This window comes from Hibiscus syriacus, unplaced genomic scaffold (assembly GCF_006381635.1).
Source record: "Hibiscus syriacus cultivar Baekdansim isolate YM2019G1 unplaced genomic scaffold, ASM638163v2 tig00111960_pilon, whole genome shotgun sequence".
NCBI lineage: Eukaryota > Viridiplantae > Streptophyta > Magnoliopsida > Malvales > Malvaceae > Hibiscus > Hibiscus syriacus.
In genome coordinates this window covers 1-68,633 of record NW_024063224.1, presented here as the reverse complement: position 1 = coordinate 68,633, position 68,633 = coordinate 1, and the positions used below count along the sequence as shown (strand labels likewise).

The following is a 68,633-nucleotide window of genomic DNA, read 5'->3' as shown; positions in this document are numbered from 1 at the left end:
GGATCGGTATGAACCAGTCAAGAAGACGAACGGTCAGGATATCCACGAGTACCTTAAACAAACGATAACATACTTCAGTTATTGACCTTAAATTAAATGACTTAATTAATTGCTTAAATTAATATACACTTTCAGGTTAAATGGTCATTCGGAGGCTTTCGGATTCTAATTTGGCAAAACATACTTCGGATTCGGATTCGGACTCAAGACGTCCAAAAAAATAAAATATGACTTTTTGGTCAAAGTCAACGATCAATGGTCAGGTCAACAGTCAGGTCAATTCAATGTTCGGGTCAAGGACAATAGTTAGATTGGTTCAGGTGACTTAGCTCAGTCTGAGTTGACTCAGGCCAGTTCGGTTCAGTTGAACCGTTTCTAAAAGGTTTCCATGAGTAAATACTAGCCCCACGCGCACGCGGCGGCACATGAAAATGGTGATGGGTTAGGAGACGGTTTCCAACTACTCCACGATCAACCAAATATCAAATCCAAGCAACAACAACAATGCTTAATTTCATTTAAAACCACCTGAAACAAAAGAAAAAGGGTTGAAACACTTATCTAAGCCAGCGACGAGGAAAACGACGACGACAACTCGACCCACCGGTTGGGTTTCGAGCGAACAGGTGTGGGGAGGTGGAGTGGCGGTGGTGCAGCCAACTGATAACTAGAACGATCGAAATCGATGGAAAAAGCGGTAATGACATGGGATTTTGGTAAATTCTTCGGCTAAAATCATAACAATCGATGACAGATCTCGTGAGGGATACAAGGGGTTTTGGCCGTGAGAGGTCGTCGATCATGGTAGTAGGATCGGGGTAACGAAAAAGTGGCTGGAATAGGGTGAATCATGGATGGGTGCGGCGGCTAGGGTTGGGGAAGAAAAGGTTTAGGGTTTATGGCTTGATATATGAATTGGGGTTCTACATTAGATTTGGGTTATAACCAAATCTAAATTATAATATATATATATATTCATAATTTAACTCATAAATAGTGACCTAGGCTAATTGGTGGCTGATGGTTGTCCACTCTATGGGTTATGGGTTCAAACCCCTCCAACCACCCCTTATTTTATTTTGGTGTTAGGTGGTTTATTGGTAAATTACAGGGCTAGTCCATGAACTTCCTACACATTTGAATTTGATTAAAAATATTCAAAAATATTCATTTGGTCCCTTAATTAATTAATAAAAAATATTATTTTTAAGTAAAATTGGGGGTGTGACAACTCTCCTCCCCTTAAAAGAATTTCATTCTTGAAATTCACCAGAGTCAAACAATAAAAACGGTGATCTCGGTGCCTTAAATAAAAATATAAGGGCTCAAGATATGGAACTCGAATATAAACAGGGTGTTATTAGAAATGCATGGCAAGAAACATATATAACAATAATATACCTGCATAAGTCCCTAGCTTATCTCGGTCGCCAAAACATCGAGTATCGTAGACATGGGCAGGTTGTCGAGCCTCAGAAGCAGTTGGTTTCCACTCTGCGGTCAAGATCTAATGCCGACCCTAGAAACAGATCTGGAAATTCTACCCAGATTATGACTCCTTGAAGGAGTCTAAAAAGAAGCTTGTGATCGTGCAGAAGTCTGAGCGGGGCTCCGATTGACAGAAACTGAATGAAGATAATTTCTCAGAGAGTACTCACTAGACCTACAATAATAACAGGTACCCATCATATTATGACATTCTTCCCCGTGTCAATTTTCATAATGCTCGCAACTCAGCATCAGAGTGAAACCTGAAGAATTGCCTCGACTAACTGACGGAGGTAGATGTGATGCATGCCTCAAACTAATATGAATCCTCTAATGAGCAGCAGTGAGTCCTCTTATCAGGGTATGCAAAATACTCAGACTGACCTGAAGGCCTCCTAGATTGATCTGGATCTACCCTATCTCTATCAGGTATCGAAGCCTCAACTTCCTCATCATCTTTTGCTCTTCCCACTATAACATCGAATACCTCATCTTGATGAGTAACCACCAAACGACCTAGCTCTTACTTGAGTCCTTGAGCAAACTTTTGGCACCTATCCCTCTCGGTAGGTACCAAACTGGAACCATACTTTAGCAACTTCAAGAACTCGATCTCATATTCAAAAACTATCATATCCCTGAAACAAATCCTAAAACTACTGTGCCTCTGTACTAAATAGTGCTCACATAGAAAGTGACTCCTAAAATGCTCCCTAAAGAAATTTCAGGCCAAGCAATTGGTCGGAACATTACTGACCACAGACTTCACCAGGGTGGGCATTCTCATCCAACATAGAAACAACTTCCAAATAAAGTCATTGCGGGTCTAATCCTAACTGATTGATGCATCGCTTGGTATCACAAAGCTAGTCTCAACCTCAGTCAGAGCTCCATTAGTAAAGCCTCCAAAAGTACTAACTCTGTTAGCAATTAGAGTGAGAAATCGAAACCTTGGGTACAACGCCTGCAGCTCTAACCGCTCTCTGAATCAAGTTAATGAATTGCCTACTGGATTCTCATTTAGCACTACACTAGCAGGCTCGGTGCCAAAAATTATTGTTCTTCTAACCGGAGTAGTCAAACCAATACCAAGGGCAGGGATAGATCCGTCGGGGGCGCAGGAGCATGATCATCTATCGAGGTGGGGGATCTAATGCTTTTCTATGGGGTCCGTAAATCTAGTCGCTCGACCTCGCCCACGACTAGGTAGAAAACCATGTCTAGCACTCATCTTGGTGGATCTCGAGGTTCACTATAGAAAGATAAAGCCTACTATTAGTTTTGGCACTTAGAGTCCCGCACACAGCTAAATTCGTAAAAACTTGGTGACATGACTTTCGTAACTAATTTTGTAAAACATTTTAAAACCATATTTTTAGTTTAGCCTATTCATAATCTGAGGTTTTAAAAAAAAAGCTCTGATACTAAAATTGTAACCTTATATCCAGCCTATGCATTACGACCAGATCTAGCGGACTACGATAAAGTTTTCCAAAATTTTCAATAATTTATAATCATATTTCGATAAGCATCATTAAAAATATATTAGATAATATTAAAATTCAATTCCAGTAACTAAAAGTCGTCGTAAGGACTACAAATATATTCCAACATAGTATCAAAGGCAGTATAAATCATAAAATCAACATTTCAAAATATAGGCACATGTCACCCAAAATAAATGCAACTCAGAAGATAAATACATTACAAACAAAATATCAATGTACTAATGTGTCGATCCTCTAAATGCCAGGTCCGAGATGCTTATCCAAAATATATAAAAGAGAGAGGTTTGGGGGAGTGAGCTAGGGAGCTCAGTGTGTTCCAAAAATGCATAAATAAAGCATATAGTTTAGAATTTAAGATCAATTTATCAATAAAGTCATAAAACATCGGAAGAGTTTCCAAATCAGATCAGTTCCAAATTATGAAAGCTTCTGTAGTGTTTTTAGCAAAATACAGAATCGGCCTCCAGCCAAACACCGTATGAAGTTTCTCATAATTACATCCATAAGGACTTACCCTAGGCCCAAATAGCATAGGTGCCAACCTAAGGGAGAATCTTTGGTCCATAAGGTCTTACCCTAGCTGAAGCGTAGGTGCCCACCTGAGGGGAATGCCTCATGCCCATAAGGACTTACCCAATGCACATAGCAGAGATGACACCCTAATAGAGTACCTTAGGGTCCATAAGGTCTTACCACTAGGCCCATTAGGCCTAGGAGCCCACCCAAGAGTCTCCTTAGGTCTATAAGGAATTAGCATTCAATCGATCTAAACCTATATAAGGAATTACCAGTTTGATCGATCTGAACCTAAAGAGACTTCATATTAAATCCCAGAGTATCCCGGAGAGAAATATTTTTCAGACAGTAACTAGTGGTAGAAGGAAATCAAAGTTCACACATATTTATATATCAGTAAAAATAGTAACCAGATAACATGAATCTAAATATCAGGCTTACTTTAGTAAATCAGAAATCATACTTTAATCAGATAAATCATACGGAATCAAATCAAACATATAGACACATTAAATCAGATAAAACAATCATGGCACATGATATTTCAAACATATTTAAAATAGATGTGTGGCAACAAGGCACACACCTCACAAAAAGAATCAATCGAGAGATCTATCGAGCACTGGCTTCATTACGCTCTTCTACTGAGAACCTAAGTCATATCAGAACGGGGTTATAATTAGAGTAATAATCTAAATTGAATATATAGGGTTACAAAGCTATACGAGAAATCACGAGATTGCGAGGATGGACGGATCGGGAGAAACTAGATCAAGTAGACGAATAGTCAGGAGATCCACAGGTACCTTAAACAAATGATAACATACTTCAGTTATTGACCTTAAATTAAATGAACTTAATTAAATTGCTTAAATTATATGCACTTTCAGGTTTAACGGTCAATTCGAAGGCATTTGTATTCGAATTTGGTAAACAGACTTCGGATTCAGACTCAGGACGTTCAAAAAAATAAAATATGACTCATCTTAGGTTATTTCAGTTCAAGTTGACTCAGCTTGATCTGAGTTGACTCAAATCGGTTCGGGCCGGTTTGGTCCGGTTGAACTATTTCTAGAAGGTTTCCAGGAGCAAATACTAGCCACACATGTGTAGCGATGCGTGACGGTGCGTGACAATGGCAAACAGGTTAGGGGAAGGTTGTCGACTACTCCATGATCAACCAAACATCAAATCCAAGCAACAACAACGCTCAATTAGTTAAAACCACCCGAAACAAATGAAAAGGGTTGAAACACTTACCCACACCGACGACGAGGAAAACATAGATGAAAGCTCAAACGTTGTTCAAGTTTTGAGCGAATGGAGGTGAGAGTATAGAGGTGGTGGTGGTGCAGCCAACCAATAGCTAGAACAAACCAATTGAGGGAAAAAGTGGCTACGACACAAGGGTTTTTGGTGAACTATTCGGATTAAATCACGATGATCGATGACCAATCTCATTGAGGAATATGAGGGGTTTCAACTGCGGGAGGTCATTCACACTGGTAGGGTCAGAGCATGACAGCGACGGCAAGAGCAGGGTAAATCGTGGAGGGGTACGATGACTAGGGTTATGGAAGAAAGGGTTTGGTTTTGGGGTTTAAGGTTTAGGGCTTGATGGACAAACGGGGGGCTTTGCCTTGGATTTGGGTTATAACCCACTAAATTATAATAAATATATATATTCATAATTTAAGTCATAAACAGTGACCTAGGCCAGTTAGTAGGGTTATGGCCTGTCACTCAATGGGTCAGGGGTTCAAACCCCTTCAACCACTTTTTATTTTATTTTTGGTCTTAGGTGGTTTATGGGTAAATTATGAGGATAGTCCTTAAACTTCCTATATATTCCAATTTAATCTAGAAATCTTTAGAATTATTCATTTTGGTCCCTTAATTAATTAAATAAATAAATTATTATTTTTAAGTAAAATTTGGGGTGTGACAACTCTCCTCCCCTTATAAGAATTTCATCCTCGAAATTCACTAGAGTCAAACAAGAAGCAGAACCTAGATCTCTAGTAGTTTCTTCAGAGGACAAAGGTTAATTACTCTATTGACGATAACGGAAAGCTCGCTATATTCGGAACGAAACGGTGATCTTGGTGCCTTAAATTAAAATTTTGATGTCTCAAAATAAGGAACTCGAATTAAACAGGGAGTTATTAGAAATGCATGGAAAGAGACAGAAAAAAATAAATATACCTGCAAAAGTCTCTGGCTTATCTATTTCACCAGAACATCAAGTAGCGTAGTAAGGGCATGTTGTCGAGCCTCAGAAGTAGCTGGTCTTCTACTCTGTGATCGAGCTCTAATATCGATCCTAGAAACAGATTTAGAAGTCTTACCCTGACTGTACCTACTAGCGTGAGTCAGAGAGGGGATCTGGTCGACAGAAGTTGGATGCGAACAATTTATCAGAAAGTACTCATTGGATCCACGACGATAACAGGTACCCATCTTCTTATGACATTCTCCCCCATGACAATTTCATAGTACTCGCAACTCGGTATCAGAGTGAAACATGAAAAAACATCTCGACTAACTGATAGAGGTGGAGGTGACGCAGGCCTTGAACCAATATGACTCTTCTGATGAGTAGCAGTATTTGTCCTCTTATCAGGCGTGCATAAAACTCATATTGACCTGAAGGCCTCCATGATTGATTTCGATATACCCTATCTCTATCAAGTACATAAGCCTCAACTTCCTCAGCATATTTTTCTCTTCCCACTACAACATTGAACACCTCATCCTGATGAGTAACCACCTGATGAGGCATCTTGTATTTGAGTCCCTTAGTAATCATTCGGCACCTATCCCTCTCAGTAGGTACCAAACTGGAACCATACTTTAGCAACTTCAATAACCCGATCTTATATTCAGAAAGTGTCATATCTCCCTGAACCATATCCTAAAATTTTTGTCGCCTCTGCACTAAATAACGCTCTTCTAGAAAGTGACTCCTAAAATTCTCCCTAAAGAAATCCTAAGTCAAGCGATCAGTCGAAACACTACTGACCGCAAACACCCACTAGGTGTGGGTATTCTCGTCAAACATAGAGAAAACTCCTTAATAACGCTGCTGCGGGTCTATTTCTTACTGATCCTTGTGTCTTTCGGAATCACAAAGCCAGTCCTCGGCCTTAGTAGGAGCTCCACCAGTAGGGCCTTCAAAGGTCCTAACTCTGTTAGCAATCAGAGTCTGAGAAATATAAACCTCAGGTGCAACGCCTACAGCTCTGACCGCTCTCTAAATCAACTGAATGAACCACCGAGATTCTCATCTAGCACTACTTTAGCAGGCTCGGTCTTAGAAACTATCGCTTCTCTAACCATAGTAGTCAAATCGGGGCAGGGGCAGATCCGTCGGGGACTCATGACCAGGATCATCTATCGGAACCAAAAGATCTACATGTATCTCATCTATGGGGTCAGTAAATCTAGTCGCTCAACCTCGCTCAAGGCCAGGTCGACAACTGTTAAAAATATTTTGATGTTTCGATATAACAAACTAAGAATAAATGAATTTTAAGATTTTACAAAAGACTTTCTAAGAATATTCGATACAAATATTTGAATATCAAAATATTACTCCAAATCTTTCAAAGTTCAATTTCAATCCTTACTAAAGTGTAAAAATTAAGTTTCATTCTTAAAATAATTTTGAAACAATTTTAAAGTATTTCGAGCACTATTCAAGCAAAAAAATTTACAGCTTCCTCAGAGGGTATCGATTCCCCCCAAAGAGGGAACTAATTCCCCCTGAATGGTTTTGGCTCTGAGAAATAGCAGATTACTCGGAGGGTACCGATTCCCCCCATGAGGTATCAATTCCCCTCATCTCGTAATGGTAGAAATATTTGAATTTTACACTTCATGAACTGATCCCCTATGAGGGGATACCGATTCCCTCCACACTCCAAGCTATTTTATTAATTGTTTTTCACACAATAACGGCTCTATTAACTCCACCAATGATCCCCAATGTTCAAAAATGATCCAATGAGTATTTAAACAAGCTTAGAAGCCATTGATCAACAATAATTATCAAGAATCAAGAGAGAATCAAAGAGAAAACATCAAACCTCAAGTTTGAGCATTTTCAAGCCTATTCTATTCAATATTCATTTTTGCTTTCAAGAACACTTATTTTACTAGATTGTATTATTCTTAAGTGTTCTTTATTTGTTCTAGAATTGTGCAAACATCTTTCTTTGTGAGGATTTTCTTGTAAGTTTGCAAAATTTGTATTGTTCTCTTTGGGAGAGAGTGTTGTTAAGAATTTGGGGTATAATTCTTGAGGGATTTGTAAGGTTACTCTTTGTCCTCAAAAGAAAGACAAATTAGTGAATTTTGAAAAATCCTTAGTGTGGATAGCTAAGGTAGTGGACGTAGACTTTGGTTGAGAAATTCAAACCACTCTAAATCGCTGTGCAAATATTTTCAATTTTCTACAAAAGCTTCCATCGAGATTTTTATTGCCAATTCACCCCCCCTCTTTTGGCCAATTCCATCGATCAAACTCAACAATTGGTATCAGAACCTCACTTATTTGAAGGTTTAATCACCTCTTGAGTCGATTCGAAAACAGTTACATCGATAATCAAGTCATCAATGGCCTCTAATTCAAACTCCGACTTTGGTCTTGATTCATTGCCTGTCAACAAGCCTCCTTTTTTCAATGGAGCTAATTATGCTTATTAGAAGAATAGCTTGATGTACTTCATTCAAGCAAGTGACATAGTAGGATGGAATATCATATAAGATGGATACATCAAACCTTCAACTCATCCAAGATTATGGAGTGAATGAGATACGAGAATGTTCCAACCCAACTTTAAAGCTATCCATATTATTTTTTGTGCTATTGGACTGGATGAATATGGGAGAGTTTCATCTTGTACAACCACCAAGGATATATGGGACAAACTAAAAGTCACTTATGAAGGCACAAACGAGGTATAAGAATCTAAAATTAGTCTTCTAACTCATAACTATGAAAATTTCATGATGAAACCAGATGAATATGTCAAAGCTATGACAGATAGATTCTCCACGATTGTCAATAGTCTCAAATCATATGGAGAAATTATTCCAAATGACAAGCATGTAAGGAAGTTAGTTTACTTTCTTCTAAAATCTTGGAAATCAAAGAAGACGGCAATCATCGAGGCTAAGGACATAAAATCCTTAATCCTCGATGAGCTTATTGGCTCTTTTCTCACACATGAAATGATGCTTAAAGAAGAGGAAGACCTTGAGAAAAGAGACGAGCCAAAGAAGGAGTTGAAAAGAACAATAACGTGGGAGTTGCTCTCAAATCAACAAAAAATGATAGTGATTCGGATGAAGATGACGATGATGAGGAAATTGTATTGTTTACCAAACGGTTCAGAAAATTAATGAGGCCAAACCGAGGAAGAAAATTCAAACGAAATGAAGGTTTCAAGAATTAACCGAAAGAGAATGGCACAATCATTTGCTATGAATGCAAAAATGGGGCATGTAAATATGATTGCCCATAATTGAAGAAAAAGGGTTAATCAAAGAATAAGCACAAGGCTCAGTGGCTACATGGAGCGATGAAGAAGGTTCCGATGAAGAGGAATAAGAATTAACAAACTTGTACTTGATGGCATTCGGGGAAGATTCTCATGTAACCTCTAGCTCATTTAATTTTGAAGATTATTCGTTTGATGAGCTATTAGAGGAATATACTGGATTGGTTTCGGATTATGAGAAATTATTTTTAAAATATAAAAATGATATTTCAAAATTGAAAAATGAAAATAATCTCATATCCAAGACCAACAATGATCTTGAAAGTAAAATCAAAGGTTTACAAATCAAACTAGAAGAGTTTGAAAAGAAAAATTATGATTTGCATAATTTACTTTCAAAGGTCAATCATGATCAAAAGAAAATTGATGATCTTAAAGCTTCTTTTGATAAAGCTGAACAAAAAGTTTGGAAATGGAGAAAGTTCAAAAACCAACTTTGTTAGAAAAAGTTTTAAAAACTACAATCATAAAGGTCCCGAAGAACCTTAAATGGAAAAATCATTAGAAGTATATGGGTTCCTAAAGAACTCATTACTACTAAAGATAAGGATATCATAAACAAATGGATACCTAAGGGGACTAGGATTTTGGAAACTAATGAATATGGACCCAAAAGAATTTGGGTACCAAAAACAAAAATTAATCTATGTTTGTAGAAAAATGAGCATTCTACAAGGCACGGGAAACAAATTCAAACTCATGGTACCTTGATAGGATGCTCAAGACACATGACCGGAGACAAGAGCCGATTGATAAAGCTTAATGCCAAAAATGGAGGAGAGGTGACTTTTGGTGATAATTCAAAAGGTCACATTGAAGGTATAGGTACAATAGGTAATACTTCTTCCATACAAATTAAAAATGTTTTATATGTGAATGGATTAAAGCATAATCTTTTGAGTATTAGTCAATTATGCAATAAGGGATTCAATGTCATGTTTGAAATTAATGGTTGTAAAGTTATTGACATTGCATCTAATCGGATTATGCTTGTTAGTCATAGAATAGGAAACATATACATGGTGCATTTAGATTCTATATATATGACTAATATATACCTCGTTACTAAGGATGAGCATGATAGTTGGTTATGGCATAAGAGACTAGGACATGCTAGTATGAGTGTTTTGCAATGCTTAATTCAAGTAGATTTAGTTCGAGGGTTGCCTAAACTAAAATTTGATAATGATAAAATTTGTGATGCTTGTGCTAAAGGAAAACAAAAGAGAATTTCTTTTAAATCCATTAATGTCGTATCCACTAGTAGAGTATTATAATTGATCCATTTAGATCTTTTTGGGCCATCTAGAACAACTAGTTTGGGTGGAAAATAATATCCATTTGTCTTGGTAGATGACTATTCTAGATAAACATGGGTTCTATTCTTAAGTACTAAAGATGAAGCATTAGAAAAATTCATCACGTTTTCAAAAGTAATCCAAAATGAAAAAGGATACTCTATAACTAGTGTTAGGAGTGATCATGGCACTGAATTTGAAAATATTGAATTTACTGAATTTTGTAATTCTAATGGTATTAGCCATAATTTTTCAGTACCTAGAACCCCTCAACAAAATGGAGCTGTTGAAATGAAAAATCGAACTTAGAAGAAATGGCTAGAACCATGCTTTGTGAAAACAATTTGCCAAAATATTTTTAGGCAGAAGCCACAAATAACGCTTGTTATGTTATTAATCGTGTAATGATTAGGTCTATTTTGAAGAAAACTTCATATGAACTTTTCAAAAATAAAAAGCCTAACATTAGTTATTTTCATCCTTTTGGATGTAAATGTTTTGTTTTAAACAACGGTAAAGAAAATCTTGGCAAATTTGATGCTAAAAGTGATGAAGGGATTTTTCTGGGTAATTCCTTAAATTCTAAAGCTTATCGAGTATTTAATAAAAGAACTTTAGTTGTAGAAGAGTCTATACATGTTGTTTTCGATGATAATCTCCTTCCGAGGAAGGATTCTTGTGTGAATGATGATGTAGGTATTATAAACATAAATGATGTTGGACATGACGTTGGACAACCATCATCAAAGGAAGAAACGAAAGATGGGGAAACTCAAGATCCTCTCGAGAATCCAACCATTGAACAAAGGGAAATATCTTATCCAAGGGAATACAACTATGTCAAGGATGATGAAATAATAGGTGATCCATCCAAAGGGGTAACAACTCGATCTTCTCTTAGAAATATATGAAATTATGTTGCATTTATTTCATGCATAGAGCCTAAGAATACTAAAGAAGCATTAAATGATGAAAATTGGATCATGGCTATGCAAGAAGAGTTAAATCAATTTGATAGAAGTTGAGTATGGACATTAGTTGAAAGGCCTAGTAATAAATCTATTGTAGGTACTAGATGGGTATTTAGAAATAAGCTTGATGAAAGTGGTAATATAGTGAAACGAGGCTAGACTTGTTGCTCAAGGGTATCAAGAAGAGGGCATAGACATACGCTCTCGTAGCTAGAATGGAAGTAATTAGAATGTTATTAGCATTTGCATGTTTCAATGAGTTTAAATTATATCAAATGGATGTTAAAAGTGCATTTTTAAATGATTTTATAAAAGAAGAAGTGTATGTGGAACAACCTCCTGGTTTTGAAGATTCAAATTTCCAAATCATGTTTTAAATTGACAAAAGTGCTTTATGGTTTAAAACAAGCTCCTAGAGCTTGGTATGAAAGATTGTCAAACTTTTTAATTGAAAAAGGTTTTTCAAAAGGGAAGGTTGACACTACATTGTTGTTAAAGCATAAAGGTAAAGATTTATTAGTAGTTCAAATTTATGTTGATGATATAATATTTGGTTCTACTAATGATGTTCTTTTCCAAGAACTTTCTAAGCTAATGCAAAGTGAATTCGAGATGAGCATGATGGGGGATCTCTCAATTTTCTTGGGACTCCAAATTAAGCAAAGAAAAGATGGCATCTTCATCAATCAAGCAAAGTACGTCCAGGATATGCTCAAGAAGTTTGGACTGGAAAATGGGAAACCTCATGCCACTCCAATGAGTTCTTCTACAAAGCTTGACATGGATGGAGGTAAATGTGTAGATGTTAAATTATATAGATCCATGATTGGTTCATTGCTTTATCTAACCGCAAGTAGACCGGACATCATGTTTAGTGTCTGTCTATGTGCTAGATTTCAATCATATCCTAAAGAATCACATTTACAAGCCGTTAAGAGGATCTTTAGATACCTTAAGGACACTCCTAGTTTAGGACTTGGTATCCTAGAGACTCTAGTTTTAGCTTGCATGCCTTCTCAAATGCGGATTATGGAGGATGCAAATTAGATAGGAAAAGCACCTCGACACTTGCCAATTCCTTAGAAACATGTTGATTTCTTGGTTTTCAATAGGGATGGCAGTATGACCCGAACTCGACAGAGAAACCCGAAACCCGAAACCCGGTCAAGTTCGGGTCGGGTCGGGTTCGGGGCAAGGTATCCCCACCCCGACCCACCCCGATTATATATATATAATATTTTTTATTTTTTATATTAATTATATATAAAATATTTTTGGGTTCGGGTTTGGGTATAATATTTCGGGTCGGGGACGGGGACGGGGTAAAAAAAATCCCCGACGGGTGCCCTGATAAAAACTCGTCGGGGATTGGGTCAGGGTCGGGGATTTATTTCAGGTTCGGGGATAGGGCGAGAAAAACCCGTCCCAAACCCGACCCGTTGCCATTCCTAGTTTTCAAAGAAACAAAATTGTGTTGCATTATCTACCACTGAAGCGGAATACATTTCAGTCGGTAGTTGTTGTGCACAAGTTTTATGGATGAAACAACAACTTTTTGATTATGGAATTGAAGTAGGTACCATTCCTATCAAGTGTGACAATACTAGTGCTATTTGTCTCACTAAAAATCCCATCCAACACTCTAGAACTAAGCACATCGAAATTAGACATCACTTAATTAGAGACCATGTCACTAAGGAAGATGTAGCTCTAGAATTTTTTGATACCTTTGCACCAATTAGCATGTATTTTTACAAAACCTTTAGACAAAGAAAGATTTTGGACACTTAGGAGAGAATTAGGTTTAACTGATCTATCTTCACTTAGTGTTTAAAATAATTTTTTTGGCACTTTTAATTAAGAGATAAACAATGCTTATAATTAACACTTTTAATTGCATTCTTGCTATTAGTTAGGGGGAGTTTATGATTCTTAGTGAAATTAATTATATGTTCAAATAATGCTTAAATATATATTTGATTGATTGAACATGATTAATTTTCAATATATGAGTTGCCAATACCACTAATGCTAATTAATTTAGCATCTTGAGTGTTTATACACAGATTTTTGAATTTTAGTGCATGAGGAATCGATGCCCCCCTTGAAGGGGAACCGATTTCCCCTTTGAATGGGAATCGATTCCCCCTTTAGGGAATCGACACCCTCCACGGGGTCTGGTTGATATACGCCCAAATGAACCCTTATTCTCAAACTCTCTCTTCTTTATACTCACTCCATTCACTCTCTATCATCCCTAAATCTTCTATTCACCTAAAAACAACGATTTCTAGTCGGATTTCAATCATTTTTCATCTCCTAAACCTGCTAGCATCATTAAATTCGTGCAAACAACATCAAAATCCACTCAATCTTCATCTTTCAAGGTAACTTTTCTAAACCCACTATTTTATTAATTTTGAACATATGACTAGTTTTAATTAGTTCTAGGTTAAAATAGACATTGGGCACTGCTTAGATTTTGGTTTAGAACTATAATCTACAACTAATTTCATCAAAAACACAAATTTTGTCAATTTCTTTTAAAAATTTTAAAATAAAAAAATTCAAATTGTTGTGTTTTGATTTAATTATGTTGCTATTATGAAAACCTTACGTATATTGATTTTCAAACCTTGTTTTCAAACTTAGTTTTCAAAATTGCCCAATAGGATTATTTTAGAGAACCTTGAAATATTGCAGACTCAATTGAGTTTGGGGATTGATTATATTGCATACATGTGTTTAAAATTACAGGTTACTCTTTCTATTCCGATTCCCTTAAGTCATGTCTCGCAAACGCCCTAGTTCATCCTCTAGTCGATCAAACGAACCACCAAACCCACCTCCAAATCCACCTCCTATCCAACAAATTCCTAATCCCAATCCGATGATCCAAATATGACCATTCGTAATTTATGCTTCAATGAACCAGGTCGTAGACAAAATCTCTTCTTTAGGTTTACTCAATACTTTGAGTTATACAAAATTAGGGAAGAATGAATCTCATCTCTTCAAGCTATGTTAGACATAAATATTAGATATGTTCCTACCCTACGAGAGTGAAAATTTGATAAACTCTTTGAACTCGAACCAATAGTTTATCATCAACTCGTTTGAATTTTCTATTATAATGTCGTTTGCATTAAAAATCGGGCTAAAACCGCAACCATAGGAATTCGATCCTATCTTCTAGGAAATTTCTTTTATATTGACCCGGAATACATAGCCAACGCATTAGGATTAGATAAGGAAGGCTTAGACAATGAAAAACAAATGATAGGTTCTCATTATAAAATAAGGGATAGTACGAGTGTATTAGATCTCCATGAACGTTTCCTTCATCTAATGATCTCTTGGTGGTTTCAACCATCAGGAGGTAGATACTCCACTCTTCGAGCCTTGGATCTTTGGTGGATACATTGTATTCAAAATAATCTTAAAATAAACCTATCCCAGATTATCTTTACCGAAATTATCGAAATCGTAAACCTTGTTCCTAATAAGAAACTCAGTTCATCTCTAGTTTACGGTTGTATTCTGAGTAATCTGTTTTCTAAAGTCGAGCTTAGGGTTAGCCTTGATGCCTCTTTTCCTCTCAAAAATCAAATCAATAACTTTTCCTCAACAAAATCGGGATGGAAGATAAATGAAGAAATTGGTCAATGGGTTCGTACCAGTGAGCAAACTCCGTGAGCTAGTTCGTCACGAGCTCCACTAGCACCGAATGCGAACGATGATCCTGAACTTCAACAACTAATGCAAGATATTGACGAAGCCGACGATAAGCCGGAGCAGCATGAGGAACAAGCACAGCAAGAAGATCAAGTGCCTCCATACTTTCGATCATTTATGGAGAATCTTGATATGAGGTTTGCATCCATCAAATCACATCTGACTGTTAACAACGAAACGATGAATCATCGTTTTGACACTTTGGACGAGAAGGTCGATGCACTTTCACGTGATGTGGCTTAACGTTTGGACACGTTTATCTCCTCCTCATCCACCAATGGACGATTAGACCTTGCTTCTTTCTTAGCTTTATTAGATACAACTTCGAACTTATTGCTTTAACATTTTGGATGTTTGTGAATTCTTGAATTTGTGGATGTTTAGATTTATTTTGAATGTTTTGGATGATTTGAACTTATATATATATGGATTTGCTTATATTTTTATTTTGTGCATCATTTACATCATGCTAGATATATGACCAATTTTTCCATGTCACTTTGATTATGAATATTGATTATGAAACTAAGGGCTAATATCTCTTTTGATTGTGATCTTAGCAGCTTAAAGCTTTAAATTTCTAAATCAATTGGCTAAAGTTTTCAAAACCTTGTTTAAAAATGTTTTAGAGTCTTTTTGATTTAACAAAAAGGGAGAGAAAGATGTGTTATAGTTATAGTAAGGGGGAGTAAATTGTTCAAAAAAATTGTTCACAAAAATTATTTTTCAAACGAAAATCTTAAAAAATACTCAAGTGTTTTGTTATATCAAAAAGGGTGAGATTGTTAAAAATATTTTGATGTTTTGATATAACAAACTAAGAATAAATGAATTTTAAGATTTTACAAAAGACTTTCTAAGAATATTCGATACAAATATTTGAATATCAAAATATTACTCCAAATCTTTCAAAGTTCAATTTCAAACCTTACTAAAGTGTAAAAATTAAGTTTCAATCTTAAAATAATTTTAAAACAATTTTAAAGTATTTCAAGCACTATTCAAGCAAAAAAAATTACAACTTACTCGGAGGGTACCGATTCCCCCCAAGGAGGTACTAATTCCCCCCATCTCATAACGATCAAAATATTTCAATTTTACACTGCAGGAACCGATCCCTATGAGGGGGTACCGATTCCCCCACGCTCCAAGCTATTTTATTAATTGTTTTTCACACAATTACGGTTCTATTAACTCCACCAATGTTCAGAAATGATCCAAGGAGTATTTAAAAAAGCTTAGAAGCCATTGATCAACAACAATTATCAATAATCAAGAGATAATCAAAGAGAAAGCATCAAACCTCAAGTTTGAGCATTTTCAAGCCTATTCTATTCAATATTCATTTTTGCTTTCAAGAACACTTATTTTGCTCAATTTCTTGAGTGTTCTTTCTTTGTTCTAGAATTGTGCAAACATCTTTCCTTATGAGGATTTTCTTGTAAGTTTGTAAAATTTGTATTGTTCTGTTTGGGAGAGAATGCTCTCAAGAATTTGGGGTATAATTCTTAAGGGATTTGTAAGGTTACTCTTTTTCCTCAAAAGAAAAAAAATTAGTGTATTTGTGGAAAATCCTTAGTGTGGATATCTAAGGTAGTGGACGTAGAGTTTGGTTGAGAAAGTCGAGCCACTCTAAATCGTTGTGCAAATATTTTCAATTTTCTACAAAAGCTTCGATCGAAATTTTTATTGCCAATTCACCCCCCTCTTGGCCAATACCATCGATCGATTAACTCAACAACAACAACCACATATAGCACTTTTCTTGGTGGATCTCGAGGTTCACTACAGAAAGATAAAGTCAACGATTAGTTTTGGCACTTGAAGTTCAACACACAGCTAAATTCGTAAAAATTTGGTGACATGACATTCGTAACTTATTTTGTAAAATATTTTAAAACCGTATTTTTAGTTTGGACTCATTCACAGTCCGAGATTTAAAAAACCAAAAGCTCTGATACCAAAATTATAACCACTTAGATCTGGCCTAAACGTTACGACTAGATCTAGTAGACTATGATAGAATTTTCCAAAACATTTTCAATAATTTAAAACCTTATTCCGAATAAGTATCTTTAAAAATAAATTTGATAATATTAAAATTCAATTCCAGTGACACTGTCAGAGCGTATAGTGACCAAATAGAAATATGACACAATTATTCACTTAAATGGTGACAAAAATAATTATCATCACAAATTACCAACTAAGACCAGTGACAAAATATTTCTTCACAATTATGAATAATAATAGTGACTACTAAATATGTTATCACTACTATAATTTTTTCCATGAAAAATAAATTGACACCAATTCGAGCATTTTATTAGTGACTAATTGAAAATGAAAACTTGTTTTGGTCTCAATAAAATACTATTAGTGATGAGTTACTTGCGATATACTTTAAAATTATCACAATTATTACATAATGATGATAGAAATGAGTCACAATTACTCATTGACAGAAATAATTTTCGTCAAATAAATGACAATGTGGCAATTAAATGGTCATAAAAGATTTTATTTCTTGTAATGTCTGCAAATCTGGGTAGTCAGGGGCTTATTTGCAGATCTAGACAGTGTGGAGCTTGAAAATAATGTGGGTAGAAACATATCTCGGATAGACGGCAACCAACAATGGGTGGTGGCATATTGAAATAATGGAGTAGATGAGTCATAATCCATATATGCGTCAATTGAAGCATTTATTGACAAAGTAATATATGATTCAAACTCATGGGACAGATATGGGGACTATAGTGTGTTTCAAAAATCATCGGCCATCGTCAATGATAATGGTTGACATGGTGTCCTCTACGACGATGAACAGTAATGATGGCCAATTGGTAACTATATGTTTAAGAGAAAAAGGAGAGGAAAAGAAGACTTTCTTTTAGTTTGGGGAAAATAAAGAGTATAATAACAAAAATACCCTCAATGTTTAAGAAAATGTAATGATGGTCATTTTATTCTCTTTTTTGGAGCATTATTCTCTAACTTTTCAATTTTGGTTAAACATACCTTGTTAAATGAAATTTTTTAGTTGATTAACAGTATCTGATGTTATTGAGCGATATTTTCACATATGTTCAAATGATGACGTGACATATGTCACGTCACCAAAAATGATGATGTAATATATGTCACATCACCAAAAATGATAGACGACAACTAATAATGGGTGTTGGCAGATTGAAATAATGGAGTCGATGAGTCATAATCCATATATGCGTCAATTGAAGCATTTATCGAAAATTAATATATGATTCAAACTTAGGGGACCGATATGGGGATGATAGTGTCTTTCAAAAATCATCGGTCATCGTTAATGATAATGGTTGACACGGTGTCCTCTACGACGATGACCAGTAATGATGGACATATGGTTACTACATGTTTGAGAGAAAAAAGAAAAGGAAAAGAATATTTTATTTTAGTTTGGGGAAAATAAAATAGTATACTAACAAAAATACCCTTAATGTTTGTACAAATGGTCATTTTATTCTCTTTTTTAAAGCATTTATTCTCTAACTTTTCAATTTTTGGTTAAACAGACCTTGTTAGATGAAAATTTTTAGTTAACTAACGGTATCCGATGTTATTTACGTGACATTTTCATATTTGTTCAATTGATGATGTGTCATATGTCACGTCACCAAAAATGATGATGCAACATATGCCACATCACCAAAAATAATGACATGACATGTGTTATGTCACCAAAAATGATGATGTAGCATGTGTCATGTAATCAAAAATGATGACATGAAATGTACCACATAAGTAATTAGAAATATGTGAAGATATCACGTCAATAACATGGATTAATTGGTAGTCGACTAACGGTGTACATCCAATAGTGTCTATTTTGACCAAAAATTAAAACATTAAGGGATAAAATGCTCTAAAAAAAAGAATAGGGTGTAAAGTGACAATTTATATTAGAGGGTATTTTTGTCATTATACCAAATAAAATTAAAAAGGAAGGGAAATTTAAAAGGATAGGGACCCGTGGGTGTCTTACCCGACCCATTTACTTGTTTTTTTAGGGGGCATAAGAGCCAATAACCCAAAAGGGCCATTGAAGTAATATAATATCTAATATTTTCGATTAATTCGGTTAACCAAATAATTTCAAACATAATTAATCGTTAACCAAATATTAAAAAAATTAATTGTTTCCCAACTAAACTAATTCGGTGATCGATTGTTTTAACCAAACTGGTCACGTCTCTGATGACACGTATAACGTTATATTTTTAATATTTTTAAAAATATTATTTAAAAATATCTTTTTAAACACTATAAGTTAAAATACTTAAAAATAAAAATTAAATAACCATTTAAATAATCATTAGAAGGTTAATTTTGTTAGTATGTCGAGCTCAAAACACACAAACAATGATTAGGAAAAATATTGAGAAATAAGTAAGAATAAGAAAAAAAATGCTTATACTTTGTTTTGGTTTCAACACATCAAATTAAAAGGAAAGAAAATAAGGCGTGACATGTGTTATTAATGGTATATTATTATTTAGATTATAAGATTAAATTTATTATATTAAGATTAAAATTAAATTAATAAAATATATACATAATCAAATATATAATTACATTAAAACTTTTAATTATCACATCATCTTCTACACTAATTATTAATAACTGATAACTCATCTAAAATTATCTAAATATATTTGATTCATAAAGTTAAAAAATTTCACGATAAGATTGAAATTTTCTTGTAGTTAAATTGTCATAGATATGAATGTAAATTGAGAGACAAAGTCTGAGAATATAGACAATTGGGGACCTGTCGACCCTTTTGAAAACGACAAACAGAGCACATGTGCGTACAATAAACCTTCTGAAAATTATCTATGTCAAGTTACTTCCATCAATTGTCACCACTTTCCACACAATTTTCGTCCCCTAGAACTATCAGTATTACTAAAATAAGGTCACGGGGAGAAACACTAAAATAAAGTCTCCCAATAAATATATCTACACAGAATTTTCGGACGTTTTTACCCAAATAATCAATAAATATATGTCATCACTCTAAATATTATCGATCTAACACTTTTTCTTACAAAATAATAATAAAGTATGTTTCAGAATATGAGCCTTGCAGACATGGACAGAATGTGCGAATTATGAAGCACGCCTTCCTGAGGTTCTTTCCGAGCTGACGTCAAGGAGGAAAAGAGCGGATTGTAATCCGAGCCTTAGCAGAGAATTTGACACTGGCGGAAGGCTCCGTTATATTACCACCTACCCCTTTAACCCCCTGTCCCCTTCCTATAAATATCATTTCATACAATACTCAAACCACACCAAAAAAATTTATTATCTTCTTTATCAATTCTTATAGCAAGCTTTAAGTAAGTTTTGCCATCGTTTTTAAAAGTTATAAATTTTTATTATATTATAATCATTTAATAGTTTTTATTTATTTATTATTTAATTTATTAATTTTCTTATTACTTTTTGCAATTATAAAATGGAATGTGAGTTGTTGTATTTAGATGACAATCATATCTCGAGTCATTTTACCGATACGGTAATAATTTTAAATTGTGTTATTTTAATTATTGTGAATTATTTATTTATTTTTTAGTATTAATTTATATTTAAATTTTTATATTATTTATTTAATTAGGAGAATAACCGTATATTAGATCAATTTATTCGTAAAGCTAAGTTAAAGATATTGAGTCGTATTTTGCCATATTTAGCTGAGGTTGGATTCGATTACATAGCAAAATATGAACGTCATTGAACCTTATATCCAACCTTATTTCAACACTAACTGAGAGGTGGAGACCATAGATACACATGTCATCTTTCATGTGGGGAGTGCACTATTACGTTGGAGGATGTTTCTATATATTTGGGGCTTCTGGTAGATGGGGATGTTATTTATGGTGTGGTGGATTGTAATTGGCATTCCCTATGCGAGGAGTATCTTAGAGGTATTCCCGCCTAATTTCAACGATGGTTGAATACCGTTATCATGGTTGACTACAAATTTTTAACATTTAAGTGAAGATTGTTCTGAGGAACAGGCTAAAATATTTGCCCGGACTTGCATATTACAACTCATAGGAGGGATCTTGATACTCAATAAATCTCGCAACCAAGTTCATTGTATGTGGTTGTGTCACCTCAAAGATTTTCACGTTGTCGACGGACTCAGTTGGGGCTCCGCAGTTTTGGCATCTCTATATAGAGAATTGTGTCAGGCAATTGATTATTGGAAAAATGTTGTCGGTAGATGTCTTCTTATTCTCAAATCATGGGCATGGTATATCATGCCTTTTTTATGTCCGATCGTGAATAACTCGTTAGCCTTTCCGTTATTGTTGAGGTAATTTCAATATTGAGTTCCTATATAAATAATTTTTTTACATTGAATAGATTCTCATGTACAAGGAAAAATCATCATGATATACCAGATGAATTGGAAGAAATTCGGTTACTCATTGATCAGAAGGCCGGTTCAGGGTATGTATTTAAATTTTATTATTTACCTTTAATTATCGCTATATAATTATAATATTTTTTATAAGAATTATATATATATTAGTTTTAGTTTGAATGGGCTCCTTATTCTACTCAAGAAATGAGGCTTTGCATCCCAGCTCACTTGAGTGGCTCATTAGATGTATGGATGGTGGTGGTCCCTCTGATATGTTATGCGATTATCGAGTGACATCCTATTGATCGCGTGCTCCGCCAATATGGTTTCGTACAACACATTCCTGAAGCACCTAAGAATCTTGACAATATGCATAATGTCGATAGACGGGGCAAAAAGGATGTCAATTGGCTGATGAAGCATAGGGAGTGGATAATGTTCTGGAGGATCGACATAGACGCATTCCCATAGAGAGCTAATTTATGTGGATCATTATTCGGTTACGGGTGACTATTATGAGTGGTTCAACATGAACGGGAAATCATTCCTATTTTCGAGGAAGCACGAGGCAAGAGTATTCATCAACGTCGAGAAAAACATCCACCGTCACAGCATCATCATCCCCCAACTCGTGGACGGAGAATAGGCACTTCTGGCTCGTCCTCAGTTACAGTACTAGAACCATCACATCAGCCACCATCTACATCAGTTTACATTCTCAGACCACTACTATACATGAGTACACCACAATCATTTTAGATAGAACCACAACTGTTTCAGATGGCACCGTAGTCGGTTCAGACGTCACCGCAACTGGTTTAGATGCCACCACCACAGGGTTTTATGACACCTCTTGGCGGATATTATACTGGCATGCTTATAGATCCAGCGAGGGCTTCATATATTACTTATTTGGTTGGTAGTGATTCACCATAAACACATACACCTTCTGCTCAGTATGGATCGTAATCATCAATGTCGATGTTTTCGCAGTTTTCTATGAGCGGTGAGATGGTTAGTCATACACCTCTAGGGTCCTTATTCTATGAAGGGCTACATCATTATTTGTCCCTCATCAACAAAATGTAGCTACTACTACTGATGATAATGATGATAAGAGAAATGAGGGAGAGTAAGTTATACGAAGAAACCCTCATCGAAATAGACATTTGTCGCCCTATGGAACACATTCAAGACGCAAACATCGATAGACTTGTTTAGTTTGTAATGTTTTTATCTAATTTTATTTGTTTATCAACAAATGTATTAAATTATGGATTTCTTATTTATTTGTTTCTTAATGTTATTATTTAATTGTATGAATTATAAAGTTTGTATTTAATGTTTGCATTTAATTGTTTTAATTTTTTTACTATTTAGTTTGTAATGTTTTTATTTAATTTTCACTTGAGTAGCTCATTACTTGTTGATGCTCAAATGACATTAATTGAAAGTAAACGAAAATAAAATAACACAAGCTGAGATTTCAGAAACTATAATTACATTGTGATGCTCAACGATTACGTGATGATAAAAGATATGGACATTTTTCCTATTATGGCCTAGGTTTCTACAATGGCCATATCTTTTGTTTTCTTTGGATGTCTCTTGAATATCCATATCATATTGAATTTGAGTGGATTTTGGACGACCTGCCTACCTCAATAAGGATGGATCTGGTACAATCAAAAGCCAATTATGAACCTCATCTAAGGCTTTTCATTACCTATCAGGGGGAACTCAAATTCATATACCTTCAATACGGTTGTAAGTCGGGATATGGTATCCACAAAATAATTATAGTCTTGACGAGTATAAGAGCAAGCTGCTATGACATGGGAGCATAGATACTTTAGAGCTTGAAAAAAGACACATTCTCACCACTTGTCTTGTAGATTAACTCTGATGAGTTAGCATCGATCCTTTGAAAATGTCATGGCATTTATGTGACACGAAATAATTCACAGGTTCGAGAGAAGCTTGTTGCATACATTCAAATTGATGCAACAATCCTTTTTTGTAGATCTGCAACTAATCTTTGGTGATAAACATGGTCGTTTTGCATCCAAGTTTGAGCTTGTCCCCCGGGCTTGGCAAAAAATGCTCCCAAATGAAAATACTTCATTTTAACCAAATTTGTTACTATTAAATGGTGCACCCCTTTAAGGTCGAATTGATAGCCTCAACCAAGATAGTTGTCATATGTTCATATTGATATCCATAATTGTATGCATTTGTCTACATTTCTTTGTTAATGAGGCTGATGTAATTGTATCATTGCCCATTTTTTCCTCACAAATCTTGAAGCATAGACTCAAATGTTTGAGGTAATAGTTCATATCATGTGCGTCAAATGTAATACTTACTGTTAAGTTCCCATAAAAAATGAAAATGATTGAGAAATAAAATTAGGCATTATGTCATACCCATGCACACAAGTAATTAGCGTTCATTATTCTTCTTAAATTTTACATTATAGTTCACGGTAATATATCAGATACAATACCGATGTTGGACATGGGGTGGTTGCCACATTGGACCCAAAAAGTCTATTGTTGCTTTTATCCCAGCTCTGCGGTCTGAAATGATGCAGTTTTTCCCCTCGTGACAACATGTAAGCATAAATTTCTGAGGAAAAAAACCTAAGAATCTGTATCTTCACCTTTAACAAGGGCAAAAGCAATTGGAAAATGTTGCGATTACCATCTTGGAAACTGCCAATAGTAAAACTTGTTTGTATTTTCCATACAAGAATGTCTCATCAATTTGGACCACGGGCGTGTAGTATTTCACAACATTAATGCACTGTGGGTAAGTCTAAAAAAGCCGATAGAATTGACATTAATCGCGAAGCACTCTATCATTGTGGTATACATGACAAGTTTCAAAGTCGACTATTGTCCCTTGGTAGTTCATTTTAAGATGAATCCCACTCGCCGTGAAGTTTTTAATGGCATTTTACGTTTCCTTCCATACTTTCCTGTAGGAGACGGTGTACTCATATTGAGACTATATAGCTAAAATCAGTACCACAATAACTATATGGGAGCTTGCTTTAACCATGAGCATGATGGTTTGGTAGATATTGTAGGAGTCTAAGTTGGGATGGTCCTGGTTGATCCCTCTAGCACAACATGTATGAGGATCATTGTATATTGTTAGTTCCCATATGATGTTTCTCCTCTTCATATTCGATAAACGAACCATCTAGTTACATCCATTATCACATTGGACACAGTGGCAGACATACTTTTCGGTGGTAGATCGGTCGACTCTAGAGTGAACAAAATTACAAATGTTGTAATTCTTAATTGCAATCATCGCTTCTTCTTTGGATGGAAACTACATTCACATATATAACTCACCATCATTGATTGATGAGTTAAATATGTAGTCACCAACATTAGGCATATCTGTAAATTCTGTCACGTACATTGCATCATAGTCAGCTTTATACATGTGTGTTCGAGGTTCAATGTGTACCATATTCGTGAGAACTTCATCTACATCATCATTATCAGAGTTCATGTTGAACTATGGTGATTTTGGCTCAACGAATACACTAGTCTAAGCACCATCTACATCTGGCTCACGAAGAGGTTTTTCTGGTAGAGATGAGGGTTTCTCTGCGATGCCGATATTTAGGTCGAACAGGCTAGTAGTTGAATTCCTTCCTCTTGAACTTGAAAGCATCATCTCGTACGAGTTTTGAACTGAGTGCTATGTCGCAGACATCTCCATATTGAGGTCAAAGCAGCTCACAGTTGAATGTCTCCCTTGAAACTTGAAGGCATCATGTCAAATAGGTACTAAACAAATTGTTGTGTTGAGGTAATTTCTATATTAAGGTCAAAAAAATTGCCAGATGAATGTTTTCCCCTTGAAGTGTAAGTGATGTTACCATACAGATTGTTCGTGTAGCCACCTCGGTAGAGATCGTAACAAGTTGATGATGAATGTCTCCCCCATTGAACTTGATGGGAAGGTACCAGGATGTGCATTTCCCATTAACGAGTTGAAATCATTACACATTACTTGAGTTGGGTTGTCAACTTGTTGAGCCAGCCCACAGTGAGAGCATAATGACATACCACGAACCGCAGATACTTCAACAAATATGGCATACATTTGTGTGACAGCAACTGCATTTTGTTATGAGCATCAACCATCATAGCGACATTGTCATCGTTGGAAAGTTTGAATGCTGTATAAATTAACGGAAATAGTACAATTAGAAATATGTACTAAAGTGAGGACAATCTTCTAATACTTCCAACATGAATCTTCCTTGAAATTTTAATGATCAGTTCCTCAAGAGTGATGTTTCTCTTGAAGGATAAGGTGATAAAATAATTTGATGAAAAGATAACGCTGGTTTCATCTTCCCGAATTTCTCCATCATAGTAAACAATAGCTTAAATACACCTCATTTTGAGAGTTTGTGAGTCTGAGAGTATTATATCTAACGTGTCAGAAAACCCCGCGAAGGCAGGGACATAACTCTAGGAAAGCGCGCTTCATGACTTGCGCCTTTCGTCTTCGTCTGCAAGGGGCGTATCCTGAAACGCGCTTTATTATCACTTTGTTAGAATAGGTGCTAGATCGGTAATATTTGGAGAAAGGGTACTTGACAAATAATTATTAACGTGATTTTTGGGTTAAAACGTCAAATTTTTGTCTTCCAATAATAAAAAAATGCTATCCCGTTAGATTATTTTCGTTAGAATGGAGAATTAAATTTTTTAAAAATAAGGTTAGCAAGAGATAAACACTATTTAGAAAAAAATTAAAAAAATCTAATTTAAGATTAAAAAATAACATAAATAAATGTGATTGGAAATGTAATGTTATTTGTAATATTTTCGGTTGTAACTATAAAAAAGTATAAAATATAGTATAATCAGTAAATTAATAATATTGGTAGCATTGATACTTAGAAATAAGTATTGAATTGTATTTAATATTTTATGTTACAATCGGAAATGTTACCAAAGATATAACATTTTATGTTGGATTAGATAATATTTTAGGTTATAACTATACTTAAAATTGACTTTTGATGCTTAAAGAATTTGTTGTTAAAAATATGTGCATAATATTTTCTTTGTTATACTTTTAGGTATATACCATTATAAAAACCGTTAAGTGGCATGTGTCACATTTATATTTTTTTAAATTTTTTTCTACAAAATATTTAATTTTTTTTAAATTCAAAATAGGACACATGTTAATTAATTATTTTTTAATGATAAACACCTAAAAATATAACGAAGATAATATTAAACAATTAATTTATAAAAAAAATTGGATATCGAAACTCGATTTTAAGTATAAATTACACACTTCCTTTCATATTAAGTCTTGAAAAAAAATCAAATATAGTAGTACTAATTTATTCAAAAAGCGAAAAAGGTGAAAAAAAGTCGTATTTAAAAGATAGAGTAAAATACAAGTGTAGTACCTAAATTATAATATTTTATTTCATTTTAGTATTTGAATTTTCATTTATTTTAAAATCATATTTACTATTTATTTATTTTATTTTATTTTAGTAATCACTGTTAATTGCTATACGTAATATTTTATGGGTAAATTATATTATTAATCAATTAACTATTTTTTTAAAGTTAATTTTTTTTAATTTAACTACCTAATTTTTAAATTTTTAATATTTTAATTATTCTAATTTATTTTATTAATAATTTGGTGACATGATATTTTTATTCTTTCATTAACATATAATTAAAATAGTAAATTTTGAAATTAAAGTGATTAAATTTTAAATAATTTAAAAATTAAATAATTAAATTAAAAATAAAACTTATAATTTAAGTACTAAATTTATAAAAAAAAATTAGCTAACCCCATTCCCATATATAATGGCGTAAGAGAGAGATAAGATAGTAGGATGCTCCTAACACCAAGTTGAGAGCAGTTTCCGTGAGAGACCTCCGATAGTCAGAATTATGAAGTACCCACCGTAAGACTCGATCCCACGACCACAAGGTTAAGAGCTTTACGCTCTTACCAACTGAGCTAGACGGGTAATTTAATAAGTACTAAATTTATAATTTACCTTAAAAAATATTCATTGACATATTATTTTTGAGAGAGAGAAATCACGAGTTGGCAAGAGTGAAAGAAAAAATGTTGAGAAAGAAACTGCAAAATAATTAAATTTGGATTACAGTGGAAAAAAGAGGGGGGACAACCACTTGTTCAAAATTGAAGGGACTTTTAAGGGTTCATTCATCTCTTTCCCCCCTCCCTGCTTTTGGTTTCTTCTTCTAACCTCCCTCCATTGCACCAGAGGAAAAAAGCTTGGGTTTTTAGCAGTAAACAAAAACATGGCGGATGTGCATTTTAGCAGAGAGATTGCAAGAAAAGGAGTGGTGCTAGTTATTTTCTGGATGCTGAGTTTGATTTCGCTATCTTGCGCAGCTAGACTAAGTGTGTCGAGGCAGAAGCTTCAAGTCCAAAACCACTTGAACCGCTTGAACAAACCGGCTGTTAAAACCATCCAGGTGATTCGAGTTTTTCTTCGATTTTTGTGGGTTCGGTTCCAAGCCTTTTTGAAAACAACCTGTAAATCACTCCAGGAAATGCTGGGGTTTTTTAAATACTTTGGGATGTTAGATTTTCCGTGAAAATGAACTTTTTTGTTACAGTGAAAAATGAACTTTTTTTGGACCTACCATTTTATGCCTTTTTAACTTAGTGCAAAATAGACAATGTGTTGGGTTATCAAGTTATTTCGTGTAAATGATTGGTGGTAGTACAAATATTTGTTGATGATTTTAATTAATTGTGTTGTTTTGTTTTGACTGGTGATACAGATTCCAGATGGTGATATTATAGACTGTGTTCACATCACTCATCAGCCTGCTTTTGATCATCCTTTTCTCAAAGACCACAAAATTCAGGTTCGACTCTTAGAAATTTTAAATTCCCTAAATTTTTTAATATGTCCCTGGTTGCATGTAGTTAGTTTTTGGAAGGATTGGATTTTATATTTATTTTGGTGTGCATCAGATGAGGCCTAGTTACCACCCGGAAGGTCATTTTGACGAGAACAAGGTATCTAACACTGACACCGAGAAACCATAACAACATCCAAACCCCATAACTCAGTTGTGGCATATGAATGGTAAATGTCCCCAAGGAACCATTCCCATTAGAAGAACCAAGGAAGAAGATGTTTTGAGGGCAAGATCGGTTAAAAGATATGGTAAGAAGAAGCATAGGGCCACTCCTCAGCCCAGGTGATATGATAGCCAATAGCAAAGACCCGGAGAAGTACCCAAGTGCCCCATCACACGAGCAAGGGCTAAGGAATTTCAAGAAGCTATGGAGAGTATGTTTACATCACGTTTGGAACGTGATGAAAAAGGAATAATAAGGGAGGAATACTTTACTTTGCTTATGCATGAATTTGCATGAGAATTTAAAGTTTGCATAACATTCATTGCATTTAATAAGTGTGTTGTTCATTCAAGCATGCATTGCATTTAAATCATCTAGTTCATTCATCAAATTAGTTCTTTTATTATATTAACTCTTAATTGTTTCATGCATGTTTTCAATTAAATATTGAATAAAGTTCACCTTTGTGTCTAGGTGCATGAGAGAAGTTAAATGGTTTCATCATATGCAAGAATGTCAGTCAGAATGTATTCCAATTCTGGATGTGATACAGAAGTGTTTAGTTCTAGAAATCAATTTGAAATTATTCCTCTATCTCTTAGCTTTCCAACGCCTTTTGAATCACCTTAATCCGATATCGGGAGCTTGAGATATGATCGATTTATTGAAGACAGTGCAGGCTGGAATTTTGTTACGGGAATTTTATGCATGGATGATTTGGATGAGTTTGAGCCAAGGGAGTCTTTTCAACTTCAGCCAAGTGACAAGCCATTGAAGGACTCTTAATTCACCTATTAAAGGCATTCAAAGCTGATTTTTATCATCTAAGTTCAAGGGATGTTCATATTCTTCAAGGGAGCATGCAATGAATGGTGATTTAATTCACTTATGAAGACAATTTTCAGCATGGAATAGCAAGAGTATTCCACCCCTTGGACGAAATTAAGGCCAAATTCAGCTTCAAATTGTCTAGATTCATCCCCAAAATGATCTAGAATATTCATCCAACTTTGAAGATGAGAAGACATAGCATTCAAGTGCATTTTATTCCTAAATTGATGAGAATGTTTTCATCTTTTGAGTCTTTTCATATGCTTCTTAGAAATACTATAAATAGACACCTTTGGGATAATTTGTAGGAAACATTTGAATATATAAAACATCTTTGAGAGGTTGCTTTCATTCTTGTTCTCTTGTAGAACTTTATCGGCTTCAAGATAGTCTTGTAGTCGTCATCCATTTCCTTTTGTTATAGCGTTGGTTCCTAGCTCATATATAGCTAGTGGGTCACGTTCCATACCCTACCATTTCGATTCCAATTTTTTTTATATTGTTGGTTCTTAGCTCCAAATAGCTAACGGGTCACAATCCGCTTTATCGTTACACACTTTGCCACAATAACACCATTTGCCACGACAACGCCATTCATACTTCACCGTCTATTTTCATTATCATCAAACCACAACAACCATCACTCTTCCATCACCTTCAAACAACTTCCTCATTCTTTTCATTCCATCATTTCAATTATTATTTCATATCATTTTCTTCTTATGTTTATATTTATGTAATTTCAGAGTTCAAGCTATCATTACGAGGTTTTTTACTAGAATCACGATCGGACATTCACATATATGACTTGAAACATATAATCGAGATCATATCATTTGGCATCAGAGCTAGTCGATTCAGTAAGCATATCATTTTTCTCTCTTCCAGGTCAGTACAAAATCAAAAAAAAAAGTCGAAAAGAAAAGAAAAAGTTTAAAGAGGGAGGGAGTAATTCTTTTCATCTTTAAAGAAAAAAAAATATTTACTTCATCTTTATATTCAATTGTTCAATTTTTGTTACCTTTTCTTATCATCTCTTTTCCTTGTAGCCAATTTCTTTTCACTATCATTACTACCAAACCATAATTGTTTCAGCCGAAGTCCACTAGACCTTGTAAGCCTTGAGAAAGTTCCCAAAAGGACTTGAAATCAAAGCATGAGTGGTAAAAGGCAAGAGTGATCATTAAGGGTAAAAGTCATCCCGAGTGAAGCACGAGTGGGAGTGACTTTTCTTGGAGTGTTTAGTGAGGTTTTTTTTTTGTGTGAGGTTATTGTTTTATTACTAATTATGTCTCATCATTTGGGAGACAATTCACAAGTTACAGGTACAGTTGAACCAAACCTACAAATGCAAGCCATGGTGCGTGAATTGACTAGGATTTTGAGGGAAGAGTTGGAACCTCTCCATGAACGTATTGACCGTGTTGAAGACGAGCGTACTCAGGGATTTCGAGAGCAAGAAGATGTCAATCAAGGAGGAAATGAAGAAGTGGAAAGACCAGAAGAAGATCGTGCATCACAACAAAGAATGGGAAATCGAGGTATAAGGCCCCAAAGGTTTCGTCCATTAATGGATGATAATCATGTTAATATCAAGATTTCTATTCCACCATTCCAAGGCAAGACGGATCCCGAGGCTTACTTTGCATGGGAAAAGAAGGTAGAGCACATCTTCGGGTGCCATGATTATTCCGAACTCAAGAAGGTAAAACTCGTTTCCCTTGAGTTTATGGATTATGCACTAATATGGTGGGATCAATTGAAGTCAAGTAGGAGACGCAATGGAGAACATCCTATCACTACATGTGATGAAATGAAAGCAGTGATGCGAAGGCGATTCATTCCAACCCACTACCATCGAGAGTTATTCAACCGTCTTCAAAACCTTTCACAAGGTAACCGAATTGTTGAAGATTATCACAAAGAGATGGAGGTGGCCATGATTCGAGCCAACATCGATAAGGATCGAGAAGCCACAATGGCAAGATTCCTAGCGGGACTTAATCTGGACATTACGAACGTGGTTGAGTTGCAACATTATGTGGAGATGGAAGACATGGTGCATATGGCCATAAAGGTGGGAAAACAACTCAAAAGGAAGGGTGCCACACGATCTTATGGGAGTGCAACTTCAAAATGGGGGCAAAGTTCATACAAGAAGACTCTTCCATTGCCATCCCACGAAAGAGGAGGACCGCCTAAAGGAAGTAAGCCCATTACCGAAACCAGCAAGGGTAAGACTGCCGCCACTCCAAATCGTTCTCGTGACATACAATGTTTTAAGTGTTTGGGGCGTGGACACATTGCAAGCCAATGTCCAAATCGCAACACCATGCTTCTTCGAGATGATGGAGAAGTTGAATCGGAACAAGAAGAAGATGAGAATGAAGATGCTACCATTGATATGGAAGAATTAGAGCATGCCGTGGAAGGAAAGGTCCTTGTTGTCAAAAGGAGTCTAAACGTGCAATCCAATGGAGGAGATGAACAACGTGAAAATATCTTCCATACTCGCTGCCACGATGGAGGAAAGGTATGCTTTGTTATTATTGATGGAGGTAGTTACACTAATGTTGCTAGTACCTTAATGGTAGATACACTTGGCTTGGCAACAACAAAGCATCCACAACCTTATAAACTACAATGGCTCAACGATGGAGGAGAACTCAAGGTGACCAAGCAAGTTCGAATTGCTTTCTCCATAGGGAAGTACAAAGACAAGGTGTTATGTGATGTTGTACCAATGCACGCAAGCCATTTACTACTTAGAAGGCCTTGGCAATTTAATAGGCGAGTGATCCATGACAGTTATACCAACCGGTATACATTCACCCATGAGGCAAGAAAGATCACTTTAGCTCCACTTTCACCAAAGCAAATACATGAAGACCAAATTCAATTGAGAGGAAAATTTGAAAAAGCCAAAGAGAGAGAGACCAAAATGGAGGTAAAAGCAAAAGAGTGTGATCAAAATGAGGGAAGGAAAATTATCATTCTTTCTAAAGAGAGAGAGTTGAAAAAGTGTTTAATGACGGCAAAGGAAGCACTTGTGCTCATGTACAAGGAAAACTTTTTTAACACTAACTACCTTGATCAAAATTTGCCTGCTTTTGTTGTGTCTTTATTGCAGGTGTTTGATGACCTATTTCCGGAAGAAATACCAAGTGGGTTGCCACCTATTCGTGGCATAGAACATCAAATAGACTTTGTTCCTGGTGCCGTCATTCCAAACCGACCAGCATACCGAAGCAACCCCAAAGAAACTAAGGAATTGCAAAGGCAAGTATCTGAGTTGATGGAAAAAGGCTACGTGAGGGAAAGCCTTAGCCCATGTGCCGTGCCGGTTCTACTTGTGCCAAAGAAGGATGGAACTTGGCGCATATGTGTGGATTGTCGAGCGGTAAACAAAATTACGGTAAAGTATCGTCACCCTATTCCTCGCTTAGATGACATGTTAGATGAGCTTAGCGATTCTAACCTCTTTTCCAAGATTGATCTTAAGAGTGGTTACCACCAAATACGAATGCAGGAAGGTGATGAGTGGAAAACAGCATTCAAAATGAAGAAATGTCTTTATGAGTGGTTGGTTATGCCTTTTGGCTTAACTAATGCACCAAGCACATTTATGAGGTTAATGAATCATGTTCTTAGGCTATTCTTGGGTAAGTTTTATGTGGTTTATTTTGATGACATTCTATATAGTAAAACCATGGAAGAACATGTTCAACATTTGAGGTCAGTTTTACTTGTTTTGAGGAAGGAAAAATTGTTTGCTAATTTACAAAAATGTACGTTTTGTACTGACAGGGTTGTTTTCCTAGGTTTTGTTGTGAGTTTTTGAAGGTTTGGAGGTTGACAAAGAGAAGGTTAAAGCCATTGAAGAGTGGCCACGACCAACAAGCATTTCTCAAGTTAGGAGCTTCCATGGACTTGCAAGTTTTTATCGGAGCTTCAGCACCATAGCCGCCCCACTAACAAGTGTTATTAAGAAGAATTCTAAATTCTTTTTTGGGGGGAGATCAAGAGAAGTCCTTTAATAGAATTAAAGATTGTTTAATACATGCCCCTTTACTTGCTCTACCTGATTTTAATTTAACTTTTGAAATTGAATGTGATGCATTAGGTGTAGGAATTGGAGCAGTCTTGTCTCAAGGTGGACGTCCTATAGCCTATTTTAGTGAGAAATTAAGTGGAGCTACGGTTAACTATCCTACCTACGACAAAGAGATGTATGCTCTTGTGAGGGCAATGGAAACATGGCAACACTACCTTTGGCCTAAGGAGTTCATCATTCACACCGATCATGAGGCGTTGAAACATATTCGGGGGCAACATAAACTAAACAAAAGGCATGCCAAATGGGTAGAGTTTCTTGAAACTTTTCCATATGTTATCAAGTACAAGAAAGGTAAGGAGAATATAGTTGCCGATGCATTGTCACGAAGGTATGTTCTTTTAAACACTTTGGAATCTAAGTTGTTGGGTTTTACTTTTATTAAAGACTTATATGTTTCTGACTCTGATTTTGGGGAAATTTATAAAGCTTGTGAGAAAGGGACGATTGATAAATACTTTAAGCATGATGGTTTTCTATTCAAGGAATGGAGATTATGCGTCCCTCAAGGTTCCATGCGAGAATTGCTCACTAAGGAAGCCCATGTAGGAGGATTAATGGGACATTTTGGGATAGCAAAGACTTTGGCTATACTTCAAGAACATCTATATTGACCCAAAATGAAACAAGATGTGGAAAGGTTATGTGAGCGTTGCATTACTTGCAAGAAGGCCAAATCTAAAGTCATGCCACATGGACTTTACACACCACTACCCATACCGGAAGCACCATGGATGGATATTTCAATGGATTTTGTGCTAGGGCTTCCTCGCACAAAGAACAACAAAGACTCCATCTTTGTAGTTGTTGATAGATTTTCCAAAATGGCTCATTTCATTCCCTGTGACAAAACTAATGATGCCTCACATATTGCTACTTTGTTTTTCAGGGAAATTTTAAGGCTACATGGTATACCAAGAACTATTATGTCTGATCGGGATGTGAAGTTCTTAAGCCACTTTTGGAGAGCCCTATGGAGTAAGATTGGTACTAAGTTACTATTCTCCACCACTTGCCACCCTCAAACGAATGGTCAAACTGAAGTGGTGAATCGAGTACTTTCTATGTTGCTTCGATCTATCATTCGGAAGAATTTGAGAACATGGGAGGAGAGTTTACCACATGTGGAGTTTGCATACAACCGTTCAATCCATACTACTACGGGGCGTACACCTTTCGAAGTGGTGTATGGGTTTAATCCATTAACACCGATAGACTTGTTACCATTACCTGCTGATCAAATTGTGAATAAAGATGGACTTAACAAAGCTGAGTTTGTTAAGAAGCTTCATCAACAAGTAAGGGAGAACATTGAAAAACGAACTAAGCAATACGAGCAGCAAGAAAATAAGGGTCGTAAGCGAATTACTTTTGAGCCAGGGGATTGGGTGTGGCTGCACATGAGGAAAGAAAGGTTTCCGGCACAACGAAAGTCCAAATTACTGCCTCGGGGAGATGAACCATTCCAAATAGTCAAGAAGATCAATGACAACGCCTATCAATTAGATCTTCTAGGTGAGTTTAATGTCAGTGCAACCTTCAATGTTGCTAACTTGTCTCCTTATGATATAGGTGATGATTTGGAACGTGATGAAAAAGGAATAATAAGGGAGGAATACTTTACTTAGCTTATGCATGAATTTGCATGAGAATTTAAAGTTTGCATAACATTCATTGCATTTAATAAGTGTGTTGTTCATTCAAGCATGAATTGCATTTAAATCATCTAGTTCATTCATCAAATTAGTTCTTTTATTATATTAACTCTTAATTGTTTCATGCATGTTTTCAATTAAATATTGAATAAAGTTCACCTTTGTGTCTAGGTGCATGAGAGAAGTTAAATGGTTTCATCATATGCAAGAATGTCAGTCAGAATGTCTTCCAATTCTGGATGCGATACAGATGTGTTTGCTTCTAGAAATCAATTGGAAATTATTCCTCTATCTCTTAGCTTTCCAACGCCTTTTGAATCACCTTAATCCGATATCGGGAGCTTGAGATATGATCGATTTATTGAAGACAGTGCAGGCTGGAATTTTGTTACGGGAATTTTATGCATGGATGATTTGGATGAGTTTGAGCCAAGGGAGAGTCTTTTCAACTTCAGCCAAGTGATAAGCCATTGAAGGACTCTTAATTCACCTATTAAAGGCATTCAAAGCTGATTGTTATCATCTAAGTTCAAGGGTTGTTCATATTCTTCAAGGGAGCATTCAATGAAGGGTGATTTAATTCACTTATCAAGACAATTTTCAGCATGGAATAGCAAGAGTCTTCCACCCCTTGGATGGAATTAAGGCCAAATTCAGCTTCAAATTGTCTAGATTCATCCCCAAAATGATCTAGAATATTCATCCAACTTTGAAGATAAGAAGACAAAGCATTCAAGTGCATTTTATTGCTAAATTGATGAGAATGTTTTCATCTTTTGAGTCTTTTCATATGCTTCTTAGAAATACTATAAATAGACACCTTTGGGATCATTTGTAGGACACATTTGAATATATAAAACATCTTTGAGAGGTTGCTTTCATTCTTGTTCTCTTGTAGAACTTTATCGGCTTCAAGATAGTCTTGTAGTCTTCATCCATTTCCTTTTGTTATAGCGTTGGTTCCTAGCTCATATATAGCTAGTGGGTCACGTTCCATACCCTACCATTTCGATTCCAATTTTTTTATATTGTTGGTTCTTAGCTCCAAATAGCTAACGGGTCACAATCCGCTTTATCGTTACACACTTTGCCACAACAACACCATTTGCCACGACAACGCCATTCATACTTCACCGTCTATTTTCATTATCATCAAACCACAACAACCATCACTCTTCCATCACCTTCAAACAACTTTCTCATTCTTTTCATTCCATCATTTCAATTATTATTTCATATCATTTTCTTTTTATGTTTATATTTATGTAATTTCAGAGTTCAAGCTATCATTACGGGGTTTTTTACTAGAATCACGATCGGACATTCACATATATGACTCGAAACATATAATCGAGATCATATCACCAGGTCTGCAGATCCCGATCTCATCAATCAAAGTGGTCATCAGGTAATATAAAGGTGCCCTTTTTCACCAACAATATAACTCAATTCATGTTTGTCATCTTTTGTATTCTCATTGTATGTTTTGCTTGTTTGTCTCGTTGGGGGCGATTAGCATGCGATAGCGTATGTGGAAGGGGATAAGTATTACGGAGCTAAAGCCACCGTTAATGTTTGGGAACCGAAAATACAGCAGCCTAATGAGTTCAGCTTATCCCAGCTGTGGATTCTTGGAGGTTCTTTTGGTGAAGATCTTAATAGCATTGAAGCTGGTTGGCAGGTAATTACTCTAGTTGTTTTGCTTTGCTTTCAATTTTTATGTTCCAGTTTTTCATTTTAATTTCATAAAAGTTACAAGTACACGCATCATGTCAATGTAAACAGGTTAGCCCGGATCTCTATGGCGACAACAATACAAGGCTTTTCACTTACTGGACTGTAAGCAAACAATTTACAGTTTTTTCACCTTCAGTTATCCTTCGTGATCATATTTTGAAATCTCGCACCATTTCTCATGGCTAATGTTTTACAGAGTGATGCATATCAAGCTACAGGCTGCTACAATCTCCTATGTTCTGGTTTCATTCAAATTAACAGTGAAATAGCGATGGGAGCGAGCATATCCCCTGTTTCTGCTTATCGGAATTCTCAATATGATATCAGTATACTTGTATGGAAGGTACAAAATGCGACCAGGTTTGCTTATTAAGATTCTGAACACTGATGATAGTTCATTAGTATGATTTTAAGAAAAAAAACAGCCAAAGGAGATGGATTGATGCTGCCAACTATGCGTGTGAGCATGAATGAAATTTGTCCTTTTCGAAAGAAGCTAGTTAACTGTGCCTGATGAAATGTATTGTTGTGTCCTTTCAGTACTTGCAGCAGCCAAAACAGTGCCTTTAGACGAGGATTTCACTAGTCTTTCAATTTATTTTTACACCCTTGGTTTTGGTTTTTGACAAAAACGATTTTGCCGGTAGTGTGCATCGAAACATCAATGTGTCCTAAAAATTTTGACTGTGGGAGAAACTGTTTTGTAGGATCCCAAGGAAGGGCATTGGTGGATGCAGTTTGGTAACGAGTACGTGTTGGGTTATTGGCCTTCCTTCTTATTCTCCTACTTGGCCGACAGTGCTTCGATGATTGAGTGGGGAGGTGAAGTTGTGAATTCGGAACCAGATGGCCATCACACTTCCACTCAAATGGGCAGCGGCCGTTTCCCTGAAGAAGGATTTGGCAAATCTAGTTATTTCCGGAACGTACAAGTTGTTGATGGGTCCAATAATCTCAAGGCTCCCAAAAGGCTTGGCACCTTCACAGAACAATCAAACTGCTATGATGTACAAACAGGGAGCAACGGGGATTGGGGGCATTACTTTTATTATGGTGGACCCGGTGAAAACCCCAATTGTTCCTGAGAGTAAGAGGAGAAAACACCCCTGTTCCTTTTGTATCATTCAAACCCTAGTGATGTCTCCTCTCTTCTATATGTGCCTCTTTTTAAGTTAGTTTCGACTCCGGTTTTTCTACTTTACTTAAAAAGATCCCATCCCATGTAAGTGGTCTGGAATTCTGCCAAAGAGAAACAGCACTTTGTTACTCTTTGTAATTCTATTTCTTTGTTTACTCCTTTATTGGTTTGTAATTGGGCCAATATTTGGTTTGGTTGGAAGAAAACATGCCATTGCTCAACAAGATGGAAGGAATTTAGCAGTCTTTAGTATACTATAAGGAATTCAGGTTAGAGGAGGTGAATGTGAAGAAAATAGCAAAGATGATTGGAACAGCAAATGATGAGTTCATACAAAGATCCCATTATCAACTTCATCGAGTTATAGGGGGAGCCATCCACCACTGAATCCGCAAACAAACATTTGGTTATTGCATAATATTTGTTCTTGCAGGTATCTGCAGCTGCCCTAACTTGTTTATTTGCTATGGTTTCTGGTTTCATCTTGTACATTGAAGCACAACCCTGCAAAGCTATCTCTTACAACAATGATGTTTTCATGGGAATGGTTGAAGGTGAAAATGAGTTATTCATTGTGGTTAACCATTGCTCGATAGGGAACAGGATTACCATTTTTTGCTCCAATTTTAACAATGGTATAATTCTTTCATAAACGCACCAGGTTTTACCCGTGTCCATACTAGTCCCTGTACCTTGTTAAAGTCAAAATTGAAGTAATTTGTCTCCAACTCCAATCCTAATTACATTTAAATAATATCGAGTTTCAATTTTTTAATTTTATTAACTCGGGTTTGTTAATATTATAACTTTTAAACTCTTATTTTTAGTTTTACTTTTTAATCATTTAGAATATTTTTTCACTCGAATTTCTTCTTCATTAAATTTTCTAATTTCCTATTCTAAATTTACTAAGAGAACGCTTTCACACATGATATTATAATTCATACATCTATTACAAATTTTTAAAAAAATAATTTTAAATTTTTAATCGATATTGCTTATCTTTATTTTTTACATTTAAACTATAGTATTTTGTAGTGATAAGGAGTTATGAATTTTTTTTATCATTATTAATGTTTTAATAATATTAAATAAATTCATTATTTTAATATTTTAAATATTTACAACATGATTATTGATAGGAATAAATTGGTATTATTAGTAGTTAGTGGTTTATCCTTTTTATTTGATTGGAGAACATCAATTGATGAGAAAACAACTATAAGTCGGTGTTTCTATGTTGGAGAGAGTTGATCATAAGAAAGAAAATGAATATTGTGTACAAATTTTTGAAGGTTTGACCCATTTCTTAATCTTAGTTTAGGGGTATTTATAATGACCATAGCTGGTGGTGTTGAGAATATGGTAATAATGATTATATTTACACTAACAAACTAAATATAAATGGTAGTTAAATCTTGAATTTCAATCTTGTATGTCACGTGGACCTTTCAGAGGTCTTATCTATGCATTGCAATTGACTCAGAGGTCTATTCTCAGAGGATATGGGCTTCTTGGAGGTTCCGAAGCAGTGAGGTCTGTCTGAGGGCCTTGGTTGATAGAGTACTAACAATTTTCAAATATCTTCTCTAGGGGTATAATAAATTATCTCCCTTTGGTTGAGAGAGACGACATAAAGTGGCTTGATTTAAAACTAATGATGGAAATCCATCTCAATGCTTATGCTTAAGCGGAAACGATAACCTTAGGTGGAACTGCGAAAGAGATACAAGCCTTTCAACGTTATGTAACATTATAGTTGGTAGTGGATAATTTTCTACTATCAGAGAATACGCATCTTGACTCTCTTAATTAGAGATTAGATTATTCAATAATATTCTAAAGTAGTCTGGACAATGTGTCTTTATGTCCATAAAGGGGGTGAAGTATCTCAACTCTTGTAGAAGTGAAGGATAACATTATGTTGGGATTATCGATGAAGCCTAATTGAACAATCGAATAATTTGTCAAGAGGGGGTGAATTGACTTTTTAAGTTTAGGGAGTAAGGAGTATAAAAAGATAGATAATTTGCACAAGGATTTATAGTGGTTCGACTTCTCAATCAAGTCTACATCCACTACCTTAGCTCCTCACTAAGGATTTTCTAACAAATTCACTAATTTTTTCTTTTTTTTACAAGATCAATAGATAACCTTTACAACTCCCTAGCTTTTCACAGGCTAAGCTAGAACCAATCCCCTGTTACAAAGGTTGAAAGATGTAAACAAGGAAACCTCTTAAAGGAAGGTGTTTACAAAAATTTAGCTCACAAAAGCAAAACATAAGGATATACAATTAAGCTCAAAACACAAATATTTACAAGACAAAGGAAAATTAGAATGAAAAGCTCTTATCATGTGTTTGATTGCTTTGATAGGTGCTCTAATCCTTATTCAAGTGTCATCAACTTGTTTTTATATGTTGGAATGAGTTTGTGGTCGTTTCTAGCCGTTGGGGATGTTTTGGAGCCATTGGGTTGGGATTATCGATGAAGCTCAATTGAAAAACTGAATAATTTGCCAAGAGGGGGTGAATTGGCTTTTTGAGTTTAGGGAGTGAGGAGTATAAAAAGATAGATAGTTTGCACAAGGTTTTATAGTGGTTCGACTTCTCAACAAAGTCTACATCCACTACCTTAGCTCCCCACTAAGATTTTCTAACAAATTTACTAATTTGTTCTTTCTTTTTACAAGATCAAGAGATAACCTTTACAACTCCTTAGCTTTTCACAGGCTAAGCTAGAACCAATCCTATTTTACAAATGTTGAAAGATGTAAAAAAGAAAACCTCTTAAAGGACGGTGTTTACAAAAATTTAGCTCACAAAAGCAAAACATATTGATATACAATTAAGCTCAAAACACAAATATTTACAAGAGAAAGGGAAATAAATGAAAAGCTCTTCTCTTGTGTTTGATTGCTTTGATAGGTGTTCAAATCATTCTTCAAGTGCCCTCAACTTGTTTTTATATGTTGGAAAGAGTTTGTGATCGCTTCTAGCCGCTGGGGATTAATTTTCTGCAAAATAAAAATTACCCAGTACAGGGAGTATCAATACTCCTTTAATGAGTATCGGTACTACCTTTTTAATATTTAAATAAATTAGATGTTAAAGACCATTGGGCTTGGCTAGTATCGATATTATGATTCATGGTATCGATACTACTGTGTAAAGTAGTATCGGTACCCCTTTGGGTATCAGTACCCCTTTGGGTATCAGTACCTATTTTGCATTCTGGAATTTGAGCAATTTGGAAAACATCTGGTAGTATCAATACTACCTAGAGAGTATTGATACTTCTCTTACCATTGATATCAATACCACGTGAATAGTATCAGTATTGTTCATGCAGTATCGGTATTGTTCATGCAGTATCGATACTGTAAGAACAATATTGGTACTACATACCCAGAAAAATTGTTTTGTGCTCAAATTCTAGTTTAATAGACTTTGAATTATGTTTGAAAACTTTGAACAAATTTAATTAAGTCCAAAAATATTTTGCCTTAATTTGTTATATCAAAATATTATAAAACATGGTTCAACAATATCCCTCTTTTTGATATAACAAAACAATTGATAAATTATTTTTGGCAAACCCCCTAATAAAATATTTCATGAAAAAGAGAAATATTTGGAAAATATTAAAGCTCTCCCTTTTTCATTGAGAAATTGAATTTTTCAAACCTATACTTCTCCCCCTTTTTGTTATATCAAAAATAATTCAAATTTAAAGTTAAAAAATAACCATGGAGAGTAAGTGGTAAATTTGACATTAAAATCAATTGAAAAATCAAAGCTCCCCCTAATAAAAGCATTCCAAACAAGAATTTGACTTTAAAAGCTTGACACTTAAGAAAAATTGAATTTCAACAAAGATGAACAAACATATTAGTAGCACATGAAATTCAATATATCCAAGTCTAATGTACTTTATGCAATACCTGTCATAACCATTTTTAAAAAATTATATTTAAAAAATAATTATGACTTTATTACAAAAAAATTGGGATTTTGAATTAATTTGAATCAGAGTCGCCATCGACCTTTAGGTTAGTAGGTCGAATACCTAAAAACATCTTTTAAACAAATTAAAAAACTATTTAAAAGATAAAAGTTGGTATATGTTCACCAAAAATTCATTTTTAGGATTCAGGAGTCGATTACGTGTAGGGAAGGATAAACACTCTCAAAGTTCCCAAAATTGGTACTTAGCCGCTTATATATTATCGTAAATGGTGGAAATTATAAATTCGAATATAAAAATTAAAATAACAATCCATTTATTGAATATTGATTAATTTGCTTTGCATTATTTATTAGGGAAAATCCTTTAATTCAAAAAGAAATATCGAGATTTGCTCATCCTCCGATGGGAAGACTATCTCTTCTATTTTTTGTGTAAAAAGAATAGTCCCTCCTCGATTTATCAAAAAACTAAAATCAATAACAAATTGAATATCATCATTTACATAAAATAAATTACTATTTAAAAAACATTCATTGCATCATTTGAATTAAAATAAAAAGAATTAATTAGCAATTTTAAAAAAATAAACTCGATTTATTTCAAGTTCACATTTCGTTTGGATGTCTTATCGGATCACACTACTTCGACCAAGCAGTGCTTTCCACGCTCATTCTATTTCTAGTGTTCTAAAAAATCTTCGGATAAAATGTAAAAATATATGGTCTAGTGGATATTTCATAAATTAAATAAATGAGATAAGGTAAAATATAGTACTATCACCTATATATAAGGGTTGAAAATATTAGATAAATATATACATGTATATCTATAACATGATATAATATATACATAAATAAATAATACTAACAAATATACAATGTCCATACTTGGTAAAAAATGTAAAGAAACAAAATCTAACTATGTAAGAATTAAGTTATAGGGACTCAAATAAAATAAACAGAAAATAAAACATAATAATTAAAGGAATAAAATTAAAGCACTAAAAAATAAAGAGACATAAATAAATGATTAGACCATTAAAACAAGTAAAATGTAAGGGCTGAAATTAAATAAAGAAAATAAAAGGCATAAATTTAAAAGTGCATAAAATGAAATAAGGAAAATAAAATGCAATAAAAAAATAAAATGTTAGTGTTAAATTTTTATTATTTACCTCGGACCGTAAATAATGCGAGTCATACCCCGAGGCGGGTCGTCACAAGGTCGTACATGGTTCGAGCATAAAATAAAACAAATAAAAGGTTAGTTGTTAGTAATTAGCAGTTAGAAATATTAGTTGTTAAAAAATTAGAGGTTAGTGGTTAGTAGAGTCAGGACCATAATAATGTGGATCGTACCCCGGATCGGGTCACCACAAGGTTGAATAATAATTCAAACAAATTAATAAAAAAATAAAAAATAGTTAGGAGTTAGCAGAGTCTGAACCATAATAATGTGGATCGTACCCCGAATCTGGTCACCACAAGGTCGTATAAACATTCGAATATTAATAAGCAATAATTATTAAAGAATCAGTGACCAAAAATAAAATAAAATAAAATCACCAAATATATTCGAAATAAATAAAAAAATAAGTGACCAGAGTGCAAAAAGGGCTAAAATATAGAGGACTTAAAGTTGATTTTCCCTTGATAGTGACAACACATTTCCTTCACGTTGAGGAAGTCTAATTATCTGAGGATGACACTGTTCGTTCGCGTTGAGGAGATCTGGTCGGAGAAAAACATTGTTCCTTCGTGTTGAGGACATCTAGTTGTATTTGGAGATAATTTTGGAGACAACACGGTTCCTTCACGTTGAAGAAGTTTGATTATCTGAGTATGATATTTCTCCTTCGTATTGAGGAGATTTGATCAGTGGACAACATTATTCCTTCGTGTTGAGAAGATCTAGTCATAGTTGCCTATGATTGACTTGAAACAAAATCTTCTTTTCCAACATGGAATTGTGGAGTGAAGTTTTTGCTAATGTTGAATTCCTGTAAAATATTTGAATGAAAATAAATGATTGGAAAGGAATTTATTTCAAGAGAAGTTATCTCAGTTGAGATAAAAATTTGTTTCAAGTGAAACAATTTCCAAAATTTACGTTTCAAGATGAAATTTATTTTTAGGAAAACAAAAATCAAGTGAGATCAATTTTGTTTCAAGTGAAACAATTTCAAAATTTTTTTTTTGAGGGAAAATTATCTCAAGCGAGACAAAATTTGTTTTGAGGAAAACTATTTCAAAGGTGACAATTTTGTTTCAAGTGAAACAAATTTCAAAATTTGTGGAAAATTGTCTCAAGCGAGACGAAATTTGTTTTGAGAGAAACAATCTCAAAGGCTTATGTTTAAAAAAAATGTCTCAAGTGAGACAAAATTTGTTTGGAGAGAACAATCTCAAATGAGATCAATTTTGTTTCAGGAAAAACTGTCTCCAACAAGACGAAACTTTATTTCAAGATAAACAATCTCAAAGGCGACAAACAATTTACTCTTGCATGTTGAGGAGATCTAGTTTCCTTTAGAAGAGCTGATCGTTCACTTAAGGATGTCAAATCTGTGGATGACATTGTCCCTTCATGTTGAGGACGTCTAGTCATCACCAAACTTTTATTTCCTGAAAGATCAATATAAAGAATAATACATTTATGAATGATTATCTTGAATGTTTCTATTGACGTCAAGATAAAGTATATATTTGATTTGATTTTTATTTTGATAAAAATGACCTTTTGAATTTATCCTCATGAGAGGAGAAAATGATCTCGAGAAAGGAAAATCAGATGATGTCCTCATGAGAGGAAAACTGCTTTTAAAAATGAAATAAGGATTTCGAGGAAAAAAAATCTTAAGAAAGACTAGATTGGTGTTCATAGATGCACAATCTTGAGAAATATCAAATTAGTTTCTCAAAAGAAATTATAAGAGTATCAATATGAGAAGGAAAAAACCATTTTTATTGCAATGCGATGATGAATGTATGGTGCAAAGATGCAAATTCTTGTGATGTTTATGTTTATGTTGATGCATGTTTTCTTGATCAATGGTGGGAATGATTGCATAGGCAGTCTTCATTCTATCCCTGATTAAGTTGTCTTCACTCTTTATTTGCACCAACGTGTATCCTTGCCATTCTTGACTCGTGACAATTTCTTCTTGACCTAACAAATTTTTCCCCTGACAGATTTGGCTTTCCCTGTGTAGAAATCAACTAAAGATTTTATTCTTGAAAAGAGGATCCTTCATTTCAATCTTTGGAGACTGTGTATTTGTTGCTGCCCTGTAGTAGGAAATCAAAGGCCATTGCCTGAAGCTGACCATCGCAACAATTGATGGAATATCAGACTGACCACGAGAGACATGAGACGCATCCATACCAAGGATAATGGTCAGAACCTTATAAACAACTAGAATTGAAGGTGTTTGCTCAATTGCTAACATCAAATTCAGTCCTCCAAGCTTTGCATTGATTTTTAGAAGCAAATTTGTAAGGTACTGATCATTGACCCTAGTTGAAGCCATGCGCTTGTGTGACTATGCCAAACTCTACAAGATTCATAAAGATCAGAATTCTTCTTATCAAATAAGACACAAAGGAGGAACTGTAGAGCTCCAGGAGGTTCATATTGGATATCCTCAAACATTTTATCTACTCTTACAATAAGAGAACACCGTTTGTTCTGATTTAACTCTTGAAACACATCAAAGGGAGGCTCTATCCTAATTCCTTTCATGTCTCCACATCTAATCAGATCTCGAAAAAGGCTATTTTTATCACATCGCGCCGAGAATTTAATAATAGCCCATCGTTCAAACTTAGTTGGCACCACTAGTTTCTTGCTGTTAAGATTCCATCGTCCATTCCATGAAAAGAAATCTTCATCATTCCTTACTTTTAACCTGAAGACAACCTTCATCTTGGGTGAAATTATAAATTATGGAAACACCATATGATCACAACATTGATTAAGTACCATAGTTACTAGTTCGTAAAACATTCGACAACTTATTCATCATTTTCTATGGCTTCTACCTAGATTTTTCAACCAGTTGCATGGTGTTCAGAGATTTTGTATAATGTTGAAAGGACACTAAAGAACAAAGCTCAGTGGGAATCTAAGTGGGACACTTTGGCTTACCAATATTAATGCATGGGAAATCACCATAATAATGCAATTGTATGTTGTGATAATGAACAAAATAGTCATATAGTAAGCTCCATTGTCTCTGCTTCACCATTTTCATTCTTCACACCTTTATGACTCATTGAAAATAAATGTATGCTCAATTCAATGATCTTGTATTCCTGGATGTTATGGACTTCAATAATGCCCCAACATTTATCATTTCTTGCTCCAACACTGATTCTAAGCATGAGCTTCTTTGTTTGGGAGATATGTGCCAATTACCAAGATCTACTCCAGAGAGATTGTCTTGTTTGAAAATGTTTTTCTTCTTCTTTTATTTTCAAATTTTGAAAAAGATCAATTAAAATAATTTTTAAAAATTTTAATAAAAAATATTGAAAAATATTGCCATTTTTTAAGTTTCACAATTGAGTCAAATCATAAAACAAGAGTTCACTAGATATCAAAGAATTAATTACACTTTTAATCATTCAAAAAAAATTATAGCTATTTGACAAGTGTCAAGATTAATGCTAATTTTGAGGTAGGGTTAAGTAAGGAAATGATAAGGCGTCTTCGGTTTTTGTCTTTAGTCAAGATCTGGCATTCTCTTTTCTTTGATGTTCACTGATATGATGAATTAGCTTCTAAGCTCATCTACTGGAAGTGTTCTCTAATTTTCAGCTCTCATGAGCACATTCGGGTTGTGCGATGTCTTATTAAGGGATTTGTGAGATTGCCCCCTATACAATAGCTGCATAATCTTTATATTCGAGTCACCTTTTTAGGTTTTCAACTCGAATCCTCCTTTGGTTTCAAGACGTTATTCAACATTTTACGTCTTGAACTCCCCTTTGTTATTTTTTTCTCTATCATGCATTAAAGATTTTAGAAAACCTTTTGTAAATAAAAGATTAATCCTGATGGACGGGATGAAATCTGAAGATAGTCTCTTCTGTTTAGAAATCCATTTAAGATTAGAAGAGACTTTTTAGGCACATAATGTAGGCTTATGGTTAACGGTTATAAAAGAAAGGTATAATATGCCCAAACAAGTGTTTAAGGGTTATTAAACCAAGAATCAATCATTTTATTATCTTCAATCTTGTCTTGCTCAATTTGGATATGCTTGTATGTGTCTTTTATTCTTTGTTGATGTTCCATGATCTTCTAGTGAATTGGATCTTTGAAACGATTGTACTTGATCAACCTTGTGCCTTGAGGCTTAATGAGTCACTCATCTTGAAATAGTTGATCCATTTTCTTTCTTATTTTTCTTTCTTATTTTTCTCTTTATTTTTTCGTTTTTTCTTTCTTTATTTTTTCTTTTTTTCTTTTTTTCTGTTATCGCCTTGGTTTGATCTTTGCACTTTGCATTTGGTTCACCTTTCGGTATCTTATCTAGATTAACGGTCTTCACACATGCGAGCAGATTTTCTTCACCTTGCCCTAGTGTGGAGGGTGATCCTTAGTTAGGGTCGAATTAGAAGAAAACATGATTCAGGCTCAAATTGGGACACAAGGGATATATATTTTCTCCTTTTGTGAAGGGATAATGAAAGAAATTTGTTCATCATTTTATACACAGAAGTCCTTGTAAAAGAGGTATCCCTAGGGGATAGATTTTCAGGATTAGTTTTATTTACATGAAAACAATGTAATTAATGCATGGTAGAATTATTTTAAACCAATACATTTATTTTTTACTTGCTCGGTATATCCCAATTGTTCAGGCCCATCTTCATAAAATTGATTCGAGATACCCTACATTGTTTCCCATGCAGAACCATTATCGTCCAAGTAAACATCTTGTACTCATTGCTTTTAGGTTTTATTGGTAGAAAAATATTAGTTTAGTGTCTAAAAAGATGATGGCATAACTTTATTGGCTCCACAAAAGGTAAGGGTATGATTTTTTTGTCTCAAAAAAAGATAAAGGCAATGTTTTAAAATCTCAAAGAAATATAATGTCAAAATTTGGTCTTTTGATAGTGACCATGAATTATTCCGGGTAAAGAATTGGGAGGTTTTATTTTTGGTTTTGGATGGTATAAAAAAGGTCTAATCTTGCCATATGTCAAAAATCTATAATTCTTGAAGAACTAAAAGAATATGTAATTCATTTGATATTTGAAGAACTACAAGATTAAAACTCGGTCAATTATTCAACCTTATAAGGTAGCATAAATTCAATCATTAAAAGATTTAAAAAATATTTAGGCAAATACTAAAGACATAACAAAAAATGAGTTCAAACAAAACAACGCTCTTAATGTAATTGCAAAAAAGCTTCCTAGTAGATGCAAAGATCTTTTCTTGATTAGCATTAGAATGCCCTATCATTTTTCAAATGTCCATGCCCCTTGAATCAATCAGATTCTAGACCTTTAGCTTCAATGCCCCACAATTCTCAGTGGAATGTCCTGGGCTTCCTATGTGATAGTTTCATGTGGCATCAACATCTGATCATTTTTTGTGTATCCCTTCATCTTTCTAATAAACATTGTGAGATGGGTAGTATGGTAACTGGTTCCGTTATACTTTTCATAATCGAGCATTTTGAATTTGGGCAAGAACACCAAGTTAGGAACCGTGACTACTTCATTTGCATCCATTTCATTATGAGAGCTTTTTCCTCTCATTCCTTTTAATGTCCCTCTACACCAATTTTTTTAAGTTCTCATGGATCTCATTCTTGGGTTCTTCCATATCTCATCAGGATTGGACATGTTGCGATCAGTAGAGTTATCCTGAGGATCTATCACAGTTGCTTGAGTCTTAGTGGCAGAGAAGCCTATTTGATAGATTGGAAGCCTCTTGGGTGAAATGAGTAGTCATGGATTAGCCTGTTCCATCATGCACTCAAAGGTTTCCATGGATGAAAAGTCATGCTTTTTGCTTTTTTCCTGATTGAGCCCAGCCAATCTCTCAACAATCTGATCGACCATGTTGGCTTGGGTTTGTAAGATGGGGTATATGGTAGCCTTTTATGATTACTCTAATTTAGTTTCCCCAATCTCGTTGCATTCTCTGTAAATTCTCTTGCAGTTTTTCCTTAAATTTTTTGAAATTTACTTCTATTATGTCACGTGATTAGGACCACTTCCATCGAATTCTCCATGAATTAATCCCTATGTTTTCATGAATGATGCATGTGAAAATGTTTAAATAAATGGAATGCAGGTGAAAAATGCAAAGATGCAAATGTAGATGCAAAAAATGTTGATCCTAATGATGAATATCATAGAATAATTTTCATGAGAGATAAAAGTCTTCACATTACAAGATAGTCCATTTTACATATATGTTTTTGCTTAGATGTCGGGTCTGAAATGGGTAGATGCTTCGTCTCGGAACTTTATCTTTGAAAATTATGCCCCTCAAGCACTCTATAACCTATTTCGATTAATGCCACTGTAGTGCTAGAATCGTGAGTCACTCCTCGATGATTAGCGATTGAACAATCGTAGATAATACTCTACTACTAGATTACTTCTCGGATCAATGGATCATCTTTCCAGTCTCGAATATTGCTTGATTGAAAACTTTTTGTACTCTCTGAACTTCTTTTAGCCTTCAGTACATGTCTATGTATACGTCTGCTTGATTGAAAACTTTTTATCTCTCGATGTGAAAATTTTTACTGAAATATCCTCTTGTGGATCAACACTTTCACATTATGTTATGTCGATGAAATGCAATGCAAAAATGTGAAAATAACACAAAAAAGAGAAGAAATGAGTTAGTATAGGGAAGATAATCAATATAATGAAAAGTTCTTCTCTTGTGTTTGATTACTTGGATAGGTGTAATACCCCAAAAATTCAGATAATGATCAAATTGAAAATTTGGAAAGTTTGATGGTCAAAGTAGAAAATTAGGAAAACGTTTAGGGTTTTATAGAAATCATATTTTTGGATTTGAAATTTTAGTAAAGAAAAATTAGAAAGAGTTAAAGCCGGTAAGGAATCGGTAAATTCAGATCGCATTGCAATTTTACAAAAATTTGAAGAATGTTATAAAATGGTTGGAAATATTATTTTAATATTTTAGATAAGAGAAATTTGGTTTGAAAATATGCAATTTTTCAGATTTGACCGAAACAGTAGAATTTAATGACTAAAATACAAGTTTTAAAAATTTCATGGGCATTTTCGTAAGTCAAAGTCAAATTAATTCATCTTTGACTTTGAAAGATGATAAGGATGAGTTTTCATGGTTTTACAGTGAATAAGAAAATTCATTAAGGGTTATTTGATCTTATCTCAATTAAATGAATATTTTATTCATTTATAGTGGAATTAAATGTAAACTAATATGAAATACACCCAACATTTCATCCTAATTGCTCATTTTCTTCTCCAAGCTGCATGGATTTTCTCCAAAGGTGAGAGAAAGCTTCAATTCAATTTTTAAGCAATTTCCTTAGGATTTTGAGTAAACCGTAAATTGAAAATTGTTATACGCGAAAAACGTTATCATTTGGTACCAATATTGCATGATAATATTGATGGATTTCAAAGATCTCAAATCTAAGGGTTTATGTTCATGATAAGGTTTATGAAATTGATGATGAATCTTGATGTTTGTGAGGTAGTAGATTCATATTCAAGCATGTATGATAATTAGAACATGTTTAATCTTTTTAGAACTTGTTCTTTAAATTTCGGCCATGGATGGTTTGAGTGAGTAAATTTTGGAAAAGTTATATATGGGTTGGAAATGATGAAGGAAGTATTCTACTAGCCTTAGAAAATTTGAGGATCATTTTGTAATTTTTGAAAAGTTTGGGATCAATTCGTAAATTCTGGAAAATTGATGGGTTGTTGTGTCAGTATTATATAATTGATGTAATGTGCTGGAAAATGCTATTTTTGAATTGAAATGAATGTTAGATGTGAAATATGACTATTATTGGAAGTTTGAAAAGATTTGTGATTTAAGTACAACATTGCATAGTTGGGGTACTTAAATGTAATTATGCTTTTGTAAAAGCATTTGAATGGAAATAATTTCAACGCTGGAATTATTGGTATTAAGAATCTCAGTGGTAAAATGGTGAAGGACCATTTTATATAAATTGGAAAAGTTGGTTCCAATGTTAAAAAGGAATTTTTAAGTATTGAGTATTTTTGATAGATAATGAGTTTCAAATATATTATGGAGTTATTTTGGGATATGTTTATGTTAGTACAATACTAACATATGTATCATTATGAATTTGTGATTTATACAGATCATGATTGATTTGCGATTGAAGCAAGTCAAGTATAAAAAAGGGTTTATTGTGGACAATAGTGAGTCACAAATTTTGAAAGATATAAAGTGTCAAGGTGAGTGCAATAAATGCATGCCATTATACATGGATGTTTTATACATCATCAGGAAGACTTGCGATAAGTCGACCTTGTTTAAATCATCATGATATTATGTCATATTTTTATAAATTGACATGACATTGATATGTCATAGTGTGAAATTATAATGCATTGATCATGAATAATGTGATATTTTACCATGAATATTATTTTGGGTATGAACTGCCCAATGTTAAATGATATTGATATATTTTTCCATGGATGGATCAAATAAAAATAGCCTACATGCCCAAGTATGTTATTGAGGATAAGTGTTATTAATGGCATGCCATAGAGTCTAGCAGCTGCATATTAGGTAGCACTAGAGTGTCTAGAGAAGGCACATAATGCAGGCCTCAAAGTGTCTAGTGAAGACACGGTACAAAACACTACGGAGTACGAGGTGGGTAAAGCCCGACCTCATCACTACGGTGCATTATTAGGTGAGCAAAGCTCGACCTCAACACTTCGGTGTAATATTTGACTCCTATACCGGGTTCCTCATACAATTATACTTTGGGTTATGGTTTATTGGTTAATAAATGGAAAACATGAAAATAAGCTTACGAGCTTATATATAATAATGGTAAAATAAGCTTACGAGCTTATGGAATAAATGGTAAGTATATATGTAAGATAAGCTTACGAGCTTATGGAATAAATGGTAAGTATATTGGTAAAATAAGCTTACGAGCTTATGGAATAAATGATAAGTATATTGGTAAAATAAGCTTACAAGCTTATGGAATAAATGGTAAGTATATTGGTAGAATAAGCTTACGAGCTTATAGGATAAATGATAAGAAATTTTATATCATTTTTTTTATCATTGTAAAATATTGGATATGTTGGTAACATGATTTTATGGCATTTTGAAATTGATATTGAAATTCATGCATGAATTGTATTGCACTATTTATTGTTTTAATTGCCTCACTAAGTATATACTTAGCGTGTGATGATTTTCACATGTAGGTAAAAAGCCAGTAGTGAAATAAAGAGTTCAAAGGGACATCAAGCATCGTGGAGTATGTTTCAATATCAGTAAGACATCCTATGATGGAATTTGAATTAGATAGTGACATGTAATTAATAATGTTCGATTTGTTTTGTTGAACAAATTTGGAAACAAAATGGTAACTTTACAGTGGAGAAAGGTTAAGTTTTTATGAGTTTTATATATATTTTGATGAATTTACTGTAGTCGTGAATAGTAACTGTAGCATTTACTGTAGTAGTGAATAGTAATAAATAGTAACCACATTTAAAAATTTTCCAGAATGCTATAGGAGTACCGATACCATGCTACAGGCACCGATACCCTCACTGTTCACTGTTCACGGTACTATTCATAAAAAATCTTTTGAATTAAATTTGTTATAACGAAACATAATTTATATGATATGATATTTTTATAATATAATTACCATTTTAAGAAAATAAATTTTAAATCGCTTTTGAATTGGAAAATGGTTTTAAAAATTTGGGTGACATCTATAATCTATATATGTATAATTGTATGGGTTATGGATGTTATATTTATTGGTATCAGAGCTACATGTTTAGCCGATTCTAGGACTAAACCGAGTTTGTTTTGAGTTAAAAAGTGTATACATGCCACTAGGATGTCAAAAGTGATTGATAATTGTATATATACTGTGATGATGCTTACTAAGATTAAAGTTACTCTTTACTAAAGCATGATGATTCTGACTATGTTTAGATGTTGGAACTAAAGACAAAGTTAAGAAAGTCGAAATTGTTGTAAAGAAGTTCGAGATTGAAATCGACAAAAAGGGACCGACATGACCTATGTAAAACACCTTAGAAGGGTGGATGTTGTTAGGGATTTTCCTCTAGTTTGTGGAAGAAATGCCCAGTTTTTAACGAAGTTTCTGAATGGGAAGAATCGATTAAATAGTTTGAACGATTTACAAGAAAAGTTGAATCGAATGAGAATCTAGAGGAGATTTCTGAATCTAGTGATGATTATGAGGTTTCTCTAGGTAAGCTTAAATAATTGAGAAATATTTAAGCTAAGCATTAAATTGTTTAAAAGCGTTGTTGATTTGATTAAGAGGAAATAAATAAACGGTAATGAGTTGTATGCTAAAGGTTTACAGAAAGTGGAGTTATTAGTGAATCAAATGATTATGAGTTGGATTGAGAATAGATATCAAGTCCATAAATTTGGATAGAGTTATCTTGTGAAGGTAAATATAAGAAAATGGATTGTCTAACCTTCCATGCTGCAATGAATTATTATTTAGATCGAGATTGATTCTCAAGAACTTAAAAAGTGTTAGAGTTATAGTGAGAGGAAAATTAGTAAATTTGCTTGATGTTGTGATTTTAGCATTAACTGCTATGAAGTTATTGTTACAAATTTATCAAGTTTTCTTATTGAACGATGTGAACATTGAGACTTTCATTTGAGATTGAAAATGTTTTAACTGTTCGAAAATATTATTTTTGGATCTAGAAAAGTTATACAGATTTCCTTAAGAATGAAATAAGGAATTCCAAAGTAGAAATATTCAATTCAATTTGATAAAAAGTGTTATTATGAGAAAGACCTATGGGTCATGATACAAGTGTTAGTCGGACAAATAATAAATATCAGATAAAGATTTAGGAGTTTATTTTACTAGTGAATCTTACGGGATTATCATTAACGAGTTTTAGATCATTTTGATCATGAGTTGGTTGTCTCTGCATTAAGGTTGGGCTAATGGTCGCAAGAAGTGATTAATTTAGAAAAATACAGAGAAATTAAATTTTTTAATGATTGATGAAAAAGTGAAATCATCACTAACGTGATATCAACAATGGTTGTGATTAAGATGATGTAAAAAGGATGCATAGCTTTTCTAGCTAAAGTCATAGATACTTAAGTATCTGAAGTAAGATTATAAGATATCCATAATTTGGGAATTTCCATATGTCTTTTTAGATATATTAATTGGGTTACCTCTAGATTGAGAGGTGGAATTCAATATTAATGGTTATCAAGGCATTAATCATGTATCTATGGGTTCGTATCGAATGATTGCTATTGAGTTAAGAGAATAAAGAATCAATTGCAAGAACTGCTAGATTGAGGATGCATTTGACTGAATATTTTACCTTTGGGTAAACCAGTGTTGTTTAAAAAATGGATATATGCAATTATGCATAATTATCGATAGTTAAATAAAGTAACTATCAAGAACAAATATCCTATTTTGAGGATTTATGACTTGTTGATCATCTTAAAAGGAGCAACAATTTTCTCTAAAATTGATATTTGAATAGGATATCACCAGTTAAATATTAAAGAGGAAGAGGTTCAAAAGATAGTTCTCAGAACACAATATGGACACTACAAGTTTGTAGTAATGCCGTTTGGTTTGAAAAATGCTCTTGCAACATTCATAAACTCGATGAATCGAGTATTTCAATTTTACTTGGATTAATTTGAGGTGGTTTGTATTGATGACATTCGGGTATACTCAAATACAAAGATAGAGCATGATGCTTATATTCGTATTGTACTTGAAATACTTAAGGATAAAAATTTATATGCTAAACTGTCAAACTGTTCACTGTACTATTCATAAAAAATCTTTTGAATTAAATTTGTTATAACGAAACATAATTTATATGATATGATATTTTTATAATATCAGTTATCATTTTAAGAAAATATATTTTAAATTGCTTTTGAATTGGAAAATGGTTTTAAAAATTCGAGTGACATCTATAATCTGTATAGGTATAATTATACGGGTTATGGGTGTTACAATAGGTGTTCTAACCCTTCTTCAAATGTCCTCAACTTGTTTTTATATGCTGGAATGAGTTTGTGGTTGTTTCTAGCCATTGGGGATGTTTTGGAGCCATTGTGGATTAATTTTTTGCAAAATAAAATTGCCAGTATAGGTAGTTTCGATACTCCTTTAATGAACATCGGTACTACCTTTGTAATATTTAAATAAATTAGCCATTAAAGAACGTTGGGCTTGCCCAGTATAGATATTTATGATTCATGATATCGATACTACTGTGTAAAGTAGTATCAGTACCCTCTGGGTATCTGTACCTATTTTGTATTCTAGAATTTGAGCAATTTAGAAAACATCTGGTAGTATCGATACTACCTAGAGAGTATTGATACTTCTCTTACCTTTGGTATCAGTATCACGTGAACAATATCGATATTGTTCATGCAGTATTGATACTATAAGATCAGTATTAGTACTACGTACCTAGAAAACCTGTTTTGTGCTCAAATTCTAGTTTAATGGACTTTGAAATATTTTTGAAAACTTTTCAAAACTTTGAAAAAATTCAATCAAGTCCAAAAAACATTTTACCTTAATTTGTTATATCAAAATATTATAAAACATGGTTCAACACATTCCTTATTTACTAAAGATTCTTGTAAATAACAATGTTTCAAGTAAATATTAACATCTCGAGTAGAGGATAACTTGTTGTATGGAGGATGACTTACTTTGTAGTAGAAAAAGGTTTGTAGAAATCTAAATCTCGATGTGGCAAAAGATAACAGAGATACCTTGACTCTTTCGGCTAGATGTTGGTAGAGCCACTTTATTAAAAGATAGGTTTAGGGATTCTCAAAATATCGATCGAAGAGAAGGCAACTCATCAAAGAGGAGGATTAATTATTTTTCAAGGAAAAATGAAGGGATGGTTATTCAAAATAGTATTTGTTTGGTAAAAATAAATTTTGTTGAACATCTTGATAATTAATGAGTCGATATTTACTCTTAATGATTATGTGGATCAATTCTGTAATTTGACGAATAAAACCTTTACAATGCTATATCATATGCTAAAAATGATTGAGTGGTGAATGAGAAATTGATGATCAAAGTGAGCTACTTGTGACTTATGTTGAGGGAAAAAATGGAAAGCTTATATCTAACATTGGTGAAATATCAAGTGTGAGAAGTATTTATATACATGAGCCAACTTAGATGTTATATAATATGTAAGATAACACTTTGCCTTGCATGCAAGGGGGTGTGAATCTAAACCGAACAGGGTTGGAGGCGCACTCGCACGACATAGGTAATGTGAACGTCTAGATTGTTCGACATGCATATATTTTAGCCCAATACGGAAATATCTTTTCCTTTGTCAAATAATATTGTATCTTTTTAAATTTTGTTTGGAGCTTAAAAAAGGTAAAATTAAATTAAATTTAATGACTCTTTAATTCAAACATTATTTTAGATAATTGTTAACTTAATTAAAAAAATGAGTATATTATGGATTAATAGATAAATATATTATTCATTAAACGATGAGAATATTATAAATTAAAAAATGAGAATAGTATGCATTAATGGTTCAATGATTCTTGGATATTAACTACTCCATTATTCAAACTTTCCAATAATTTTTCAAATATAAATCTCCTATTCAAATATACAAGATTAGAGGTACATTCAAATATATTTTTTAAATTTTCAAACGTTTTTGACGATAAAAAAAGCGAGTTTGGTTTGCAAAGGATGCATCTGATTTATGCAATAATGACTTGCAAAATGAGCACTCAGCTTTTGATAATAATGTTCGTGGTCATGAGCTGGCTGTTGATGGAAACCATAACATTTGACATGCTGCTCATTCTACTCTTTTACCTAATTTGTTTTCGATAATAAATTTCCCTATCCTTTTCAATTTAATTTATTAATTTTAGATGATTTTTTTATTTCTTCAATTCATCTTTTATTTTATTCCATTTTGATCAAATTTGAATCATTTGTTTTTTCAAAATATCAATATAACTTTTTTTTCCAATTTAACTACAAATTCTTATTTTAACTACAAATTTATTTTATTTTCAATTTGATCCCCTAACTTTTCATTTTATTCAATTTAATCTTTTGACTTCAACTTTTACAAATGCTTTCGTCTCATCAATTTCTTGACTCATTTATAATCTTATCAATATTTTATCCTTAAGATACATTCTTTGAAAAATAATATTATAAATATATTTTATAATTATAGATTATGTTTGATTTACAGTATGAAAAAGAATATAAAGATATACATATCTTGTATAGTTAAATAAACTCAATAAACTGGAGCCAATGTGTATTTTAATATTATAAATAAGAGTAACTACATACATGATAATTAATATTTGAGTAAGTTTTCGTTTTCACTATTAAAGTTTTAAAAGTAACAAATTGGTCATTAACGTTATTAATTTATAACAAATTGATCACTCTCGATTAACAGTTGTTACTACAATAACATAATGCTGACATTAGGGGTGTTCAAATCCAATCCGATCAAAAAAAATAACCGAAAAAAAACGAAACCGATCCAAACCGAACCGATGAAATGGAATATTAAATTTACAAGTTTGAGTAACAAACTCAGTGCATAGCTCAGTGGTAGAGCATTTGATTTTAGATTAGGAGGTCACTAGTTCAAACCCGTTTGTGCACTAGTTTTTAATTTTTTTTCCTTTTGCTTTCTTGATAATACAAACTCTCCATGGGAATTAAGTTGAAAGCAAGCAAGCTGTAAATGTCTCTGAACCTGAATAGAAAAATAGCCTCAATCTGTTCATGAAGCTTTCTCTGTACTTCCATCTGCATTTGGAAAGCCTGAACAATCCGCAAGCTTCTGATGAACAATATAATTACACAGCCAATACAATCCGTCTACTTATCATTTCCAAATCCAAAATTTATCAAAATATAAAGGATCTATATAAATAAATAAAAAACCATTACTCAACCATCTGCTTGTGAGTTCCATCATTTGTGTCACTACTCAAATCCCCATTACTGCTCTGTATCTCGGTGCAATCTATATCACAATGAAAAGAAGAAGAAAAAAAATCATACTGTGTGGAAGTCGATATAATAACCTAAATGCAGCAAGCAATGAATTCTTAATCTCACCATCTAGTTTAATTAACAAGGGTATGTTTAGTCTAATTACAATCCAAAAACCGCATAAATCCAAACCGAATCAAACCGCACTTAATTAGATCGGATCGGATCGGATTTTTTTTATAAACATCCAAACCGATATAAATCACAAACATTTATAATTTCGGATCGGATGAATTTTTAGCCAAAACCAATCTAAACCAACTGCGAACACCCCTAGCTGACATAACACATTAATTGACTTATGGCATTGTTTGACCATACAAGTTGACTTATATGGATAATCCATTCACTTTTCCTTGTTTTCTTACCAACCAAACATCCATTTTCTTTCCTAAACTAGTTCAGATAAATCAATAGTCTATCAAAAGATGATTTTATGCAATTCCTTTATCACAGTTTTTTCAAAAGTGTCATTATAGTTAAACAAATTCTTCTTCTTTTGGGGAAGGAGAACATGTAAAAGCAGAAGAGCACTATTGACAGACACTTTATTCCATCCGTGCGTTGGTTCCTTAGCTTTTCCAGCATCTTCGTTGAATTAAGAAAGAAATAGAAAAACCAGACCTTATAAGAAAATATCAATAAATGATTTCTTCTGCAATTGACTTAAAATCTCATTAGAGAAAGAATGGTCTTATTTTGATTTTAGTTCCTCTATTACGCTAAAATTTTAGTATATTAAAGATAGTTAACCCATAAATAAAGCAAAATGAAGTTAACTAATGGAGGACAGGAGATCATGTAAAAGCCGAAGACCAATATTGACAACCGGCATTGTTATTTCAACTACAATGATGAACCTTTTCTTTGTCTCTTTCGTCTGCTAACGAAATGGACATAAAAAGAAGGGAAAGAAAGAATCAAAAGACCTGGGCAGATTGCAAGCTTTGGTTTGCCAACGCCACTTGGTGTGGAAACTAGAAACTGTCAGGTCTACCATTCTCCAAACAACGGAAACCGCTATCAATGAAAGGGCGATGAATTCTGATGCAATGGATAGTTATCAACCCAAACCTATCTCCAATGAGCTCCCATTTTCAGGTTTTTATTTGTAAGCCTCTGTTTATATACTAACAATGTCCCCCTCTCATGCACGAGTTTGTAAAGCTCGACGTCCTTGGAAAGGAGCAGAAAGGAGCGGTGAAGCTGTGATTGAAGGAATGGAAATGAGGAAGAAGAAAAACAATTGTTTAATTTTTTTTATTAAAATTGAATCAACGACCGCTGAAAGTATGGCCAACATGGTCAAAGAACGCCAAGTCAGCTCCCCTAACTGCCACATCATATTGTCATGACCTAATTAATCGAGGTTAACCGTTGAGTGATCTATTTGGAGTAAATCGATAATATCCGTAGAGAAAACGAAAATTTAAACATTGGTAATCATTTGTGTAGTTTACTTTATAAATAATTATAATTAAATTTGTATAAAAATTAAAACAACTTGACTCAACTCGAATAAAATTTTATAAATTTAACTATTTTTAAAGGGTAAAATATAGTAATAGTCATTGAACTTTTTTAAAGTTTTCATTTAGGTCCCTAACTTTTAAAATTTGCAATACAGGCCCCAACATTTAGTTCGTTTACAATATGGTCTCCCAACAGTTACATCAGGGATCATATTACAGACAAACTAAATGTTGAGGGACCATATTACAAAAAGACTAAATGTTGGGGGATTATATTGTATGTTTTAAAAGTTAGGGGACCTAACTGAAAGATTTAGAAAAGTTCAGTGACCATTACTATACTTTACCCTACACTTGAAATGAAAGTATTAATAAAAGGAAACCCAAAATTAACATGCAACCTCCTTTGTTTGGGGATCTGAGTTGCAGCGTTTGTTTTTCAATTCCTTAACCGGGGAACTCAAATCCCTAAAGCATGGCTGAGCCATTGGGTTTTCTTTCAGGTGCACCGTCCCATGTTTCCCTAGGTGAATTACTACTCCCTCCTGCTCCGAATGATGTTGCACTTACTGCTCCCACATTGAAGCCACCTCCAAATGAAGTAAGCAGCGCAGATAGTCCACTCGAGGAAGCTTCGCCATCACTCATGCCAAGGCCGAGGAGATCGAGCGTTGTACGCTTGTTTCCGAACAACGAGGATGAGCCCTTCATGGGATTAGTTAAGCCATAACTTCCATTTGAGAGAACGTCAAGGGAAAGACTAGCGGTGGCTATATTGCTCTCGGACTTAACGTTAGCATCTTGACCAGCGGAAGGAATCGATGATACGACCAAGCCCAGACCACAAAGCAAGGAAGGGGTTTGATGCAGCGGCACCCATTTGAGCAGCTTTTTGCAGCAGTGCTAGCCGACATGGCGGGCTGCGGAGTTAGAGCATAGTGGCAATGGTCGTTTGCAAGTCCAGTGAAGATGGAGGAGCCATTGTTGGAGAGGTAAAGAGGAGAGGAAAGAGAGAGAGAGGTGCGCTCGAATAGTGTCGTTGCCTGAAGGAACGAAGACGGTGCAGATATTTTTGATGGTTGAGAGTTTGCTGCAAACATGCTAACGAAAACATTGGCGTTCGAAGTAGAGGTGCTAGCTGCTGCAGAAGTTGCTGGAGAAAGTGCCATTGGATTTTCTGGTATTTTGTAAGCCATTAAGAAAGAAAACAACGAAGGTTAAAGTAGCAGAAAATAACAAAAGAAAAAAAACAAATCAAATGGAGAGGGCTTTTCTTTATGGCCCTTTTTTTAATCCCGTTGAAACTTGAAAAGCTTTGAGAAGTAAAAGCAAACGCAATAATGGCTTCCTTTCTTTCTCCTGATCAGTTCATCCCTTTTTTGCTTTTTGATCATTGAGCTTTATTTATTGATACTATTTAACCAGCTTGCTCGTGAACCCAAAAACCACATTTGTTAGGCTCCCTAACAATAAATAGACACGATGACAATAAGAGACAATGCAGAGCCATTAACTTCATTTGAATGGACTCTCATACACAAAAACGATTTAAAAAGCAAACACCCTCAACCATTATCTCAACTTGACCTATCTAAGACAAAATAAAGTAGGGAATCTTCATCATAAATGTGTATATATACATGAAAAAGACTCGCACTGAATTTTCTTTTACCTGAACTCTGACTTGATAAACCCGGTGAAACTACTCTAGTGGTAGACGGTGTTAAAGGCTGAGGAGATGGTTACGTTGCAGCAGCAGTTGCGGTGGCAGCAGCTCCTCCTCCAACCATAGTTCTACCATTTTCATTCGCATTAACGTTTCCTTCAGTATTAACAACTGCTAGCGTCTGGGCCCTTGCGCTTTCCTCAGCTAACGCATTGCAGAAAGCTCTATGCGTTATAAAACTATCCCTCCTTCATAAGCCACCATCGTCATCATCCACGGTTAAAACCCAGAACAATCCAAACAAAAAAAAGGAACCGTAAAGATAAAGAAAGAGTTGATTATAAATGGGAAACGGATGAGTTTGTATTGTATTATACCTAAAAAAGATGGTGCCACAATCGCATTTATATTCTCAGGTGCCGCAAGTCTTCATTTGGGCCTTCCAATCAGACTAAATAGCGTATTTTTTAGAACACTCCTCGTATCCATTTCTTTTCCCCGTGTTTCCAACAAAAGTGTTTCTTGATACCGGTAAGATCACCGAGGGCTCGAGCCGGGTTGTGGTGGACACAACTCGGTTCGGGGCATACGTAGACTCGCTTTTGAATTTCTTTGCTAGTTCTTTGCCTTAGCTTCCATGGCAAGTTATGGCCCCGTCGGTGGAGTTGCAAGTTCTGATCACGCTGAAAACCTTTGTTACAGATCTCACAAACGAACCGATTGGTTGCTAGTAGGGTTTTGGAGATAAAGCTATCACATCTGCATCTGGATTTGAAATGAATCCAAAAAGATATTTTCCTTTTTCACAGCTCAATAAGAATTGGAAATTCAAAATCATTGATATTAAAAAAATAAAGGTGAACTTGAAAAGGTATTATAATTCACCTGGCATCCCAGGAAGATTTCTTTCTTCTTCAGTGGTGGTCCTCCTAATAGTTGAGTGTCTTGAATCTGGTTGCTAAAAGAAGAAGCAGTGGCTTCTCCAGAAGCTACAGAAACTGTCACCGGCGATGAATTTTCAAACTCCACCATCTTCTTTATCAACTTAAAATCGAAACACAACCCAAAAGGTTCTTTGTTTTCACCTATGAAACAAACAAAAGCCCAGCTTCTAATACAAGGATTCACCGCAAATGATGGTTTGAGTTTCAAAGACTATGAATTGTTTTCATTTTTCGAAAGGACAAAAAGTTTTTAGTCCAAGTAAATGGCGTTCGTTTGAGTAAAAACAAAAATGAAACAAAATAAAAGCCCCCTCGATTCAACTAAGTCGTCGTCGAGTCAAGACCGGAAGAGCACTGGGAGTTCCCATAAGGCGACTTCATGTCCATAATATATACATACGATATAGATAGAGAAAGGGAGAGAAAAAGTAAACAACCAAATGAGAGAGATGTTTCCAATGCAAGTGATATAAAAAATAGGGTAAAGTATAGTAATGGTCAGTTAACTCTTCTATATCTTTCATTTAGATCTCCTAGCTTTTAAAATTTGCAATACAGTCTCCCAATATTTAGTCCGTTTACAATATGGTCTCCCAAAAGTTACGTTGGGACCATATTACAAACAGAATAAATGTTGAGGGACCATATTACAAACAGAATAAATGTTGAGGGACCATATTGACAACAAACTAAATGTTGGGGGATGATATTGAAAGTTTTAAAAGTTGTGGGACCTTAATGAAATCCTTAGAAACGTTCAGTGACCATTACTATCCTTTACCCTTTTTTTAAAATAAAGTTTAAGTCATTCATAGCTCGAATAATTTAAAAATTTTACTTGACTCACTCAATTGAATATTCACCCTTGCTAATCACTCAGTTTTCTCAATCTCGGGACACCTAGTCTAGATTTTTTTTTTCTTCTTCATTATTTTTACGATTCACTTTTAACACTAATTTCTTCTTCCTTTTTCGCAATGCATTTCTTAACCTCTGAATTCCTAATCTGTCCCAATTTTAGTAACCGAAAACTCTAAATCCTAATTTGGGATGTGACTCATAACAACTGCAACATTCATACATTCGATTCAATCATTTATATAAATACAATTTATTTAAAATAACTTCCCAATTATTTTCATCAACCCCATCTCTCAAATCACGCGTAGCTAATTCCAACGGAAAAATATCTCGATTTACTACAAAAAAAAAAAAGCTCCTCAAAGGGAAAAATTGTAATTTTGACCAATTCTGCTAAACTCGACAAAACTAGCACCTAATTAGTTAATCGAGTCTATGTACTCTTTCAAAACTTCTTGAAAAGAATGGCTTGATCAGACTCAAAATAAACCTCCAATTCTAAAATGAATTTAGAGACTAAACTAAATAAACATAAAACTTTCAAAAATAATTCCGAGTACAAAAAGTCCAGTGCCTTTCTGCTACTAAACACTTTATTTAATACTTAATAGTTCTACAATCATCTGAGAAAAATTAAAAATTAGTGAATTTTAAAATCAAAGGATCAAATCATAAAATCTAAACAAATATAATAATTAGAATTCAAATAAATTCTGGACAGCAGCTTAATAAAACCTTAAACACAACCATATAATATTTAATAGTCACCAATTGAACAATTAACAATAAAAACGTCCAATGAACTATTAAAACACTAATCACATTGTTTCTCATCTCGAGACTCTTGATCTCTCGCTTTTTCTAAAATATTACATTTAAATTTCTAACGGGTAGAATTTTTTACTTTAAATGGCATTTAAAAAAGTCTATACTATCATTCGCATATCGATAAATGATATTGAATTGTTTATTTTGATATTGTTTCACCTTGTTTAAATTGAAAATAATTTCTAAATATATATTTTTTGAACGATAAAGAAGATAAAATATTTACAACTTAAGAAGCATCATTAGGAATGTCATTAATCATAGTGTAGGATATTATGAAGGAAGGCCGGGAGAGGACCAAGGAAGATTCCTGTGACATCTTGTTGAAAGATAATTTGGTGAGAATATCAATCGTAGAGTTGGCATCACGACAAATAAATTTAAATTCTATAGCTCATATCCGATCTTACAAGGAAGTAATTGATCTGTTAAGAAAAAATGATTAACTTACAAATTTATTAAAATAATTTCACTCGTCAACTATGATTAAAAAATCATTGTACTTTAATATCTAGAAAATAATCTTATTGAAATTTGATTTTTTTTTCAAACTTCAAAATTTCTAAAATAGGCGTGAACCATTTATTGGCTTGAGGAATTCAATTCCCATAGCTTCTTCATTATCACAACTCTCCTACCGAAACAATTTTTTTAAGGGGACTAAAATTTGTCTCGATTGGAGAAATAGAATTTTTTTCAATTTCAAATTATTGGAGTCGGTTTGAATTATTAATTCGGTTTTCGAGTGCGATTCGAGTTTAATTCGGGTTGAAATTCTGAAATTTCAAGTTTTTCGAAAAATAAAAAATTTGACTAAGTATTTTAACAGTTTTACGATTTAGTTCATGATTTCATTATTCCTTCAAATTTTCCTTCATTTGAAGTCCATTTTTTTCCAAATTTAAACCAAACTCCTAAACCATCGTAGATATATGTAATTTCAATTTGTTTTCATAACAATTTTTATTTTTAATTTAGTTCCTCAATTTTCATAATTTTCTTATGTCGACACTAGTTTTCGTCCGAGTGACGTTTATTATATACGTTATTATATAATAATAATTATATTATAAATATTATTATTTGTAAAGCTCGAAGGCCCGATTACAATGAAAGGCACACATACCTGATTACAACCAAACCCGAGCCCAATCGGTTAGAAGCCCAGACCCATCCAAAGCCCAAATCCAACAGGTCTGTGCATACTAGGGTTTCCACCACAGATGCTCTAGCCGCCAGCAGCTCTCCACCACACGATCAGAGGCAAATCCAAGGGTCCATAAGGCACAGAAGAAACCCTGGGGTATCATTGTTACCCTAGGGTCTATTCAGCCACCGCCTCTATCCCTCCAACCAGGTGCTGCCACAATGATCACCGCCTCTCCAGGATATACAACGAGCACAGAGAGAGATTTATTCGAAACTGAGTCGCACAACGAGAAGTAACAACTGAAAGAAAGAAAAGTCAAAAGATGAACTTACCAAGGAGTCCTCAACGTCGCCGGACAGTCAAAAAGTTGAAGGTAAAATTGTAAATCTAGGTTGATATACCAACTTAGCAAATGAGAGGCTTGGATTCGGGTAGGGGGTTCTACGATCTACGTTTTGGGAGAGTTTGTAAAATTTCGGCCACCACGCGTGACGTCGGACGGTGGCCGGCTGGTGACCGACCTCCCTCCCCGATGGAGGATGTTGAGAGAGGCAGAGGGAATGAATTCTCTCATTTTAAGAGAGAGAGGGGACAATGAGAGAAATGAGAAATTTTGGCCCTTTAGGCCGGTTAGGGTGAATTTATACCCTCCCCAAAACTATGCCGTTTTGGGGAGGGGCTTTTCGGTAATTTAAAAATGGGTAAAATTACACCCGTGGTCCTTTTGGCTTTGTAATCTCACAAATCAGTCACGAAACAGTTCCTAAGTATTTTAATTTGTTTTTTTATTTAGTTTATTTTAGTCCTTATTATATTAATACATATATTATAGATAAAATTACGTATTTAGTCCTTTAAAATTTAAATTATATAATATATCTCGTGTTAGTAATTTAGGGTAAATTAATAATTAACATATATTTTAATATTATTTCGAATTAAGAAATAATTTTAATATTTTATGCTATATTTTATGTTTTAAATGTTAATTTATTATAAATAATTATTTAGTATTTATGTTTTAGGATTATTATTTGACATAATTGATAATTTAATTTATATGATTATAATATAATACTAGTAATATATTAAGTATTTAGTATTTGATAATTAAATTATTTGTAAATCAAATTAAATATAAGTTTATCATTAATTGCAAAGAGATTTAATTAATAAATAACATACTAATTTTAGGCGTTTTGGGGGTGCTAATCCTTCCCATACGTAACCGACTCCCGAACTCATTTTTCTGTTACGCAGACCCACTTGTGTTATTTTAATATTATTCTTTAGAATTTTTATTAAATAATATGACACTTTGGTGATCAATCTCACCGAATTAAAAGATTGGTGGTGACTCTACATTTGGTGTTTAATCTGATTCATGGAGGATAAACACTTACTTTTTCGAGACTAGTTACACCGTCTGGGGTTACGAAACGTCTCGACAGCTTGGTAACTCCGTTGGGGATTTGTTTAAAAAAAAATGAGAGTCCCGCCCAATTTATTAATTATCGTATTTGCAGTAAATAATAAATTTGTTTTAATTATTTCTATATTTTACTAACTTTGTTTTTATGTGTACAGATTTAATTTTGGGTCATTAAAATAATAATAGGTTGTATTTTATTTTATGTTATTCCTCTACTGTGCATTGCATTCATGACATGAGCTAAAACCCCGCTCTTAGCCTGTTTAAGTGAATGAGAAAACTACTCCCTCATGTGGTTTTCACCTTCGTATGGGATAAGGGACTATTCTTTGAGCTCACACCTTATGTTCCTCGTATGGTTTTTCACCTTCGTACGAACATAAGGAAGTGTGTTCTTCGAATTGAACTTAATCTGAAAGTCTGTAAGGGATCAATTAATGGTTTGGTAGTCCAAGGGGATACCAACAAAGGACAATTCATTGACCCTTTTACCCTAGAGCCTAACTCAACATATAGCAAACCTAGAACTGGAGTATAGGTGGTGCTTAACCTGATTAAGTCCGTAATCTTAGCACACAAGGAAAAGCATGTTGAGTCTTTTTTATTTAGTATTATTTTTATTTTTTTTGAATAATGCATGCGAACTAGAAATCATGCGGTTAGGCTATTTTTCCAAAACAAAGCATGAAACTAGAAAGCATGAGGTTAGGATATGATTTTTTCTTACTAACCAGTTTTTTGTATATATTCTGAAAATGCATATATTAATTGTTTGTTTGCATTTGCATAATCATAACATACTCAAGGGTGTGATTCAAGAGTGATTATCAAAGGTTTCATTATGGACAAAAGGTTTCATGATCAAGTAATCTGTGAAGCAGCCAAGAGAGGTATCTTGACAGCTTTAAATCATGGAGGGTATGCACATAAAAATCCTGTTAGATTGATATCGGAAAGTTTTATGGTAAGAGCATCAATGAAGCAGTCACAAGGGATAAAATTTTTATGAAGCTCAATCCCGTTTTTAGAAAGATGAAAACAAGAAATTAAGCACAGAGGTCGAAGCCATGCTTGATGATTTTCGAAAAGTCAGTCAAACCTTCAAAAATGTTGGACTAGGAAATACCCCTGAAGAATGGATGACATGAATCATTAAACTAAAAAGTGATGCCTAGTTACTGAAACATACATGAGGATCAAGCAAAGAAATTCTCCTATGACTTTCAAATTGCTGAATATACAATGCAACCATCACCAATTTGGGGAAATGTCAAGCTGAAAACCAATATTGAAGAATGATATAGCCAACATGGAAACTTCATACCTAATCCATCAATGTGAGATTAATGCTGAGTTAGAATCCATTAGAAATTAAATACATATTACTGAAAATGTGGATGATTATGGAGATCTGGTACAAGAACTTCTTGAGCATAAAGGTTTTATGATAAAAGAAAAGGAGCAACATTGTCTACAAATTCAGGAAATGGAAGGCAAGATTCAATAAAAAGAAGATGACATGAAAAAAAATGTTGTTCAAGCAACAAGGTAGCCCACAAGTTGGTGGACTTAGCTGGTTTTACAAGAGAACTAAAGTAGAATGACGAATCAACTTATGAGTATGAATGGAAATAACTTGGCTTTTTAAGAAGATAGAGAAATTAGGAGGGAATGTTATCCCTATATAATGATGTGGATGTATAAAAAACCTTTTTGTTTCAATGGAAGCTATTTTAAGTTAATTACTCTTGAATACACCTTTCATACATTTACATTCATATATACATTCCATGTTTTGCATAATATGATAACATTATTAATCATGGAAGCATGGGA

General features: G+C 34.0%; 3 pseudogenes; 1 reads left to right on the top strand and 2 right to left on the bottom strand.

Annotated features, from left to right (window-relative positions):
* The first annotated feature begins 27,772 nt into the window (after positions 1–27,772).
* LOC120173579 lies at positions 27,773–38,066 on the top strand (annotated as a pseudogene).
* A 7,235-nt stretch (positions 38,067–45,301) lies between these two features.
* On the bottom strand, positions 45,302–49,169 carry LOC120173582 (annotated as a pseudogene).
* Positions 49,170–60,373: 11,204 nt separating this feature from the next.
* LOC120173580 lies at positions 60,374–62,614 on the bottom strand (annotated as a pseudogene).
* Positions 62,615–68,633: the final 6,019 nt, after the last annotated feature.